A 72,089-nucleotide genomic window follows, 5' to 3' on the forward strand; every position below is an offset into this window, starting at 1 on the left:
TTCCCCGTCATTTCAGACAATTTCATCAGTGTAATTCGTCTTTGTTACGGATCCGTGCAATTGATAGAGTCCTTGTAAGCCAAAGAGGGGGGAAATGGAAGAAAGCTCTAGCTCAAAAAGAATCATGTTGGATTTTTACCTTGAATACTCTAGTACCTCATGGGTTAAATGAAAATATTAGTTATGTGCCATTTTTTTAAAAGTAAAAATAAATGTTCCTTGTTCCATCAATAGCCCCTCCTACTGGTACCAATAATGTTCTGCATACTTTCTTTTTTTAAATTCTTTTATTGTTTTGTAATAAATTTTCTTTTTTATAGGTTGAGCCTTTCTACTGACTTTGGAATGAATGTACATGTCTATTTTTTCATATTGAAGAACCATGGGATCAATTGAGGGATATCTTGAGTATCTTTCCTTATGGATTTTTTATGACACCTTGTTTTAATATATATGTGTGTATATATATACATATATATATTTTGTTTATATATTTTTCTTTTTTAGAAAATGCAGTTATTGTATTTTATGTAATGATCACGTGTGTTTGCACTCGCACTGCGCTCTTTATGCACTTAATTTTAATACATTTTGATTATCTTAACAATTTTTCACAGTGTGAGATTGGGGTGGTTTTGTGCCTATATGCACATGCCCTAATGTGCGTGTGCATGCAGGCACTCTCCGCTCCTCTCTCGTATGTAGTATTGTGTTTTTCTTTATATTGTTTTTCTTCTTCATTCACATATTTTGCTCTAATATCATTAAATGAATCATTCACATTTTAGTAAAATTGAAAGAACTTTCTCTCTTTTTGTATCTTTTCATATGTCTATGTATATTTATTTTTTATATACATGTAATTTTCTGTATTTATTAGCATTGTGCAATAGTATATCTTTCTGTGACCTTCCAAATCGCATTGGTGGCTTCATAATTATACTTTCTATATGTGAAATAGAATATCCACTATATGTTATTTATATGCTAACCACTTCCGCGTATGTGGAACGCATTTGCGTTCCACTGCGCTAGTATATGTGTAATGCACACATGAAGTATTTCCTGGTAGCGGAACGTTAATTTGTGGAGCTGGGGAAGGATTTCCTTGATGGACCCTATTACGATTACACACTTCCGGTTTCGGGTTTCTTGTGTGCAACCTTATTTATGCTAGTTCCGGACAGCGGAACAGTTTGCAGTGGTTATGTGTCGCCCTGGACAAGCCAGGGGACACAGGTAACAACACACACACACCCCCACCCCCAGCAGTTTCACAGCAGACATCCCCAGTGAAACTTGATTCCTTTCCTCAGGCTCAGACTGACTGACACCCCAGGTGGGCGGAGTGAGGAGATGGGACGCCCACCCAGGGGTTAGCTGGCCTGAGGCAAGAAACAAGTCCAGTCTAGTCCTAGGAGAGGAAGTGTGAAGGTCTGCAGAGAGGCAGACAGAGCCAGGGGCCTAGGTTGGAGCCTAGGGCCTCGTAGAGAGAGTCCGGCAGACGCTAATTGCCGTCTGCAGGGAGCCGGGGAGACAGCTGGTGGAACCGAAGGTAGCCGGGGCTGGGCAGTGGCCCACCGGTACGGAACCGGGGAGCCAGCTGGAAGCCGGAGAGCAGGAAGAGTGTGCACAGAGGTGGAAGAAAGGACTTATACTACCAAACTGGGTCAGGGGAGAAACAACAACCGCAGCCGCCTGAGGGTACCCGTCCATCCAGCCGAGTGTTTTACTAAGAACTGTGTCCACGTCTCAGGCTGAGTGAGTACCAAAGTGCCGCAAGGCACAGCGCTGCCCCCGCGTCCCTGCGCCCACCAGGCCCTGCATCTAACCCCCATCACCGGGCCCCGGGATTACCAACCCCTACCCACGGAGGGGCAACACAACAACTCGCTGCCACACACCATCATTCCCGGGATTCCCATATAGAGCAGCGGTGGTGAAATCACCACAACCGTGGGTGGCGTCACGGACTATAAACAATTCCCACACCCAAAATCCCCATTCACTCACGGGCGAGGAGCGCCGCTCGAGAACCCCCGGGATCCGGCCCACAGCTCGAGCCACCACTGAGCAGCAGCCGCCGGACCCGAGCAGAGGGGTGAGCGCAGTGCTGACACCCTCCTCCCCGCCCGCGACAACTTGGCGTCACGAACAGGATCCTACCGCTCTGCCGTTTGGTAGAGGTGCGCCTTGTTACCGCTGGAGGTATCCGGCTGAAAAATTTCAGAAGCCGCCATCTTGGGCGCGAAAATTTCCCGCTCGAGCGTCTTCCCCGAGCAGGAAAGGCGCGAAAGTGGAGCCCCGCCCCCTGAAGAAGGAAGTGCTAAAAAGAAGCTAAGGGGGACGGGATGGCGTCCGGCCGCATGTGAGCCGCGGCTGTGGAAGCAGGGACGCCAGGACTCTGCCAGCATTTGGTTCCTGGAAGAGGCCGCCGCAGTGATGCACCGACCCGTTACCCCTGTTACCGGTAGCGGAGCCCGCAGCGTCTGTGGGGGAGGACCCAGACCTGGGGTCCCCAGGCCTCACCTTTGTCACCGCCCTGCCACCGGCCCCGGCAGTCCGCCCAGCCGCGACGGAGATGACGACGGCTCCGGCAGTCCGCCCAGCCGCAACGGCAGCGAAGTACCAGTCCCGTTGACCAATCTGGAGCCGTTCCTGGACTGGGGTCAAGGGGTGTTGCCTGGGTTTTAGGGGCAGCACCAAGGCTAGGTTGTTTGGGTGGGTGACCGAAGGAACCGTTATACTGTTATTATTAAAAGTGTTGGACTGTTACTGCAACGTTAAAGTAATGTGCATCCCGTTTTGGGAGGGTTGAAAATGCTTGTGTTAATGTTTCGATCTTTTGCAGTTTAAAGAAAAATAAAACCGGTGATGGACGGGCAGCCCGAGGACGGTCTGCATTTTGCTAAGGGGGAATGTGTCGCCCTGGACAAGCCAGGGGACACAGGTAACAACACACACACCCCCACCCCCAGCAGTTTCACAGCAGACATCACCAGTGAAACTTGATTCCTTTCCTCAGGCTCAGACTGACTGACACCCCAGGTGGGCGGAGTGAGGAGATGGGACGCCCACCCAGGGGTTAGCTGGCCTGAGGCAAGAAACAAGTCCAGCCTAGTCCTAGGAGAGGAAGTGTGAAGGTCTGCAGAGAGGCAGACAGAGCCAGGGGCCTAGGTTGGAGCCTAGGGCCTCGTAGAGAGAGTCCGGCAGACGCTAAGTGCCATCTGCAGGGAGCCGGGGAGACAGCTGGTGGAACCGAAGGTAGCCGGGGCTGGGCAGTGGCCCACCGGTACGGAACTGGGGAGCCAGCTGGAAGCCGGAGAGCAGGAAGAGTGTGCACGGAGGTGGAAGAAAGGACTTATACTACCAAACTGGGTCAGGGGAGAAACAACAACCGCAGCCGCCTGAGGGTACCCGTCCATCCAGCCGAGTGTTTTACTAAGAACTGTGTCCACGTCTCAGGCTGAGTGAGTACCAAAGTGCCGCAAGGCACAGCGCTTCCCCCGCGTCCCTGCGCCCACCAGGCCCTGCATCTAACCCCCATCACCGGGCCCCGGGATCACCAACCCCTACCCACGGAGGGGCAACACAACAACTCGCTGCCACACACCATCATTCCCGGGATTCCCATATAGAGCAGCGGTGGTGAAATCACCACAACCGTGGGTGGCGTCACGGACTATAAACAATTCCCACACCCAAAATCCCCTTTCACTCACGGGCGAGGAGCGCCGCTCGAGAACCCCCGGGATCCGGCCCACAGCTCGAGCCACCACTGAGCAGCAGCCGCCGGACCCGAGCAGAGGGGTGAGCGCAGTTCTGACACCCTCCTCCCCGCCCGCGACAGTTAGAATGGGGAAGATCTTTTAAGTTACCTCGCACTTGCGCAGTTGGAAGTTATTATATCTCTGACACTAGTGGATCATTGTTTGATTAAGTAAGTACTTTATTATGCTAATAACAGTGGGCATTTTTTGAAACTACCAATGCGGTTGCTGGGTTAATGATTTCAATGTTTGTATTGGCTCAACTTTTAATTGCACATCATTAAGTGACGGATGGTTTGAATTGTTAAGGGTATAAAAACCCATTATGACTTTGCTTTTGGTATAAGCGCCCTTGGATAAAGCCTCGGCGAAACGCGTCAGGGTGTTCTGTGGTAAGATACAGCATGTGATTACTGTAGATGTACTGTAGACTTGCATGTGACTTTCTATTTAGTATTTGGTACGGTGTGTCGAGACTCTCATTCCTAAACTTTAACATTTTCCATATTCCAATTTGTGGGTTATGGCATTATATATTAGAGATTGTCATGACTCTGGACACCCCCGATCACATCTTTGAATACTCATGTGTTTTTACAGTCGGTGCAGTGTTACATCTGTTACCCTTATTATAGATATGCAGTCCTGTTTCTTCTTGCCGTCCATCTGCTTTGTAGAGTATCCAGACTTTGGGATTAACTTCAGTAATATTTACGATTATCGTATGTGACGTATGCAGATCTTTATATCTTCATCATATCAGATGAATTGTTTGAGTATGACACGTACATTAATGTAATGACTATTTGTCTCGCATTTTTCATCTGATTGGTGATATATATTTATTATTGCTGGCCACTGAGAAGATCTTTTGCAGTATGAAGTTGCCTTTTTTGTCATTGTGGTGCTGTGCACATTTTTATCTTGTTTTATGAATTCCTCAATAAAGATATTTTGCATATAACATTGTGTAGTTCTTTGTAGGTTGTTAGTTCACTGTGAACTGCATATGGTGATTACACAGGCTCTTTTTTTGAGTGGTGATCAAATTCATAGGCTTCTCTATACCCGAATTTCCACCCAAACTATCCTGTAACTCACTTTCCCTAGGGAGATAAAGGGGTTAAAGCAGGGACCAGTGATACAATGGTTTACACAGAATGATACTCCAGGACTGAAGGATGAGCTGCTCCTGATGACGGGATACTGCAGGTAGGTCGGGGAGGCAGGCAGCATGATATATATATATATATATATATATATATATATATATATATATATATATATATATATATATATATATATATATATATATATATATATATATATATATATATATATATATATATATATTATACACAGTGCTGGCCAAAAGTATTGGCACCCCTGCAATTCTGTCAGATAATACTCAGTTTTTTCTTGAAAATGATTGCAATCACAAATTGGATATAATTCCACATCAAACATAAAAAAGGGGGTGGACAAAACTATTGGCACTGTTTCAAAAATCATGTGATGCTTCTGTAATTTGTGTAATTAACAGCACCTGTAACTTACCTGTGGCACCTAATAGGTGTTGGCAATAACTAAATCACACTTGCAGCAGGTGACATGGATTAAAGTTGACTCAACCTCTGTCCTGTGTCCTTGTGTGTACCACATTGAGCATGGAGAAAAGAAAGAAGACCAAAGAACTGTCTGAGGACCTGAGACTCCAAATTGTGAGGAAGCATGAGCAATCTCAAGGCTACAAGTCCATTTCCAAAGACCTGAAAGTTCCTGTGTCTACGGTGCGCAGTGTCATCAAGAAGGTTAAAGCCCATGGCACTGTGGCTAACCTCCCTAGATGTGGAAGGAAAAGAAAAATTGACGAGAGATGTCAGCGCAAGATTGTGCGGATGGTGGATAAAGAACCTCGACTAACATCCAAACAAGCTCCAGCTGCCCTGCAGTCCGAGGGTACAACAGTGTCAACCCGTACTATCCGTCAGCGTCTCAATGAAAAGGGACTATATGGTAGGATACCCAGGAAGACCCCACTTCTTACCCCGAGACATAAAAAAGCCAGGCTGGAGTTTGCCCAAACTTCCCCTGAAAGCCTGAAACATTTTGGAAGAGTGTTCTCTGGTCAGATGAGACAAAAGTAGAGCTTTTTGGGAAAAGCCATCAACATAGAGTTTACAGGGAAAAAAAAAGAGGCATTCAAAGAAAAGAACACGGTCCCTACAGTCAAACATGGCGGAGGTTCCCTGATGTTTTGGGGTTGCTTTGCTGCCTCTGGCACTGGACTGCTTGACTGTGTGCATGGCATTATGAAGTCTGATATAGATATATAGAGAGAGCGATAGAGAGCAGCAGGGGTAGGAGAAAGAGAGTTGTAACTCTGAGACGGAAGTGAAGAGAGAGAGAAAGAAGAATGTCCATTGATGGTCACTATGAAGTGTCTGGGGTTTGGTGCCTCTGTTAATTAAATCAGGCTACCTGCAGCCATTATCTTTTACTATACCGGACAACCTGATCTTATCTGATGGGTACCAATGTCCATATACAGAGGTGAGACAATGGGGAATATTTACATTTGTGTGACAGATCTGATATAGCTGTCTCCTTAAGGTACCATCACACTAAGCAACATCGCTAGCAACATCGCTGCTGAGGCACAACTTGCTAGCGATGTTGCTTAGTGTGACATCCAGCAACAACCCGGCTCCGGCTGTGAGGTCGTTGGTTGTTGCTGAATGTCTTGGACCATTTTTTAGTTGTTGCTCTCCCGCTGTGAAGCACACATCATTGTGTGTGACAGCGACAGAGCAACAACTAAATGTGCAGTGAGCAGGAAGCCGGCTTCTGCGGACGCTGGTAACCACGGTAAACATCGGGTAACCAAGAAGCCCTTACCTTGGTTACCCGATATTTACCTTCGTTACCAGCGTCCGCCACTCTCAGCTGTCAGTGCCGGCTTCCTGCTCTCTGCACACATAGCCGGACTACACATCAGGTAATTAACCCCATGTGTACTGTGGCTAGGAGTGCAGGGAGCAGGGAGCCGGCACTGGCAGCTTGAGAGCGGGGACGCTGGTAACGAAGGTAAATATCGGCTAACCAAGGTAAGGGCTTCTTGGTTACCTGATATTTACCTTCGTTACCAGCGTCCGCCGCTCTCACGCTGTCAGTGCCGGCTCCCTGCTGCCTGCACACATAGCAGAGTACATATTGGGTAATTAACCCGATGTGTACTGTGGCTAGGTGTGCAGAGAGCCAACGCTAAGCAGTGTGCGCTGGTAACCAAGGTAAATATCGGGTTGGTTACCCGATATTTACCTTAGTTACCAAGCGCAGCATTGCTTCCACGCGCGCTGCTGGCTGGGGGCTGGTCACTGGTTGCTGGTGAGATCTGCCTGTGTGACAGCTCACCAGCAACCCATGTGGCGACGCTCCAGCGATCCCTGCCAGGTCAGGTTGCTGGTGAAATCGCTGGAGCGTCGCTTAGTGTAACATCTCACCAGCGACCTCCTAGCAACTTACCAGCGATCCCTATCAGGTTGTATCGTTGTTGGGATCTCTGGTAAGTTGTTTAGTGTGACTGGGCCTTTAAGTGTCCAGGGCCTGTGATCAGGCTACTGGCTAGTGTCCACTATACATATCTCATGGACAGTTGGCCATTTGCTTGATACACTTTGGTTATCTATGGCAGCAAACAAAAGAAACTTGCATTTTAATGTCTAGGTGTGTGTATGTATTGTGTGACTGTAGATGAAGCGTCCACGGGGCCTTAGGGTACTCGTCACCGGGCCAGTGGTTCCTTGGGGTAGCTGTGACTGGCCTGACTCGGTTTCGTGATGTGAAGCCCCACAGGTGTTGTATCGGTGCATACCTTCAGGGACTCCACGTAGCTGGTGCTGGTCACAGGTAGGGAATCTTCGGTTTTGATCGTGACGCCACTCTCAGTATTGCGGTCAGTGGGGACCGCCACTGCAGGTTAGGGGACGCCTGGGGCTGATGGTGGGTGCAGTCGGATGTAGTAGCCTCCTGAGAGTGAGGCAAGCCCCAGGGCCCGGTGTGGGTTTGTAGTACCACAAGTCGCAGAATGACTCAAACACAGTCTAAAAGTCTTTCAATGTGTTTACTCACTGTTGGGAGGTCACGGTGAGATGCCCGGGCGACACTGTGATAACCAGGTGGAACCAGGAATTCCAGGAGGCCGTTCTGAGGGTAGCTGTCCACTCGCCTTCCTTGCACCCCTTCTGTTTTGGGAGGGTCCTTTGCTTGAAGCGTGGTAGGACCCCTCCAGGGAAGCTGTTACCACCCTGCTCCCCTCTCTCTGGCTCGTCTGCCGGCAGCGTGGCCTTGGTGGGATCGCTTCTGGCTCCGTCCCCTTATGGGCCTGCTGATTGCTGCCTGGCCCGAGCGCTACGTAGTAGTGGTGGGGGCCTGGAGTATCCCCACCTGTAGATTGAGCAGCTCTGGCTGATTTGCTGCCTGGACTGGGGATCTAGTTCCCCTTATGTGCTCGGATACCGGGATCTCCGTACTCAGCCACCCCTCTTTCTCTGGATGCTCTTCAGGCCGACCCACGGTACTCCGTTCTCCTCCGCTTCCAGCTACAGCACTCCTCAGGACCTGTCTACCCGAGAGCCTCTCTGCTCCCCTCCTTACACTTCAACCTCCTGCCCTGCTTCCTAGCAACCAGCCCCTGAACACACCCCCAGCTGGGAATTGGAAGTTAACCCCTGCTGGCTACCCAAGGGTCCCCTCTGGTAGTATGGGAGGCCTGGTCACTATATGTTTGTGTGTGCACCTCATCCTGGCCTTTGGAGATTACCTGGAAGCATTGTTCCCGCATGGGTGCAATACTCTGTGGTGCCTGACCAGGTCAGGGGCGCCACATTCCCCCTTAGTTATCATCAGCACGTCCTCGGGCTGCAAAGACAAGAGAAAAGCAAAAGGTAATTACAAACTTTTCCCACACAGGGGCAATTATTTACATTTAAACATGCCAGGTACCATTTCACCACCAACCACCCACATGTCCGAACCCCACCCAAAACCTCCAGGAGGTAGGTCACCGGTCCTTTTGGTAACCAGGTCTGGGCCATCACATTCCCCAGACCTTTCCTCCAATCTTCCTCTCCTGAGGAGAGTGGTGTAAGGTAGGCCCCATAAACAGGCGTACCCGCTTCCGAGTGTTGGAGGGCAGGCCCCATAAACAGGCGTGCCCCCTTGTTGGTGCAGAGCCATGCCCCTCAGCAGGCAGACTCTGTGGTTGATACCAAAAAGGCAACTTTTTACAATGCAAAGTTTGTGGTTAAAGCCAGTTCATAACCAGTGGTCTAATATTTTAAGGAGGTCTCACAATAGTCCTTGTGGGCACATTTCGCTTAAACGTTACTTAACTATAACAGGTTAAACATTACATTTCATACCGTCACTTTGAACTAAACTGTACTTTGTCTATAGCGTAATGGGAGCTGACCAAAGTTGCTGCGGGTTGATCTACGCAGTACTATACTGTCATCTGTCTGAGGTTGTGTCCTCCCACCCGATGTATGTGTCTCAATGTGAATACTGGGTGTACTGGGTATTGATACCAATGCGTGGTTTTCTGCTTCAGCTACATTTGGCACTTCTAGGTTCTGAACAGGTTCTTCTGGGTCTCTTACTTCTCTAGATTGAGTGAATGTAATGACTGGAATAACAACGGCTCCATTGTATTGAGGCCAACTTGCTGGAAAATCTCCAAGCGCGGTATGGATCATCCTTTCTTTTGGTCCTTGAACTGGCAAAAGGTTGGGAATTTCTTCAGGGATTCTTAGTTGTTCAGGACATTTCTTTAAGCGATCTCTAGAAACGACAGCTGTTGTTTTTCCTCCATCTTTGCTGATAAGGCATGTCTTTTCATTGCTAAGCGTTGATGGTAATACGGTGTAGGGTTCTTCTTCCCAATGATTGTCAAGTTTATGACGCCTTCTCTTTCCTTTGAGAACTATGTCTCCTGGCATCAAAGGAACAGCAGGTGCTTTTCGATTATAGGCCTTTTCTTGTTTCTCACGCTGCTGAGTCAGGCTTCGCTCCACACACTCTTGTACTTTCTTGTATTGGGCTTGGCGGTTGGAATCCCAATCAGCACCTTGTAGATGGTCTTCAGGGGTTTCAACTCCCATTTCCAGATCTACTGGCAATCTCCCTGGTCTGGCCCTCATCAGGTATGCCGGTGTGCAGTTCGTGGAACTCACAGGGATGTTGTTATACATGTCCACTAGATCGGGCAGTTTTTCCGGCCACTGACATCGTTCCTCCAATGGGAGCGTCTTCAGAAGATCGAGAATGATGTGGTTCATCTTCTCACACATGCCATTGGCCTGGGGATGGTAAGCCGTAGTACGGATCTTCTGGCAGCCGTATAGGTTACAAAACTCCTTAAACACTTCAGCCTCAAAGGCTGGTCCTTGGTCAGTGAGCACTTGATCTGGATAGCCATGTGGTCGACAGAAGTGTGTCTGGAACGCTTTGGCTGCAGTTTGACCTGTCAAGTCCTTGACTGGTACTACCACCAGGAATCTGGAGTAGTGGTCAACCATAGTGAGAGCGTAGTTGTAGCCTTGCCTGCTGGGTGCCAACTTTACATGGTCCAGGGCCACGATCTCCAGAGGCCGTTTAGTTTGGATTGGCTGGAGTGGTGCTCTCTGGCGGTGCTGGTCTTTTCTTCTAAGATTGCAAGGCCCGCAGTTCCGACACCACTTCTCTAGGGCAGATCTCATGCCCACCCAGTAGAATCTTACTTTGAGTAGGGCCTCCAGTTTCTTCCACCCAAAGTGGCCTGCACCATTGTGATAGGCTTCTAGCATCATCCTCGTATCCTTCTGTGGTACAATCACTTGCCACACCTTCTCATGCGTCCTCGGGTCAATGATGCTCCTGTAAAGTTTGTCTTGATAGATGAATAATCGACCCCTCTCCTTCCATAGGTACTGTGCCTCAGGTGGGGCTCCTTTGTCAAGGCTGGCGCCAGGCTGGCTGATCAGTTTCTTTACCAAGCCTACCGCTGGATCATTTTCCTGGGTCTCCTTCCAGTTGTAGTGAGGTAGTGGGTTCAGGGTCACCTCTTGGCGGTTGGCACGCGACTGCCGACACTGTTTTGCTCCATGGCGATGGAACGCTGGCAGCTCAATCTCTTCAAGATCATCTTCATCTTCACCCCCGTCTGCTAGGTGAGGCATCCTGGACAGAGCATCTGCGTTGCCGTTCTTGCGGCCAGCTCGATACTTGACAGTAAAGTCATAATTCGCCAGTCGGGCTACCCAACGCTGCTCCATGGCACCCAATTTAGCAGTATCCAAGTGAGTCAGAGGGTTGTTGTCCGTGAAGACAGTGAATTTGGTGGCTGCCAGGTAGTGCTTGAACCGCTCTGTGATAGCCCATACCATGGCCAGGAATTCTAGCTTGAATGAGCTATAATTCTCTGGGTTTCTTTCAGTAGGCCTGAGCTTCCTGCTGGCGTAAGCAATCACACGCTCTTTGCCTCCCTGCACCTGTGAAAGCACTGCTCCCAGTCCCACATTACTGGCATCTGTGTACAGTACGAATGGCAGACCGTAGTCAGGATAGGCTAGGATCTCTTCACCCGTCAAGGCCCCTTTCATTTGTCTGAAGGAGTGTTCTTCTGCTTCTCCCCAGTGAAATGGCGGGCCGGTGATCTTTCCTTTCTTCTTTGGGTGGCCTACCAGGAGCTCTTGCAAAGGCGCTGCCATTTTCGTGTAGCCCTTGATGAACCTTCTGTAGTAGCCTACCAAGCCAAGGAACTGACGTACCTCCCGGACGGTAGTAGGTGTGGGCCATTCCTGGATGACTGTGACCTTCTCTGGGTCCGGTGCTACTCCTTCTGCACTGACCACGTGACCTAGGTACTGGACCTTTGGCTTCAGTAGATGGCACTTGGATGGTTTCAGCTTCATTCCATATCGGGATAGTGCTTCAAAGACTTCAGCCAGGTGTTTCAGGTGGTCCTCATAGGTCTTGGAGTACACGATGACATCATCCAGGTAGAGCAGGACGGTTTCAAAGTTGAGGTGCCCTAGGCAGCATTCCATAAGCCTCTGGAAGGTCCCGGGGGCATTGCAGAGTCCAAATGGCATGCTGTTGAACTTACAGAGGCCCATTGGGGTGGTGAAGGCCGTCTTCTCCCGATCTTCTTCTGCTACAGATACTTGCCAGTAGCCACTAGTAAGATCTAGGGTAGAAAAGTAGTTAGAGGCTTTCAAGGCAGCGAGGGATTCCTCTATCCTTGGCAAAGGGTAGGCATCCTTGTGTGTTATCTGATTTATCCGTCTGTAATCCACACACATCCTCATCGTGCCATCCTTCTTTCTTACCAGGACCAGAGGAGCTGCCCAGGGGCTACAACTGTCCCTTATGACGCCTGCCTCCTTCATGTCCTTCAGCATGTCCTTTGTACGCTGGTAATGGGCTGGTGGAATTGGCCTATGTCTTTCCTTAATGGGAGGGTGACTGCCTGTGGGTATGTGATGTTGCACCCCTTTGATCCTACCGAAGTCTAGTGGGTTCTTACTAAAGACCTGCTCATATTCCTGCACGACCCTGTAAACCCCATGTTTCTGGTAGTCGGGTGTAGAGTCAGTCCCCACGTGTAGTTTCTGGCACCAATCCTCTAACTGCTTTTGGGAGGTCTCGCCCTCTTTTGAGTCAGCTTGTGTCAGGGGACCTACAGGTGTTATGGCGTCATCTGAGCATGTAAACAGTTTGGCTATGGTAGCGTACCTTGGTAGTCTGGCTTCCTCCTCCCCACAGTTCAACACTCGTACAGGCACTCGTCCCTTGTGTACATCAACTACCCCCCTGGCTACCAGAATCGTGGGCCAGTGGTCTGAATGAGTGGGCTCTAGTACAGCCTGGTAATCTTGTCCTCTGAGACCTACCGCTGCTCTACACCACATCATCATTTCACTCCGTGGGGGTATCACAATGGGGTTAGCATCCATCACCCGTACACTACCAATCTCACCGCCAGTCTGTTTTACCTGTTGTTTCCTCAGAATGATTCGGATCTCCTTTTGCAAGGCTCTTTGCGACCTGCCGTCAGCACCTTCAACAATCTGGTGAAGCAACAACAACACTTCCCCTAGGCAATTTTCTATGACATTAGTGCCTAAAATCATTTGCGGGTTCCTTTCTCTAACATCAGTGTCCACAACAATCAGTCCTTGTCCCTTCATTTCCTGCCTTCCCACCTTTATGGTTACCTCTTTGACCCCGATCTGGTCTATAGGCTGTCCGTTGGCAGCATAGATGGTGAGGGAGGGGTCCGGTGGCCGGAGATCGTCGTCCGACCAAAACCTCCGATAAAGGACATACGGGATCATGGTGACCTGAGAGCCGGTGTCCAATAATGCCGGGGTAGGGATCCCGTCCAAGACGATGGACAGGACAGGACGTCCACCCACGTACTGATCACAGCAGCGACTTGGGCCTGATCTTCTTAATCCTGAGGACTGGCCCTCGGCCCCAGGTTTGACTCGTTTAAAGGACAGGCCCTTGCATAGTGACCTGCCTTCTGGCAACGACGACAGATGGGTTGTCCAGCTGAGTCATAGCGATCACTGCTCCTGCCTCGAGTTGGGGGACCCCTTCTCCTCCGCATCCAAGGGACGTCCTCTGGGTTGTCGGCTAGCAGGATCTGATGAGGGACTTTGGTCTCTGAGGGCAACTGCATTGCTTTCAGGATTTGTGCGACGTCCTTAGTGAGCTGCTGCACCTGGGAGGATAGCGTACTTATGGTCTCTGCTGGCGCGTTGAGTCCTTTTGCAGTCATCAGGGCCTGCGTGGAGGATTCCGCTCCTGCAGCCGTGGAACTGGCAGGGTCTGTGTCCACAGGGGGTTGGAGTGCTTTCACTGCCCGGTCTTTCAGAATGGCAAAGTCCACGTCGGGGTGTTCTAGGGACCACAGCTTCATCTGCTTCCCATCCTCAGGAGAGCGCAGGCCCCGCAGGAATTGTTCCTTCATCATCCGGTTTCCTTCCTGATCACTGACAGGGTCCACCAGCTTGAGAGCCCGTAGTGCAGCCTGCAGCCTGAGGGCATAGTCTCTTATGCTATCTTGGGGCTTCTGGCGGCAGTGATAGAAGTCCGTTCTCAGCTCTCCCTCCGTGCGGTGTTCAAAAGCAGCTGCTAGTTTGGCAAAGATGGTCTCAACAGAGCTCCGGTCATCATTGGCCCAGGACTCAGCTTCCAATTCTGCTGCTCCAGTCAATTGTCCCAGCACCACAGCGGCCCTCTGTTTACCAGTCATCGCGTGCATGTCTAGCAGGGTGTTGATCTTTTTCTTAAACCCGGTCAGCGTGTCTATTTTACCGGCGTATTGAGGCAGCCATTGCGCTCCTGGGGCATACAACAAGGACACTGGCATTATGGGGGCGACTTCGGCCGGCGCAGCTGCGACCGCGGCACCGGCACCAGGCGCTGCGGCGTCCAGCGCGACAGGGGCTGGCATCGCTTGGGCTGCGTCGCCCTGACCAGGGGCATTACCTCTTGCAGCGTCCATTTTTCTTCAGAAATCTGCGCGCTCCCTCTCCACTTCCGGGGTCAGTACGCTCTCTCAATTGTGGGAATTCTGGGGCGGCCACACCTCTTCGTGGGCGGTGCTCTTCTCCCTCGCGCGGGCTGCAGCGCGCGCTTTTGAAGATGGCAATATGGCGGCGGTTCAATTTTTGCGGTCGGACCTCTGAGGCACACGGTCACCTGTCTGAACAGGTCTAGTCCTTATCCTGTTCGTGACGCCAGATGTGAAGCCCCACAGGTGTTGTATCGGTGCATACCTTCAGGGACTCCACGTAGCTGGTGCTGGTCACAGGTAGGGAATCTTCGGTTTTGATCGTGACGCCACTCTCAGTATTGCGGTCAGTGGGGACCGCCACTGCAGGTTAGGGGACGCCTGGGGCTGATGGTGGGTGCAGTCGGATGTAGTAGCCTCCTGAGAGTGAGGCAAGCCCCAGGGCCCGGTGTGGGTTTGTAGTACCACAAGTCGCAGAATGACTCAAACACAGTCTAAAAGTCTTTCAATGTGTTTACTCACTGTTGGGAGGTCACGGTGAGATGCCCGGGCGACACTGTGATAACCAGGTGGAACCAGGAATTCCAGGAGGCCGTTCTGAGGGTAGCTGTCCACTCGCCTTCCTTGCACCCCTTCTGTTTTGGGAGGGTCCTTTGCTTGAAGCGTGGTAGGACCCCTCCAGGGAAGCTGTTACCACCCTGCTCCCCTCTCTCTGGCTCGTCTGCCGGCAGCGTGGCCTTGGTGGGATCGCTTCTGGCTCCGTCCCCTTATGGGCCTGCTGATTGCTGCCTGGCCCGAGCGCTACGTAGTAGTGGTGGGGGCCTGGAGTATCCCCACCTGTAGATTGAGCAGCTCTGGCTGATTTGCTGCCTGGACTGGGGATCTAGTTCCCCTTATGTGCTCGGATACCGGGATCTCCGTACTCAGCCACCCCTCTTTCTCTGGATGCTCTTCAGGCCGACCCACGGTACTCCGTTCTCCTCCGCTTCCAGCTACAGCACTCCTCAGGACCTGTCTACCCGAGAGCCTCTCTGCTCCCCTCCTTACACTTCAACCTCCTGCCCTGCTTCCTAGCAACCAGCCCCTGAACACACCCCCAGCTGGGAATTGGAAGTTAACCCCTGCTGGCTACCCAAGGGTCCCCTCTGGTAGTATGGGAGGCCTGGTCACTATATGTTTGTGTGTGCACCTCATCCTGGCCTTTGGAGATTACCTGGAAGCATTGTTCCCGCATGGGTGCAATACTCTGTGGTGCCTGACCAGGTCAGGGGCGCCACATTGACCCCGTCGGCTACATGTTAAATAAGAACAACAAACGGACAAGTGTCCAATACAGATAGGGATGGAAGGAGGGTGACAGGCCCCTGGGAAGTGTCACCGGTTGCAGCAGTGACTGGGGTCTTGGCCTCCTCTGCCGCTGACTCTCCAGAGACTAGTCCTCTCCCAGGGGCAGTACTGGATGGGGAGTGGGGATGTTTCACAGCACCACCTGCGGTATTCGGCCAGGAACTAGCCACTGCTGCACAGTCTCTCTCCGGGGCAGGTGTTATGTGCAGCCGGGATGGTATTGCTCCCCACGGGCAGAGCTGGGTATCCCGGGAGGTTGGTGAGAATGGGGGCGGCAGTCCACGGGAGCGCCGGAGTGCAGGGCGGTGGCAGTTACTCACAGAGTCACCAGGTGCGAGTTCCAGTCACTTTATTTACTGGCTCAGGTGGTGTCGCACCTCGGGTGCTGGTCCTCACCATCAGAGACTCCAGTCGATCCCGTGCAGGTCTGAGGCTGGATCTGGTTTGAAAATCTGTGACCTTTCTCCTCCTTGCACAACTCTGTTCTCTCCCCCGGTCCTGGCCTGAACGGCCGGCAGCCTGAGCCTCTCATGGGTCGGACTCCTATCCCTTTCCCCAGGCTCCCCTCTGCCCTCGCGCCATGGCCACCGTGACTATGGCTCTGTATCTGTCTCTTGTGCTCAGTCCCATTCTCTGGCGACTACTCTCTTCTGGTCCACGATTACAGGTACTGGGTCCCGTCTCTATAGATGTTACTGGCCCCCCAGCTTGGTGGTGCTTTCTCATAGTATCATAATATCATAGTTTTTAAGGTTGAAGGGAGACTCTAAGTCCATCTAGTTCAACCCGTAGCCTAACATGTTGATCCAGAGGAAGGCAAAAAAACCCCCAATGTGGCAAACAAGTTCCAATGGGGAAAACATTTCCTTCCTGACTCCACATCCGGCAATCAGACTAGTTCCCTGGATCAATACCCTGTCATAAAATCTAATATACATAACTGGTAATATTAAATTTTAAAGAAAGGCATTCAGGCTCTGCTTAAATGTTAGTAGTGAATCACTCATTACAACATCATGCGGCAGAGAGTTCCACAGTCTCACTGCTCGCACAGTAAAGAATCCTCGTCTGTGATTATGATTAATCCTTCTTTCCTCAAGACGTAGCGGATGCTCCCGTGTTCCAGTCGCAGGCCTAGGTGTAAAAAGATCTTTGGAAAGGTCTCTGTACTGTCCCCTCATATATTTATACATTGTGATTAGATCCCCCCTAAGCCTTCGTTTTTCCAAACTAAATAACCCCCAGTTTAATAACCTGTCTTGGTATTGCAGCCCACCCATTCCTCTAATAATCTTGGTCGCTCTTCTCTGCACCCTCTCCAGTTCTGCTATGTCCTTCTTATATATCGGTGACCAGAATTGTACACAGTATTCTAAGTGCGGTCGCACTAGTGACTTGTACAGAGGTAGAACTATATTTTTTCATGAACACTTATACCTCTTTTAATACATCCCATTATTTTATTAGCCCTGGCAGCAGCTGCCTGACACTGTCCACTAAAGTGAAGTTTACCATCCACCCATACACCCAAGTCTTTTCCTGTGTCTGTTTTACCCAGTGTTCTACAATTAAGTACATAATTATAAATTCTATTTCCTCTACCCAAGTGCATGACCTTACATTTATCTACATTAAACTTCAATTGCCACTTCTCAGCCCAATCCTCCAATTTACATAAATCTCCCTGTAATATAAAATTATCCTCCTCTGTATTGATTACCCTGCAGAGTTTAGTATCATCTGCAAATATTGAAATTCTACTCCGCATGCCCCCAACAAGGTCATTTATAAATATGTTGAAAAGAAGCGGGCCCAATACTGACCCCTGTGGTACCCCACTATGAACTGAGACCCAGTCCGAGTACGTACCATTAATAACCACCCTTTGTTTCCTATCACTGAGCCAGTTTTTAACCCAGTTACACATATTTTCCCCTATCCCCATTATTCTCATTTTATGTACCAACCTTTTGTGTGGCACCGTATCAAAAGCTTTTGAAAAGTCCATATACACAACATCCACTGCATTTCCCTGGTCCAGGCTTGAACTTACCTCTTCATAGAAGCTGATCAAATTTGTTTGACAGGATCGATCCCTCATAAACCCATGTTGATACTCTGTCATAAGGTTATTTTTCTTGAGATACTCCAGTATAGCATCTCTCAAGAAACCCTCAAGGATTTTACCAACCGTAGAGGTTAAACTTACCGGCCTATAATTTCCCGGCTCAGTTTTTGTCCCCTTTTTGAATATTGGCACCACATTTGCTATGCGCCAGTCCTGCGGTACCGACCCTGTTATTAAGGAATCTGAGAAGATTAAAAATAATGGTCTATTTATCACAGAACTCAATTCCTGTAGTACTCTAGGGTGTATGCCATCCGGGCCCGGAGATTTGTCAACCTTAGTGATTTCGAGGCGGCGGCGTACTTCCTGCTGGGTTAAGCAGGTAATATTCAAGGGTGAATTTATGGTATCACTGGTCATGTCATCTGCCATGGCATTTTCTTGTATAAAAACCGTAGAAAAAAGTCATTCAGCAGGTTGGCTTTACCCTCATCCCCTTCCACCATTTCACCAAGACTATTTTTAAGGGGGCCAACACTATCGCTTTTCAGTTTTTTACTGTTTATGTAGTTAAAGAATATTTTAGGATTATTTTTACTTTCTCTCGCAATGAGTCTCTCTTTCTCAAACTTAGCTAATTTAATTTGCTTTTTACATATTTTATTTAATTTTCTATAATTATATAATGCTTCATCACTACCTACCCTCTTTAATTCTTTTAAGGCTTTCTGTTTTTCTTTTATTGCTTCCCTTACAGCTCTATTTAGCCATAGGGGTTTCCTCCTATTTCCAGCATGTTTGTTCCCATAGGGTATATTTTCTGCACAAGCCCTATTCAGGATGCTCATAAAAGTCTCCCATTTGCTTTGTGTACTTTTATTACTTAGTACATCATCCCAGTTTATTGCACTAAGATCATCTCTCAACCGTTTAAAATTTGCTTTCCTGAAGTTTAGTGTCCTTGTAGCCCCTCTACTAGACATCTTACTAAAGAATACATGAAAACTTATTATTTTGTGATCACTATTCCCCAAGTAACCCCCAACTTGTATATTTGATATGCGGTCTGGCATATTGGTTAGTACAAGGTCTAGTAGTGCTCCCCCTCTTGTGGGGTCCTGTACCATTTGTGAAAGGTAATTATCTTTCATTGTTATCAAAAATCTATTTCCTTTGCTGGAACTGCAAGTTTCTGTTCCCCAATTTATATCAGGATAGTTAAAGTCCCCCATAATAATTACCTCTCCGAGACTCGCTGCTTTATCAATTTGCTTTATGAGGAGATTCTCTACCTCTTCCATAATATTCGGCGTCTTATAACACACCCCTATCAGTATTTTATTATTCATTCTCCCCCCCTTATCTCCACCCATAGGGACTCTACATTCTCAGTACCCTCACATATGTTGTCACGCAGGATGGGTTTTAAGGATGATTTTACATATAGACACACACCTCCCCCTCGCTTATTTGTACGGTCATTCCTGAATAGGCTATAACCCTGTAAATTAACAGCCCAGTCATAGCTCTCATCCAGCCATGTCTCTGATATCCCCACTATATCATAATTTTCTTCCAACAATATTAATTCCAATTCCTCCACCTTATTTGTGAGGCTTCGGGCATTAGTGTACATGCACGTTACGTATGACTCTGTACCTGTATTCCTGCTTACTGTATTAACTGTCCTAACCCTTCCCCCCGTACCACCCCCAATTTCATTACTTGTGCCCTGGTCACTATCTGCACTACATTCCCCTTCTATAAAGTGAATACCCTGCTCGGTGTTACATCCAGACAGCTCTGCTCTGCCTCCCTGAAGGCCTGATAGCTTCCCTTCAGGGATCTGCACACGTCTGCTCTGTCTCGTGTCCAAGCTGTTCTGCCTGGCTAAAGTGAAACTATCTGCTTTCTAACCCCTGACTGCTCATGCCCCCCACTTTCCAAAAGTTGCTATGGCAACCTAGGCCGGCTAGCTGAGTCACTTCCTGACTGTGTTTGTAGAAACATTGTTAACCCTTTCCTAGTGACTGCTTCTCCCTGCTGTATGGTGGTGTGTGTAAAAATTACTAGATTAACGTCTTCACCTGCCTGGGAAGGATATAATTATATACCCTGTAGCGACAAGTCTCAGGGGCGCTATATATACTTACAAAGGTAATTTATTGTGTGAAAGAATGAAGAATGTTTATGGCAAAACAGAATTAATAGGTGACTTGTAAGGATATCATTGAAGTGTCTGAGCCTGCGATAATCAAATGTATCTGCAGGCAATGGCTATTGTAAAGGGACATTTTACACTTCACAGAGAGGGGTTACTGGGCCCATCTTACTGGGATAGATTTAATTATCTAATACATACATATATATATATAAAAAAAAAAAATATATATATATATACGTGTGTGTGTGTGTGTGTGTGTGTGTGTATGTACTCAACAATACCATTATTATAATAAAACAATGGATACAAGAGATTCATGCATAAATATTTTAATTATAATATTTCATATAAGAATCAAAAAATCAAAAATTCAAAAGTACATCAAACAAAGACATTCCTATGAGGGAAAGAGGATGCATGCAGATAATAAATTAATTTAATCTGTGTTACTCATCATTTGAATGGAGTTAAAAAAAATTTACAGCACATAATTTGCACATAGAACATAGAATTAGTTCACTGTAAAAAGTTATGCTGAATATTAATACAAAAAACCCCACATAATCATTATATTTTATTTTAATAAAGGTATACCAACCCAGTAAACATTGCTCTTAAATTATTTGTAGGTATTTAAATATGATAAAAAGCAGCAATTAATTTAGTAAAATGTAACTGCAATATATCTATCGAAATTCATTAGGTCCCCAGTTATTTGCAAATATAGTATAATTTCCACGTAGGGAAAAAAAGAATTAATATGACACATCATTGGATGATATAGTATTGGTATGAGAAAGGCACCAAAATAATTTGAAAGAAAGTTGTGCAAAAAATATTTAGATGTTACAAAAATCAAATGTGCATATAAAACCGCATACGATTATGACAGCGATTATGAAGGCACATCGCACTGGCAAATATTGCTGTTAATCCACATACTAAAGCCCAGTTATATTAACAGCAGAAAGTTTGCTGATAATTAATCAATGGGATATATGTTATAAAAACAAGGGCTCAGACCTCTATAGTTTGACAGCAAATGGTGCGGTAAAAGCACTAGCAGTATGTCATATAATTTTCCCCACTCGTACTGATCTGCATAAATGCAACAAACCTGTTATACATATACATGGGGAATATTGTGTTAAATACCAGCAAAATGTGTGAATCAAAGACACAGTGGAGCAATTGTGCAGGGTATTATACCTTGGCAATGGCGATTAAATTATGATAGTTGTAATAGGAGCTGCAGCATACACGTCCCTCCACCTTGACGATCGTTTCGCTCCCAGGCTTCTTCCAGGAGGTGTGTGGGTTGGTATACCTTTATTAAAATAAAATACAATGATTATGTGGGGTTTTTTTGCACATCGTTCTTTCAAATTATTTTGGTGTTACTACATTACTACACATGGTAGTATGAGAAGAGAGGGGGTGGAGTGCATGAAAACACTATATGTGGAGCAAATGGGTTAAAGACATTTTGAGGACACAGAATCAAGAGTGAGAGGGTAAACTTGAGGATACGGTATGAGGAGCAAGTGGTCAGGATGGGTGTGGAAGCAGTGTGGGGAATAAGGGGGAAATGTATACAGACATAGTATGGTAGTGAGGGGTGCTGAGTACAGAAGTAGTGAGGAGACAGTATGGTACAAGAAAAATGTGAGGGGGCACATAATAAAGATTTGGTAGTGGGGTGGGGTGGTATGGAGAGGGGTAGCATGGGGGGACAGTGTGAAGTCATAGTGAGGAGGGGGAGTGTGATGTGGGGCACAGTATAAACTGGGATGTATAAGGGAACAAAGTGTAAGAGGACACTGTGAAGAGTGGGCTCAGTATGGAAAGGAGAGGGCTGTGTGGAGGGCAGGTACCTTAAAAGGGACAGTGTGTAGGTCAAATTTTGTGCAAAAAACATAGTGAGGTGTAATTATTTATTCAGGGACACAGCGTAGGGCTGATATTTTTATATTAGAGTATTATAATCATTTTGTATTTTTAAGGACATCATGCAAGAATGTGATACAGAAGACTGTAAAAGATGGAAGTCTGCAGAGATGAGCTGTGGATGTGAAAAGTCATCATGGTGTCTGGACAGGATGAGAAGAAAGAGAGAGACTCCGTTCAGAAACAATGTTATCTACAATTTACATGGATGTAAATGATTATTTGTGACAATAACTAATTCTCATCAGTTCTGTGGTTTCTATATGGTCCTCAGTCTCATGGTCGCTGATAACTCCAAAGTATCTCCTTACCAGTGTTAAGGATGTACTGGAAGTTGTAGTTTCATGCAATATAAATGTATATCGGTCTAAGGATAGGCCATCAATGTTAAAGTATGTTTTTATTTATGTTAGGAGCCTTAAAAGGGTAGTCAAAATTTATGATTTGTTGGCAGTCACTCTGTGACTGCTGACTTCTGGATTCTCACAGCATGCACACTGCACACTGTCAGGATGCTCTGGTGCCAACAGTGAGAGTTGGAGGTCATGAGGTCACAAAACTGCAAGTATGCGATTTATATATATGTGGTCACATGCCGACTAGACATGCATGGCTTCAATCAATGAAAAGGAATTGAGAGATGCTGGACATGTCAAATCAGATTCTGGCCAGAAATATACATATCTCAGATTTGTACTCACATGACCATCCACTCTTGACATTGACATGGGAGAATCCTAAAAGTGTGCAGTGCGCGCTGTGAGAATTCAGAAGACTACAGTCATCTAGAGTGACTCCAGACTTTTATCTCAAACCTGGACAAGCCCTTTAATTATAAAATTAAGCAGTGTAGCCTGCCAGGTTCTAACAGGTTGTGACATATTACCTGTCAGAATTCAGCTCTGCTTCCAGTTTCCAGCAGTCATCACATGGCCACTCCACTCAATTTTGATTTTCATATTTAAAATCATGAGACAACTAGTTTTAATTCCTAGGATTTTCATTGAATATTGCCAGAATTATGAAGAGCAGCTCATCAACACGAGACTGTAAATGTGTAAATCGCATATGAAGACCACCCAAACCCATTGGGCGGGGAAGCCAGAGAGAATTCTTGCCCCAGGTTCTGGAAAGCTTAGATTCACCTCTGCCCCGCACCATCAGAGGTGCAAGAACTGTGTGATGAAAACAAGCTGGATGGTCCCTCTACTCTTGAGTCTGTAGGACACGGTGTCTGTGGTTTCCATAAAGAATTTCATGTTTTGATTCATCCGACCACAGAACAGTTTTCTATTTTGCCTCAGTCCTTCATAAATAAGCTTTAGCCCAGAGAAGACGGCAGCTTTCTGGTTGTGTTGATATATGGCTTCTTCTTTGCATGATTGAGCTTTATCTTGTATTTGTGAATTGTTTACTGACAATGATATTTGGAAGTATTCCTGAGCCCAAGCAGAGATTAGCATGACTGAATCCTGCCTGTTTTTAATACAGTACCGCCTGAGGGGCTGTAGATCACAAGCATCATATATTGACTGCTATCCTTGTTCCTCGTGAACATCGACTTCTCCAAAATTTCTTGATGATATTATGTACTATTCATGGTAGAAATTGAAAGTCTTTGAGAGAAACATTTTTCTGATATTCTTCCACTATTTTTGGATGCGGTTGTTCATTCCTGTCCACTGACTAGTGACCTCTGACCATCTTTGCTCCTGAAAGACTCTGCCTCTCTAACCTACTCTTCTTAAATAGTCATGAGGATTAGATGGAAATTAACCCTCCAGTTGTTTTTTATCTTTATCATTTAGTTTTCCAGCCTTTTGGTAACCCTGTCTCAACTTTTTTGATGTGTTGCTGCCAGCAATTTCTAAATAAGTTAATTTTTATAAATTATATGTAAAAATGCCCAACTTTCAACTTCTGATTTGTTTTATGTTCTGTTTTGAATAGAGTATGTCTGAAATAGAGCTCTAAATCATTGCATTCTTGTTTTCTCTACATTTACAAGACAGCACAACTTTTTTGGATGTGGAATAATAGATTTTCTCACTTTAAACTGACTGATGTTATGACAGGTCCTCTTTAATGAGAGATTCAGTAATGTGCATATAACCAGGAGTTTTTGCTCCACAACTAGAACAAATCCACTTATAAAAAGGACTGATTCTATTAGTAAACAAGGGCAATACTTAAAGGGGTATTCCTAACTGTAATGTAAACCGTGAAAGGCGGCCGCAGTTATGGAGCCCTATATTACCTCTATTCTGCTGACCAGCGGGTATACAGACAGTGATGGGATTATATCCAGAGAAAACACCACCTACCATTATGGAAATATCCTTTTTCTTCCTTCATCAACACAAAGTAAAAAAGAAATCATTAAAAAAGCTAAAATAGATGAAATATTTCTGCAATGTTTATATACAGATGTATCAGAGCGAAATGTGATAATTACCTCTGACATCAGAAATTACAATAAATAACGACAAATCTATTGTTTCCTTAATAGATTAAAATCAAGTGACAGTTATTCCCCAGGAGGAGATGACGCCGAGCTCCGGCCTCCATTACACCAGTAACCGTCACATTATAACCACAGGATTTACATGTCCCCAGTATTTCCCTCCACAGTCTCTGGGGGTCTCCTGTATCCCCCCGTCACTCTCTATATAGACCTCATTGTACAGATTGTCTCATCTTCTAGCTTCTCTCTGACAGTCCAGACACATCAGGATGGTTTCTCGCAGTTATCTGCTGGCTGTGATCTTCATCTCTATTCAGGGTGAGAGATTCGGATCCTTCCATGATTGTGTGTAGAGAAATCTATACAGAGGATCCATCATCAGATCAGGATTTCTAGGAAGATCCCGACATTTATCAGTAATGAATATGTCTCTTCTAATCCTCAGGATCCTGTGGAGAGATTGTGATGACTCAGACTCCGGATTATATCTCTGTGTCCCCCGGAGATGCAGTCACTGTCTATTGTACTTCTAGTTCTAATACAGGGAATGCTATAGCCTGGTACCAACAGAAATCAGGAGAACAACCAAAGCTTCTTATCTATAATGCAGCCACCCGATATACAGGAGTCCAAGACCGGTTCTCTGGTGTTAGTGATGGATCTCCTTATACTAAATACAAATTAATAATCCGAGGAGCGACAGAGGACGATGCAGCAGAATATCACTGTCAGCAGGCAGCTTCTTTCCCTCTCACACAGTGATACAGAGCCGTACAAAAACCTCCGTCCCCCTCCCCCATTATCAGAGATGAAGGTGCAGAGAATTAGCAGAGCGCTCAGTGATTATTTCTGTCTCTTGTTCCTCGGGGAATAGATTATTTTTGTACAGATCGTTGTATAAACCAGTCAGGTATAAACCAGCATTGACATAATGATTACAGACTATATGAGCATCTGGTGCAGGAGGAGAAGCTGTGAATGTGGCCGCACAGCGGAGCGAGCTGACGTATAAACAGTTCTCTTTCGCCCCTCCCCCCATACACATGTGTGACGCCCCTGAACTAGTCAAGGTGTCACAGGGTACTGCACTCCTTTCTCTTCTGGTGCAGGACTCAACCCTCCATGGTTCTGGGATCCTAACCTTTGGTATTGCTTCCATCAGCATCCAAATTCTAGCCACACCTCACACCACACCTGGTCAGGCACACCAGTGGGTGGTCTATCTGGAAAAGGGCCACCTGCCTAGGGTTAGACAGACTGGTGGGAGGGACATAGTGAGTCGAGTAGTAGCCCTCTGAGAGTGAGGAGCTGATGGAGTTGTAGCTCCCTGGGAGACGTAGGCTAGGTCGCAGACGGTGGTCTGGGACCGGAGGAGTCAGAGACCCGGTTGCAGGGTATTGGAGAAGGGTGCCAGACTTAGTTTTGGAGAATGGTCGGCACCGAAGTATCTAGTAACCGAACCGGTACCGAGCTCGGCGGGGTACTGGACCGTAGATTAGGGAGTAGCTTCATGTGGCGCCCTGGACAAGCCAGAGGCCACAGAGAACAACACCAACACACCCCACACTCCTGGTCAGGCACACCGAAATCAGACAAAACCCTTGTTGCCTTCCTCCAGGGGCTGATGTCCACACCAGGGGGTGGGCCAGGCGGTTGGTCCCGCCCACCGAGGAGTTCACAGTCCTGGAGGCGGGAAGGGCAGGCAGATCAGTTGAGGAGTGAGAAGACTAAAGTGGTAAAAGAGCAGCCTGAAGTTGGTCCGGGTGTGTGGCCCGGACGGATCAGCAAGGTTGGCAGACGGTGGTGACCGTCTGCAGGAGTGGCCTATCGGAGTTTACCGCAAGGACCGTGGACGGGCGGTGCCGGACTGGTACAGAAAGAGAAGTCAGCACCATCTGGCAGGGGCTTACAGGCCCCGGCAAGGCTAGGAGTCGCCGTGAATTTGCCAAATTCGTTAGCGAAGGGAACCTCCTGGGTTCCCAGCAGCCAAGTCCCGACAGAAGGCAACAGTCCAACCGAGAAAGGGAAACACAGTCACCGCCAAGGCTAAAGTTACCAGGGCCAGAGCCTGCGGGCAAAAGGGGCTCCTTCGGCACCCATCCAGGCTGGGGAGCGGGTTGCCAGTGGGAACCCATCGGAACCAAACACTACACAAGTGCAGGGAAAGGCAGTCACCATCAACCTGCCGGGAGCGGAAACACCGCAGCCGCCTGTGGGAACCGTCCATCCAGCCGTGTGTTTTACCGAGAACTGTGTCTTCATCATTGGCTGAGTGAGTACCACCGTGCCGTGCGGCACAGCGCTGCCCCTGCACCTCACCAGGCCCTGTAACCCGCCTGCCATCCATACCTGCCCCATCACCGGGCCCCGGGACAATCAACCCCCTGCCCATGAAGGGGAGAACTAACATCAAAGCTGCTCCCTGTCACCGCTCCCGGGATCCCCGTCCAGAGCAGCGGTGGTGTCACCAATATCACCCCAACTGTGGGTGGCGTCACGGACAATATCCAATCCCCACAATCAATCCCCCTTTTCACTCACGGGCGAGGAACGCCGCTCGAGTCCCCGGGATCCGGCCCACCACCTAGCAGCGGCAGCCGCAGCAGCAGCTGGACCCGAGCAGTGGGAGAGCGCAGCGTCCCCTCCTCCGCCCGCGACAACTTGGCGTCACAAACAGGATCTTACGGCTCTGCCGTCTGGTAGAAGTGCGCCTTGTGACCGCCGGAGGTGTCCGGCCGAAAATTTGAAGAAGCCGCCATCTTGGGCGCGAAAAATTCTCGCTTGAGCGTCTCCTCGAGCAATGGAGGCGCGAAGGCCTAGACCCCGCCCCTGTAGAGGAGGAGCTGGAAAGAAACTAAGGGGGACGAGATGGCAACTGGTCGCATGTGAGCACGGCTATAAAGGCAGGGACGCCAGGACCCTGTGGCCATCTTGTTGCTGGTTCCTGGAAGAGGCCGCTGAAGCCATGTACATGCCGTCCCGCAGCACCGTAGCCCCCGCGCCTGGAACCGCAGCGTGGGTGGAGATCCGGGCAGCTCAACTCCAACAACGGCTGCAGGTCAAGATGCAGCTCCTCCTGGAGGAGTGGAAGGCCGACATGGCGGAGGTTATAGCAACCGTGCGGAGACGTGAGGAGGAAGTTTCGGAAGGGAGGGTGAGTGACCCATGCCTCGGTACCCCTAGTGGGTCGGTCATTGCGGCCACGGGACCCGGTCTAAACCCGCTCGCCCAACTACCTCCCTCACTACCCGTATCAGATGCCGTGACCCCGCCACTAGGCCCGCTACCCCCGCAACCGGTAGCGGTACCCCGCACGTCCGCCCAGGCGGATCGGCCAGCAGATGGAGCCCGTGATCAACCCGAGAGGCTACCGTGGAAGGTGCCGAAGCCCGAACCGGAGGCACCTGTAGAGACTTCCCCTGAGCCGGAGCCGACAGACCGCTCCATGCAGGAGGCCCGGCGGAAGAGGACCCCTAGAACCATCCACCACACCTCGGCTGAGGTTGCGCCGGGTTGCCGCTGCAAGGCAGCACCCCAGGCCAAGTCACCGCGGGACCTTCCACCCAGATCGCTAGCGGTGGGCAGTGTCCAGAAGGTCTCGCGGGGCCCGACCCGTGCGCTGGAGCTCGCAGCAGCACCGTATTGGGATAGGGAGCCAACGCCGCTGGGCCCAGAGATCGCGGAAAGGGAGAAGAAGAACGCAGAGATGGTGGCCCGTACGATCCGGGAAAAGGAGAGTCTCAGGCAAGCGACCTTCCGTGTCCGGGGCCCCCTGTATGAAGGGCAGGTGAGGCGGTTTGATGTCCGCCGGGGCTATGGCTTTATCTATGAGCCAGGCCTGGAGGCCGAAGTCTTCATAGCCCGGCGGGATGTTAACGCCCACCTGCCAGAGGAGCACCCGGGCCGCAACCTGATGCCAAGAGACCTGGTGCAGTACACCCGGCACTGTGGGGAGAGGGGGTGGTTTGCGCTGGATGCAAAGTTGAGGGGCAGCCAGGAGGCCCGTGTGTGCACTGCGCCCCCTCCCCCGACCGATGCCGAAGAATCAGAATGATGGCAGCGGAGCCCCGTTGAAATTGTCCCCGTTGGGACCACCTGTATGTTAAGGATACCGTTTTGAAAGTTTTGTTAATGAAAAGAGTGATTACTGGAGAAAAGTTACCTGATTTACTGCTGATTGAACCGGTCGTTGCCAGCAACTGGTCCCCGTTGGGACCCCCTTTTCAAATTATGCGTAGAAACTACTACGGACAAGCCCGAGAACTAGCAGGGCAACCACAAACTTGTGGCATGTAAATAAAAATATGTTGTTGGCTTTACCGTGACCGCCTCCGGAGAGGCAGATTGGGGGAAGGGCCCGCAATGGAGCAGGCTAAGGCTCAGCCACCACCAGAACTGGTGGCGATCCTCTGGAGGGGTTCGGGGGTCCCCACGGACGTGGGTCCCCTGAAAAGGACAGAACCCGCTCGGGTAACTTGTGGTTGACTGGGGTCAAGGGGTGCTGCCCATTTGCTTAGGGGCAGCATCAGGGCCAGGTTACTTGGGTAGGAGAGAGCGGAAGCCGTAACCGTTTAGTAATGTTTAAATAAGAGTACCTACCGATGTAGGAAGATGTTATTATAATAGTAACCTGTTTTACCGTTTATCTTTTCAGTTTGTGAAAATAAAACCGGTGATGGACGGGCAGCCCGCGGACGGTCTGCATTTTAGTAAGGGGGAATGTGGCGCCCTGGACAAGCCAGGGGCCACAGAGAACAACACCAACACACCCCACACTCCCGGTCAGGCACACCGAAGTCAGACAAAACCCTTGTTGCCTTCCTCTAGGGGCTGATGTCCACACCAGGGGGTGGGCCAGGCGGTTGGTCCCGCCCACCGAGGAGTTCACAGTCCTGGAGGCGGGAAGGGCAGGCAGATCAGTTGAGGAGTGAGAAGAGTAAAGTGGTAAAAGAGCCGCCTGAAGTTGGTCCGGGTGTGTGGCCCGGACGGAGCAGCAAGGTTGGCAGACGGTGGTGACCATCTGCAGGAGTGGCCTATCGGAGTTTACCGCAAGGACCGTGGACGGGCGGTGGCCCGGCGGTACCGGACCGGTACACAAAGAGAAGTCAGCACCATATGGCAGGGGCTTACGGACCCCGGCAAGGCTAGGAGTCGCCGTGAATTTGCCAAATTCGTTAGCGAAAGGAACCTCCTGGGTTTCCCAGCAGCCAAGTCCCGACAGAAGGCAACAGTCCAATCGAGAGAGGGAAACACAGTCACCGCCAAGGCTAAAGTTCCCAGGGCCAGAGCCTGCGGGCAAAAGGGGCTGCTTCGGCACCCATCCAGGCTGGAGAGCGGGTTACCGGTGGGAACCCATCGGAACCAAACACTACACAGGTGCAGGGAAAGGCAGTCACCATCATCCTGCCAGGAGCGGAAACACCGCAGCCGCCTGTGGGACCCGTCCATCCAGCCGTGTGTTTTACCGAGAACTGTGTCTTCATCATTGGCTGAGTGAGTACCACCGTGCCGTGCGGCACAGCGCTGCCCCTGTGACCCTGCACCTCACCAGGCCCTCTAACCCGCCTGCCATCCATACCTGCCCCATCACCGGGCCCCGGGACAACCAACCCCCCTACCCACGGAGGGGAGAACTAACATCAAAGCTGCTCCCTGTCACCGCTCCCGGGATCCCCGTCCAGAGCAGCGGTGGTGTCACCAATATCACCACAACCGTGGGTGGCGTCACGGACAATATCCAATCCCCACAATCAATCCCCCTTTTCACTCACGGGCAAGGAACGCCGCTCGAGTCCCCGGGATCCGGCCCACCGCTCGAGCCACCACCGAGCAGCGGCAGCCGCAGCAGCAGCCAGACCCGAGCAGTGGGAGAGCGCAGCGTCCCCTCCTCCACCCGCGACATTCACGCAACCTGATAATTCACCTGTGGAGGATAGTCTTTTTATGAACTCTCCCCAAGAGCTGAGAGATCGAAGGCACCAACACAAAGAGAGGGATAGGGCTTTCCAGCTTATGTGGCCCACTGTTGTGTCCCATGAATGGGAACAACCTGTTGTATGTAATTCTTGCATTGCATATTTTTCCTCCTATCAAGAAATTCCTTTATTGTTACTAGGTAGATTAGACTGTATGAAGTTTGTCCCTATGTACCTCCCTTAGTTGGCTTCTGTATAGAAAGCTCCTCCCTTCTCCTTCAGTTAGTCTAGAGAAACCATTGCTGAAGAGACATGTCTGCAACCCTGTACAGATTATTCCTTTTCACCTGCATTTACTTTGTACTTAATACAAGATTCTAGAAGAAAACTACAGCGTTTCTCCTTGTCTTCCTACAAGTCATCGTTGTGCTGAGTTGAGCTATCTGTGGAAGCCGTAGAGTGAGTAAAACCATACAGTTATCTAAGGGACTGATAATTAGAGCGGTTGGATTCATTGCTATGAGGAAGAGACAGAATAGTGAAAAGGACTAGCTGTGACCGGGATTAGTATACATATATCAGTAAAGAACCTGTTTCCAGCAGTGCTATAGTGCATACAATCCAGAGAAAGGATTACCCCAAGGGGCTGATAACAAGCCACAGCATAAAACTTTATAGCAGCTTCAGACAAAGTGCCCTGTAAAGTATTTACCTGTTATTAGAATTGTGTGCAGCTATAAACCAAGAATCCACCATAAGCTAATTGTAAATTGCAGCCAGAGACTCAGTAAATACATCCTGCAAAACAGACTGCTGGCTGCAGAGATTGCAACATTGTATTGATCTCCATGACAACCAGTGCAGAGCAGCATTCACTCTTCCTGATGGAGTCAAAGAGAGCTCTCTCACTACCTGCTCTAAAGCAACAAGAGGAAGACATGGACTCACACTTACATTGCAGTGAAAGATCTAAGCGGTTGACCAAACCAACATGGAAGGTTAAAGAGAACCTAGAAACAGCCAGATGTGAACTGTTTACCCAGACAGCATTATTGTGGCAAAGAGTGCAAAAACAAGTGACTGTTTTATCTGCGCCCTGTGCTCATGAGCTACCACCAGAGGGAGCCCTGGAACAACTGTACTCAGCATACCAGTCCTACAAAGAGATTTGTAAAAAATATTCCTCTACCCTGCTGAGAGCAAATACGTCTGAGTCTGAAAAAGAACTACAGGACTTCCAACAGCTTAATGCTGAACGAGACCAAACTGTGCGCGACATTGTGAGCAAGACTGAAGCAAAAATTGCGCAAATGTCAGGAGCGGCATCTTACAAATCCAGGTCCATTAAGAGCTCAAGGCACTCACTCAAATCAGGCTCATCAAGGTACTCAACCCTCAGCGAGCAGCTCATAAAGGCGCGCGCTGAAGCAGAAACAACAAAAGTACATGCCATCTTCGCCCAGAGGGAAGCAGAGATGAGAACAGAATCTGCACGCAAAGAAGCAGAGATTAAAGCAGAATCTGCACGCAAGGAAGCAGAATCTGCACGCAGAGAAGCAGAAATTGAAGCCCTTCAGAAGGAATGTGAACATGTGGCAGCCATGGCAAGGCTAAAAGTCTTTGAGCAAGCTCTGGGTGGGAGCCAAGAAGGCAGCGCCAGTTTGTGTGATCTCGACACAGAAGACTCACTTAAGCGTACAAGAGATTACGTGCTGAGCCAAGCTGACGAACCGCCAACTACCATCAACATTCCCGTCAGTGCTAACACTTCTCCAGAGCCTCAAGACACTGATCCACCTACAGCTTCCAGCCTTCCAGGTCAGTCCAATGCACCTCAGACTTTTAAGCCTGAACCAGCTTCATATTACAATGCACAGCCACACTCTGCGCATCAGCAACCTCCGTATGCCCATGTCTACATGCAACCTAACATGCCGGCAAGGCGCTACACTCCCAACAACTGTGTAGTTCCAGACCCGCATACAACAGAGACTGTACACACCAAACCGGCAGTCACTGGTCTAAACGCCTACGCCACTCCGTACTTTCTCATGTTCCCGAACCACGAAGCTACGAACCACGCAACCAGCATCACGCAGTCAGCAAATGTGCCCCAACTATCGGAAAGATCAGACATGTCCGACTTTGCGAGGTACATGATCCGCCGAGAACTCACCAACACCGGTCTCACAAAGTATGACGACCAGCCTGAAAACTACAGAGGGTGGAAGTGTGCCTTCAAAACCGCAATGCGTGACCTCGGCATTACAGCTGCTGAAGAGCTGGACTTGCTAATCAGGTGGCTAGGGCCACGGTCTACTGAGAGAATCAAGAGACTCAGATCAGTCTACATCAGCGACCCAACAACTGGTCTCGCAACCGCATGGGATAGGCTAGAGAAAGGCTTCGGCAGTCCTGAAGCAATTGAAGATGCATTGCTGAAACAACTATACGACCTTCCTAAAATATCTAGCAAGGATGCTTCAAAGTACCAGGAACTCAGCGACCTGCTGTCCGAGCTCCAGCTGGCCAAAACAGACACACATCTACCTGGCCTCAGCTACCTGGACACCGCTCGTGGGGTGAAACCCATAGTCGCCAAGTTACCTTACAACGTGCAGGAAAGGTGGACTACGGTAGGAACAAACTATAAAAAAGAGCACCAAGTCTCCTTCCCTCCATTCTCCTACTTCTGCGAGTTCATCAACGGCATCGCGGAACGTAAGGCAGACCCCAGCTTCACCTGTGGAGAACCAACCGGCTCCACTTCACCAGCTCCCGGATATGAGAGCCCTCATCAAAATGACAGAAAACGTAGGGGCCCAGTATCAGTCAAGAAGACCGACGTTCTACCACCTACACCATCAGCACCAGACAATGGCACTGAAGGCGGGAAGGCGGAAAATCCAAACCGCCAATGTCCTATTCACAAACTGCCACACCCCCTGAAGAAGTGCATTGGCTTCAGGAAGAAACCCCTTCAAGAACGAAAGGAACTCTTGAAAAGGTTTGGGGTATGTTTCAGGTGTTGTGCCTCTACAGAACACCTTGCCAAGGACTGTAAGGTTACAATTAAGTGCATGGAGTGTGACAGCACAGATCACGTACAAGCGCTGCACCCATCTCAGCCTGATCCTGCACCTACACCTTCTCCTACCACAAGTCATGGCGGGGAGAGTACAGGCCAAGCTGCAAACCACCTCACAGTATCCTCCTCGTGCACCGCAGTCTGCGGAGAAGATCTCTGGGACAAGTCTTGCGCGAAAATATGCCTAGTAAGGGTATATCCCAAAGGTCACCCAGAAAGGGCCGTGAAGGTGTACAGCATCCTGGACGACCAGAGTAACAGGTCACTTGCCAGGTCTGAACTCTTCGACTTGTTCGGCTTAAAAGGAAATGCCTACCCTTATACACTAGGTACTTGCAGCGGCATCTCAGAAGCTTGCGGAAGAAGAGCCAGTGGTCTCGTGGTAACATCTCTTGAAAATACCATAGAGATACCTCTACCGACACTCGTCGAGTGCAACCAGATACCGGCTAACCGGGAAGAGATTCCAACACCAGAGGCAGCTCTTCACCACCCTCACCTGAGAACTATTGCCAGCAAGATCCCACCTCTTGATCATAGTGCAAAAATCCTGATTCTGATTGGAAGGGACATCCTCCGGCTACACAAAGTACGCCAACACATCAACGGGCCACACGATGCGCCATTCGCTCAGCGCTACGACTTAGGCTGGGTGATCATAGGAAACGTCTGCGTAGGCAAAGTGAAGAGTCCCGACGCGATCTCCTCCTACAAGACGCACATCCTCCCAAACGGTCGCGGCATTCACTTTCAACCATGTCCGCATCACTACGGGGTGAAAGAGAGGCTGAGCGACACCAGGTGGCGACAGCAGCCTCCCGACTGCGCGGACGCATATCATCTCTGGGATGACGACTTCGGGTCAACAGCGTTCGAGTCTACAAATGAAGACAACAAATTGGCTTCGATGAGAGAAGACAAAGCATTCATAAAGATTATGGATAAAGAGTTCTCTCAAAATGACTCTAACAGTTGGGTAGCCCCATTACCCTTTCGGTCTCCAAGGCCAAGGTTGCCAAACAACTCCTAGCAAGCAACCGCAAGGTCCTCCTCTCTAAAACACACTTTGGAAAGACAACCAGAGATGGAGAAATGCTTTGTCGAGATTACGCAAATCATCCTCGACAGAGATCATGCTGAACAGTGGCACCACATTCCCACCGAACAAAACCCAGCCGACCGAGGAACGAGACTCACTGCTGCATCCAAACTCGGCGGCAACATGTGGCTGACACCTCCAAGTATCTTATACGAGGAGACCTGCGATAACTACGCTGACAACATGTACGAGCTGGTGGAACCAGAATCTGACAAGGAAATGAGACCGGTCGTCTCCGCTCGCTTCACTTCAGTACCATCAAAACAGAAGTTGAGACCTCATCGCTTCAAGCGCTTCACAAGTTGGTCATCTGCGGTACGAGCCGTAGCTCATCTTATTCACGTCGCTTACTGTTTCACCAACTACAAGTCTTCAACGTGCCACGGCTGGTACATGTGTGTGATTCGTCCAGTCACCGAACTCGTGCTACTTTTACCAAAGGAGGACGTTACATGAACTAACTTTGTCGTTGGACACTGCCACGGCGGGGAGCGTATCTTTCCTTACCCCTGCTGTACGGAGACACAACTGTCCGTGTCCAATTGAACCTTGAACTTTTCCTTTGGATTAAAACTTTACCGTTGGATTATTGGGTTGGAGGAAGAGTTGGCATGTTTGCGGCTTCCCCAATCTGAAGATGGGTTTGTTGAACTTGAATTCATGTTTAACATTTTTTCTACTTTTTCATTTTTTACGCAAGGACAATGCGTCATCAACAAAGCATGGACTTGAATTCAGTGCACTACGTTGCATTTTTTGTGTTGTCTCTTATCTCTTTACAGGTTTCGTGACATCGAGGGACAGGATTGACTCCTTACGTCGTAGAAGGACTTGTGAAATCATATGATTTCAGACGGGGAGTGTTGTGTCCCATGAATGGGAACAACCTGTTGTATGTAATTCTTGCATTGCATATTTTTCCTCCTATCAAGAAATTCCTTTATTGTTACTAGGTAGATTAGACTGTATGAAGTTTGTCCCTATGTACCTCCCTTAGTTGGCTTCTGTATAGAATGCTCCTCCCTTCTCCTTCAGTTAGTCTAGAGAAATCATTGCTGAAGAGACATGTCTGCAACCCTGTACAGATTATTCCTTTTCATCTGCCTTTACTTTGTACTTAATACAAGATTCTAGAAGAAAACTACAGCGTTTCTCCTTGTCTTCCTACAAGTCATCGTTGTGCTGAGTTGAGCTATCTGTGGAAGCCGTAGAGTGAGTAAAATCATACAGTTATCTAAGGGACTGATAATTAGAGCGGTTGGATTCATTGCTACAGGAAGAGACAGAATACCCACTGAAATGCCAAGTGTCAGCCATTGAGAGCACAGCTCCTCTACTTAACAGTAGGGAGCAGGACCCTGACAGCTTCAAGCCGAGGGGTCACACAGAATATCTAAAATACTAGTGCATGGTGGCAGGGTACAGACCATCAGCAATACTAATGGGAGCAGACTCCAGGATGAGCTCCCCTGAAGTGGCAGCGGCACCCAGAGTCTTAGTTTATTTCTGTGTCAGAGTCTGGTTTATGGTCGCATCAATACAAACACGGCCAGACTGAGCATGCTGCCCTCCCCTGCATCCAACCTGCACCACGCTCCCCTACACTTCACCATCCAGAGTCCTGAGGCCTCCCCTACCCGTGGAGGGAACGTCATCTGGCTGCCCCATTCCATCTCCCCCGGGTACTCCCACCGACAGTGGCGGTACTCCCCTTACCGCGAACCACCGGTGGCGTCACAAACTCTTATCCCCTGTAAATACCCCCCTTTACATTTGAGCGTCTGCAAGCCCCCGGGTCCGGAGACTCCCAAGCCACAGCAACCCCAGATCTGAGCAGTTCGACTGCACACATATGCACTGTAGACTCAGCTGAAAGTCCATGTGCTCTGTATAGGGGGAGAGGGTAAAGCTGCTGTCAGAAATCTCCGGTCACAGTTTATATTTCTTTTCTTAAACAAATTTTATTGAAAATTAAAATGCAAGTTACATCAGAATGTGAATCAACACATGTATCAAAAAACAATTGTAAATAGATTCATTGCATATCATACCCAAAAGGATATCGAGCATGTGATAAACCATCAAGTATAACACGTGTAAAACACAATCCTTCTGTTATATTAATAAACCCATGACAGTCCTTACATCAAGACCATATCATAGAGAAAAAGAAGAAAAAAAGAAAAAACAAGATTAAGAGAAAAATAGAAAGAGAGTCAGTGAAAGAAAAAAGACTAAGAGAAAGACGACAACGACAGGGGAAACATAAAGACAAACAATGACAGATTGAGGGAAGGCTTGGGGGGGGGAGGTGATAGGAGAGCTTATGTACAGTACCTCGTACTATGTCATTTAGATCATTCCAAGATGACCAACCTCTTTGTGATAGGTAAATCTACATCCACCTCTGGAGATCAGGTGAATCTCGGAACATAATCCAGCTTTGCCAAACCAAATAATATCTATCCATGTAAAATTGATTGTAGGCAGTGAGCAGCTCCATTCTACTCAGGGTGTCCATTTCTGTCACCCAATCCTTCAGAGTGGGGGCAACAGATGATCTCCATTTTCTGGGGATAATAGCGTGAGCTGCAGTAACACAATGTTTTTAAAGACCTTGCTTAATTGTCTTAACTGAGCCTGGGATCATAGATAACAAGCATAACTGGGGGGTTTTGTGCACCTTCACTCCCGTGACCTGAGCATAGACCTCCAGAATCTTGGACCGCAATTGCTGTATTGGCTGACACTCCCACCAGATTCAGTATGTAGCATACTGCCCGGGGTCGCATCGCATCTCCAACACATTTCCAAAATGGAAGGGTAGATTTTGTGTAAAGTTTCTGGGCATTTGTACCATCTAGTAATTATTTTATAGTTCTGTTCCTGTTCTTTACACGTCATCGGGAGTTTGTGTGCACAAAAGAAGGCTCTCTCCCACTGATCCCTTGGTATTACCTCTCCCAGTTCCCTTTCCCATTTTTTTTTAAACCAAGGCTCATCATCATTCTGGTGTTGAGTAAGAATTAAATACACCTGAGATATGGTGTGTTTAGGACTAGTGTCCTGGAGCAAAAGAGAGTCAAATTGGGTTAATTTGGCACTTGTCATCCCCCTCATCTGAAGGGCAGCCACAAATGACTGCAATTGAAGGTATGCAAACCAAGGTACTGATTGGTCCGGGAAGTTATCTCTTAAGTTAGAGATGGTAGGAAAGGGTTGGGAAACCGACACGACTTGACCCAGTCTAACACCATGGGTCGATGACCAAACTAAAAATTTGTTCACATTCATCCCTGGGGGAAAGTCAGGACTGTCGAATAAAAGTGTCATGGGCCCTGGTAAATATGATAAGGTCTGGTTTTTGCTCACGATATCCCAAATCTTTATCACATCCCGAGTTAAAAAGTAACAGTAAGAGAGATACTTTGACTGTTTTTTTTTAGAGATCCAAGGTAGTGAGGTTAAAGAAACTGTTAACATGTCTTTCTCAAGGGAGACCCACTCCTTTCCCCATGGAACCAGTCTACAATCCTTCTCAATTCTGCCGCTCTGTGATAGCCTTGAAAGTCCGGGAGACCCGTCCCCCCCTTTACTTTTAAGTCTACATAAAAATCTGCGGGCCAATCGTGGTCTCTTTTGTCCCCATACAAAGCTGGAACATACTGTATTAAGTTGTTTAAAAACATCGTTTGATATTTTTATTGGGACCGCCTGGAATATACAGTCATATGTAAAAGTTTGGGCACCCCTATTAATATTAACCTTTTTCTTTATGACAATTTGGGATTTTGCAACAGCTATTTCAGTTTCATATATCTAATAAATGATGGACTCAGTAATATTTCTGAATTGAAATGAGGTTTATTGTACTAACAGAAAATGTGCAATCTGCATTTAAACTAAATTTGACCGGTGCATAAGTATGGGCACCCTTATCAATTTCTTGTTTTGAACATTCCTAACTACTTTTTACTGACTTACTGAAGCACTAAATTGGTTTTGTAACCTCACTGAGCTTTGAACTTCATAGGCAGGTGTATCCAATCATGAGAAAAGGTATTTAAGGTGACCACATGCAAGTAGTTCTCCTATTTGAATCTCCTATGAAGAGTGGCATCATGGGCTCCTCAAAACAACTCTCAAATGATCTGAAAACAAAAATTATTCAACATAGTTGTTCAGGGGAAGGATACAAAAAGTTGTCTCAGAGATTTAAACTGTCAGTTTCCACTGTGAGGAACATAGTAAGGAAATGGAAGAACACAGGTACAGTTCTTGTTAAGCCCAGAAGTGGCAGGCCAAGAAAAATATCAGAAAGGCAGAGAAGAATGGTGAGAACAGTCAAGGACAATCCACAGACCACCTCCAAAGACCTGCAGCTTCATCTTGCTGCAGATGGTGTCAATGTGCATCGGTCAACAATACAGCGCACTTTGCACAAGGAGCAGCTGTATGGGAGAGTGATGAGAAAGAAGCCGTTTCTGCAAGCACGCCACAAACAGAGTCGCCTGAGGTATGCAAAAGCACATTTGGACAAGCCAGTTACATTTTGGACGAAGGTCCTGTGGACTGATGAAACAAAGATTGAGTTGTTTGGTCATACAAAAAGGCGTTATGCATGGAGGCAAAAAAACACGGCATTCCAAGAAAAGCACTTGCTACCCACAGTAAAATTTGGTGGAGGTTCCATCATGCTTTGGGGCTGTGTGGCCATGCCGCCACCGGGAATTTTGTTAAAGTTGAGGGTCGCATGGATTCAACTCAGTATCAGCAGATTCTTGACAATAATGTGCAAGAATCAGTGACGAAGTTGAAGTTACGCAGGGGATGGATATTTCAGCAAGACAATGATCCAAAATGCCGCTCCAAATCTACTCAGGCATTCATGCAGAGGAACAATTACAATGTTCTGGAATGGCCATCCCAGTCCCCAGACCTGAATATCATTGAACATCTGTGGGATGATTTGAAGCATGCTGTCCATGCTCAGCGACCATCAAACTTAACTGAACTGGAATTGTTTTGTAAACAGGAATGATCAAATATACCTTCATCCAGGATCCAGGAACTCATTAAAAGCTACAGGAAGCGACTAGAGGCTGTGTCAGACCTGTTAACATTTACATATATAGGTTAGAAGACTGTGGACTTTTCCTTGTTATGCTGCCACCTGCTGTCAAAACAAAGAACAGCGGGCACAAACCCCTGCTAGTTTTGTTTGGTAGCTGTTTATGCAGAGAAGTGTGTGTTCGGACGTGCTGAAGAAGGCAAGGCCGCATTCTGCCCTGCTGAACAAGGTCCAAGTACCTGAGTGTTGCGTGACATCTCCCCAAGACACAGATCCAAGAAAGGCTGGATGTGGAGCGAGGAGCCAGACAGCACAGGCAAATTACAGATCCGGGACAAAGACTGAACTTTAGAGGTGTCTGCGGCGGAATACGGGCCCCAACTGTGACGAGGTACCCCACGCTGAAACCTGCAGTTAAGTGTGCACACTACTTTTAGTTAGGGACAGATAGGAAAAGACTCTGCACTGTGTTATACAAGTAAGGTAACAAGGACCCTGCGGTTTTTTTTTTGCTTAATAAGGATTTTTGTGTTTTGCTTTTGGGAGTACAATCTGAGGCTTCCCACCCTTGACAAGCTATTCAAAGTGGTTGTATGTATATTGCATTATATCTACTGCTGTGCACCTTCCCGCTTTTCTTCCCCTCCTTTCCCGCCCTATTCCTCCACCTGTATTGTGCAATATGTTATTAAATTTGCATTGATTAACCCCCGTGGTTCCGTGCAGTCCTTGCGTATCCCGTTACCTGCAGGTTATTACATTTGGCGTAGTCGGCAGGATACGCAGGCTGTTACGGAACAATGGACGGACAGGGGGGTGTCGTTGATGGAGGTGTTCTAATACAACCTGATGGGGGAATACCATCAAGGCAACTGTCCCTGGGGGCTATGCTGACCCATATACCAAAATTTACTGGCAACAATGTACCTCTCCATGACTGGGCGCAGAGAGTGAGGGGCATGTTGAGAGTAGCAGGAGTGACTGCAGAAAATCAAGGGGAAATATTGTTGATTGCCCTTGAAGGCCATGCTCAAGAGACTATTTTATTTCGCCCTGAGAGTGAACAAAAGACGTTAGAGCAGGTGGTGAAGATTCTTGAGAGAGTGTATGGTGGGAAACCAGAAGCAGGAGATTTACAGGCGCAACTGTTCTACAGGCTGCAGGGTGAAGAAGAAGGTCTGCCACAGTATGCAAATGCACTCCATAGAATAATGAGACAAATGCTTACAGCAGAGCCAGAGCTAGCACAAACCCCTGGTTATGCTGACCGTACCCTACGAGATCAATTCCTCCGTGGGTTACATAACCCCAAGATCAAAGGTGCCTCCGTGAACGGCTCAGGGTAGAAAAAAAACTAACTTTCCAGGAAATATTGGAAGAAGCAGTCTCCCGCGCACAAACTGAAAATTGCGACCCGCAAAACGCCTGGGGAGAAGTTTGTATGCATAAGATAGTCCCGGGTGAGAAAAACAAAGAACCGAGCCAACTTGAGGCTAAAGTCGATCAGTTACAAGAGACGGTTACTGCTCTACAAGAGTTGCTGAAGAATATGCAAGCCCCGGCATCAGAAGTAAGAACGACAGCACCGCGGCCAAATACCCGCACGCATACCTATCAAGAAGAGAGGGGACAGATCGAGCAGAGACGATCGAGACCCGCTGGAGAGTACCAGTGTTGGAACTGTGGAAATCAGAACCATTTATTCCGACACTGTCCGGAGAGGAAGACGTCTCAAGAAAGACCGCCGTTAAACTAGTGCCTCCCTCCATGGATGGGCACATGGCGGGAAGACCAACTGAGCTTAGAGAAAACCAACGCCCTGAAGATATAGCAGCCAGCACGCCGACGATCATGGCCGAATTTGAAGGGAAAGAAGTAAGATGCTTGATGGATACTGGTTCCCAAGTGACCACCATGCCAGAACAGTTCTTCTACCAACATTTTGGACAAACTGTATCCATTGACAAAGGGGCACATATCAAACTGAGGGCTACAAACAATCTTCCTATTCCGGTTGTAGGGGTCGTGTGTATGAACATACGTGCATGTGGCCAGAACTTAGGCAAAAAAGGGATTGTGTTAACGGAGGGCCGGTACAACAGAGAGGTGCCGGCTATCGTGGGTATGAACGTCCTGAAAGAATTAGACCAGTTGCTCTTCAACAAGGGGGGCTGTGATTACTGGAAGACGACAGTTGCTAACAGGACCGCCCAAAAGGTCTTCCAACACCTTATCCGTGCCCGAGGACTGTGGAGGAATGGTGTGAGCCGCTACCCGGTGGGGAGGGTTCGAGTCCCAAGACAGACAATAATTACTCTACCTCCAAATCGTGAGACAGTCCTCACCTTGCCAGTCGGAGCCCACCGTACACTCGAGGGGATGGAGGTGTTGGTGGAGCCTTACCGTGGTGAAGAGAACGGAGATGAACCATTGGTGGCTCGCACTTTAGCAACAGTAAGAAATGGAAGAGTCCCTTTCCGTTGCGTGAACACCGGTGAACAGGCCTACACCTTGACCTCGGGAGTTGTTCTGGCCCATGTCTACCTGGCGCCTGAAGAGGTGGCGACCGCAGAATCGATTGAATTGAAGCCCATGGCAGGGGAAGCCTGGACTTGGGCTGTTTCTATAGAAAGAAAAGAGAAACCCACTGATCAGTGGAACAGTCGCGTCATCTTAGGGCAGATGGGAGTGGACCTGAGCCCCTTCGCTTCGGAGCAAGCCCAAGCCATAGAAGACTTTATTTGGGAGAATCAAGCCACGTTCTCCCGTCACGCAGAAGATTTTGGCTGTACTGACAAGATTCAGCACGAAATACCCACGGGAGATGCCCCACCAATCAGGGAAAGGTACAGACAAATACCCCCAAAGTACTACCAAGAGGTGAAAGCGTTCTTGGCGCAGATGCTGAAGAGCGGGGTAGTAAGAGAAAGTCAGAGTCCATGGGCTGCCCCAATCGTGCTGGTCAAGAAAAAGGATGGGTCTACCCGCTTCTGTGTTGACTACCGCAAGCTTAATGGATGCACGGTTCGTGATTCCTACCCTCTGCCCCGGATAGAGGAGTCCCTGTCGGCGCAGAGAAAGGCACGTTACTTCTCCTCCCTTGATCTGGCCAGCGGATATTGGCAGGTCCCTGTGGCAGAGAAAGACAAAGCCAAGACCGCATTTATTGTACCCATGGGACTCTTCGAGTTCAATCGCATGCCGTTTGGACTAAATAATGCCCCAGGAACTTTTCAGCGCCTCATGGAAAGTTGCCTTGGAGACATGAACTTCGAGGCCACGTTGATTTACCTGGATGACATAGTAGTGTATTCTGCAACCTTCGAAAAACATCTAGAAAACCTGGGTCAAGTGTTTCAGCAGTTACGGGCCCATGGGCTGAAACTGAAACCAAAAAAATGCCGGATCTTTCAGGAAGAGATTGAATATCTCGGACACAAGGTGTCAGAAGGCGGCGTACAGCCCTCCGATGGGAAAGTGAGAGCAGTGCTACAATGGCCCACACCCAGCACAGTGCGGAAGGTTCGAGCTTTCCTGGGGCTAGCCGGATATTACCGTCGCTTTATCAAAGATTTCGCGAAGGAGGCAGAACCTTTGCACGAATTGCTCCGAGGGACTGCAAAAGGACCAAAAGCACAGAAAATTTGCTGGGGACCAAGACAAGCAGAAGCCTTACACCGATTAAAAGAGGCCTTGGTTAGCGCCCCTGTGCTTGCCTATGCAGACTATAACCTCCCTTTTCGGTTGTATACAGACGCAAGACTCTACGGCCTGGGTGCAGTACTTGCCCAGGTACAGAATGGTACTGAATGGGTGATTGCATATGGAAGTCGGACGTTACGGGAAGCCGAGTGCAACCCCAAGAATTACAGTTCCTTTTGGATGGAGTTACTGGCACTAGTATGGGCAATAACTGAAAGGTTCTCGGAATATCTCACGGGAGCCCAAATTGAAGTCTATACGGATAATAATCCCCTGGCTCACATCTCCACCGCCAAACTGGGAGCAATGGAACAGAGGTGGCTGGCATGACTCTCCAGATACAATTATCATGTGCAGTACCACTCCAAGCATGAAAATCAGAATGCGGATGCCCTTTCTCGTGTTACCACCGAAGCCCCAGTGGGGGAGAGAGATGAACAGTTGGAGGAAGACGAAATTCCGGACTTCAGTAAATTCACCGGTCAATTGGTAGAGGCTCGTATGCTGGAAATTACGTCGGGCACGACATCACGCCTGCTTGGCCAAACCAGAGAGGAATGGGTGAAAATCCAGTCACCTGACCCAGAACTGCTTCAAGTGAAAGAGTGGGTGATCCAGCAGCGCAAGCCTAGAAAGGAAATACGGGCCACGCTGTCGCACGTGGCCCTCCAGATTCTCAGCCAGTGGGATAAGCTGTCGGTGCAAGAAGGGATGCTGTATCGGAAGGTGCACCTAGCTACAGAGTTGGAAGTGCGGTGGCAAGTAGTGATACCCCAGAAGATGGCAGTACCATTGGCCCGAGAGGCGCATGAGAAGGGAGCCCATTTCGGACCGGACAAGACTTACCAGTGGTTGCAAAGAATAGTATACTGTCCTCAGATGCTCCGGGCAGTAGAGAAGGCCTGTAAACTGTGCCGTTCCTGTGAGTTAAGTAAAGCTCCCCCACAGCGAGCACCAGTACAGACTATTGCAACCAAAGAGCCATTGGAAGTACTCATGATCGATTATCTGAAGATTGGTCACTCCCACCGGGGCTATCAGTTCTGCCTTGTGATGACAGATCACTTCTCCAAATTTGCGGTGGTGACGCCCACTAGAGATCAGACGGCTGAATCAGCTGCTCGAGCCATCAGTGATGACTTTATCCGGGTGTACGGCTGCCCCAAAAGATTACATTCCGACCAAGGGGCTTGCTTTCAGGGCGGTGTCATGAGAGAGCTGCAAAGGATTTACGGAATGCAGAAGTCAAGGACTACGCCTTATCATCCACAGGGCAACGGAGACTGCGAGAGATTTAACCGGACCCTCCTACAAATGCTACGTACGTTAGAGGATGATCGTAAGAATCACTGGCCCGGCTATCTCGCAGAACTCGTGTGGGCGTACAATAATCGTGTCCACTCCACCACTGGGTACACCCCATACGTGCTACTGTTTGGAAGAGCCGGAAGAGGCATTGAAGAGCTAAACCTGGCTCCCCCTGAGATCAGTGAAGGTCAGAGTGTGGGTTCCTGGGTTGACTGTCACCGTCGACGGCTGGAGACTATTAATTGAATTGTCACCAAGCGGCTGCAAGAAAAGACACATCCACAGCGGAAACCTGTGTGTGAAACCCCGTTCTTGCCAGGGGACCAAGTACTAGTTGCAGAGAAGCACCCGAGATACAAGTTGAGCGAGCGCTGGAAAACAGAGCCTTACATTGTGATCAGAAGAATCTCGCCCCACGGATCAGTATATGAAGTGAGAGGCGAGCAGAGGCAGCACCCTCATCCTGCATCGCAATATGCTGAGGCCCTGCTATTCAGAAGACAGGACCAGACAAAGTACCTCGGAGACGGTGCCCGTGCCCGTTCCTGTTACCCTCGAAGAGGGCTCTGATGATGAAGAATGGTGGCGGGCCCCGGCCAACCCAGCAGACTGGGAGAGATCCACACCCCCATCCGTTCAAGACACAGGTGCCACCCCTGCAGAGCAGGAGTCACCAATCGCCAGAGATGGGGACGAGAATACTGTACTCCCTGATATGGCGCCGACGTCTGGTGACTTAGCCGTAGTACCACGCCGGACTGAGCGGGCTAATGCTGGTATTCCCCCTGATCGGTATTTGGCAGATGAATTTGTGTGTTCTATCACTGGAGCCTGTTTTAAGACATTGGCTCCCAAGCAACAGGTTGTGAAGCAGGGCAGGAGTTGCCACCGTGTGCCCCTGTGCAGAGCGCCTCAGGAGAGTATCGGCCGGGACGGCCGAGGTTAAAGAGGGGGGAAATGTAAGACCTGTTAACATTTACATATATAGGTTAGAAGACTGTGGACTTTTCCTTGTTATGCTGCCACCTGCTGTCAAAATAAAGAACAGCGGGCACAAATCCCTGCTGCTTGATTTACTTGGTACAGTCCTGAACAGGATGTGAAGAGGAGCTAGTTTTGTTTGGTAGCTGTTTATGCAGAGAAGTGTGTGTTCGGACGTGCTGAAGAAGGCAAGGCCGCATTCTGCCCTGCTGAACAAGGTCCAAGTACCTGAGTGTTGCGTGACATCTCCCCAAGACACAGATCCAAGAAAGGCTGGATGTGGAGCGAGGAGCCAGACAGCATGGGCAAATTACAGATCCGGGACAAAGACTGAACTTTAGAGGTGTCTGCGGCGGAATACGGGCCCCAACGGTGACGAGGTACCCCACGCTGAAACCTGCAGTTAAGTGTGCACACTACTTTTAGTTAGGGACAGATAGGAAAAGACTCTGCACTGTGGTATACAAGTAAGGTAACAAGAACCCTGTGGTTTTTTTTTTGCTTAATAAGGATTTTTGTGTTTTGCTTTTGGGAGTACAATCTGAGGCTTCCCACCCTTGACAAGCTATTCAAAGTGGTTGTATGTATATTGCATTATATCTACTGCTGTGCACCTTCCCGCTTTTCTTCCCCTCCTTTCCCGCCCTATTCCTCCACCTGTATTGTGCAATATGTTATTAAATTTGCATTGATTAACCCCTGTGGTTCCGTGCAGTCCTTGCGTATCCCGTTACCTGCAGGTTATTACAGCTGTTATTTTTGCAAAAGGAGGATCTACAAAATATTAATGTCACTTTTATGTTGAGGTGCCCATACTTTTGCACCGGTCAACTTTTGTTTAAATGCGGAATGCACATTTTCTGTTAGTACAAGAAACCTCATTTCAATTCAGAAATATTACTCAGTCCATCAGTTATTAGATATATGAAACTGAAATAGCTGTTGCAAAAACCCAAATTGTTATAAAGAAAAAAGGTTAACATTAATAGGGGTGCCCAAACTTTTACATATGACTGTATAAAGCAGCTTTGGGAGGATATCCATCTTAATGGCATTAATCTTCCCGAAACATGATAATTTCGCCCCTTTGTACCTCTGGATGTCAGTCCTAATTTTGTCAAGAATCAGTTTGTAATTCAGTCGGAAGAGTTGTGTGGGGTCTGCTGTCAATCTTACCCCCAGATACTGCATTGAAGCAGAGCACCACTTAAAAGGAAAAACTTTTTGTAGAGCTATCTGTTCTGAGGATGGTAAATTGATATTTAAAATTTCAGATTTCGTTAACTGTAAAATTGCGCACGTCACTGTACATGTCGAACTTCCTCAGGATCGTTGGCATAGAAACTCTTGGATTTGTGACATACAATAACAAGTCATCTGTGTATAGTGACAACTTATAACTGTTCTGATCGACAGAGATGCCCCCAATGTCAGGATTATTTCTCAAGGCTACCGCCAAATGCTCCATCACCACAGCGTGGTACAGTAATGGGGACAAGGGGCATCCCTGTCTGGTCCCATTTGCGATCCCGAAGGGGCTCAAGTGCATCCCGTTACATCTAACCCTTGCTGATGGATTCTGATATAGGGCCATTATTTTATCAAGCAGCTTTGGGCCAATATTAATCTGCTTTAGGGCGCTCAGTAGAAAAGACCAACTCACACGGTCAAATGCTTTTTCAGCATCGATAGATAACATGCATGAAGGTATTTGTTTAGATTTAACATGAGACATAAGCAAAAGGGTTTTAATAGTATTGTCTCTGGCCTCTCTTGTTGGAATAAAACCTACTTGGTCTTTGTGAATCAAGTATGGCAAATGAGTAGCTAATCTTAATGCTATAATTTTGGAAAACAATTTTATATCCAGGTTAATTAAAGAAATAGGTCTATAGCTGGGGCATAAGTTTGGATCCTTCCCCGTTTTAGGAATAAAGGATATATGTGCTTCTAATGTTTGTTTGGAGAACGTACAAGTTGAAGAGACCTCATTAAACTCTTTAACCAGGAAGGGTGCCAAGGTCGGGGACAGAAGTTTATCAAATTTGGCCGAGAACCCACCTGGGCCTGGGCATTTGTTCAGTGGAGCCAATGAGATTGCCTCATTTACCTCTTCTAATGTTATCGGTTGGTCCAATTCGTCACTAGTCTCCTCCGATAGCTGAGGTAAATATATTGATTAATTTTCAACTGCTGTCGTGCCGGAGACATATCTGCATATTTACCTTTGATATTGTAAAGAGATTCATAATATTCTTTAAATGCCAGAACTATTTTACCTGATTCATGAACTTCATTCCCTCCAGTGTTCCCAATCTTTGGGATGTAGGTGTTAGAAGCTCTCAGATGTAATGCGGGCATCACACGAGACGATCTATCCTGCGATGCATCGCCGGGGTCACGGTTTTTGTGACGGACATCCGGCATCGTTTGTGACGTTGTCCCGTGTGACATCTATGAGCGACGCAAAGCGTTTGCAAATCATGTGCAAATCGTTTATCTTTGACACGCAGCTCATTTTTAAAAAATCGTTTATTTTTCTTTGCGCTAGTTGTTCATCATACCCGGGGCAGCACACGTCGCTCCGTGTGACAACTTGGGAACAATGAACACAGCTTACCTGTGTCCCACGGCAATGCTGAAGGAAGGAGGTGGGCGGGATGTTTACGCCCTACTTATCTCTGCCCCTTCGCTTCTATTGGCCGGCTGCTGTGTGACGTTGCTGTGATGCCGAACGTCCCTCCCCCTTCAGGAAGTGGATGTTCGCCGCCCACAACGAGGTCGCAGGTAAGTGCGTGTGATGGGGGGTTAACGACTTTGTGCGACCCGGGGCAACAAATTGCCCGTGACGCACAAACAACGGGGGCGGGTTATGATCGCTCGTGCAATCGCACGATAGCTCGTACCGTGTGAAGCCCGCATTAGTGTCTTGCCATGGGTCCCCCGCATTTGTCTGCGAACTCATAGAAAAAGCCCTGGATTTTTTCCCGGGCTGAAATATATCTTTGGTCAATGAGTTGCTTCAGATCTTCTCTAATTTTACTCAATGTAGCCAAAACATCATCTGTTGGATTGCGTTTATGTAACCCTTCAAGCTCCCTAATCTGATCCAGAAGCTTGGAAGTATGTGCAGATCTTTCTTTTTTTAGTCTGGTTCCTTCTCTTATGAAAATACCTCTTATCACACATTTCAGGGCTTCCCACTGGGTAGGACGTGAAGTTTCCTCATGCTCATGGATAAGTAAGAAATCCTCAATCGTTTGTTTAATCGCAGTTACTGTGGGTTTATTTTGTAAAAGATTAGTATTCAGGTGCCAGTTCCAGGCCTTGGCCCCATGACCGGGTGGTTGGAAGGACATAAAGATCGAGGCATGATCTGACCAGGTCATGGTGCCAATGGAAGTGGTTGGGTTCCATCCGAGAAGATGATGAGAAATGAGGAAATTATCAATTCTGCTATGTATTATGGAGGGGTGAATAGTAAGTGTAATCTCTCTCCTTCGGGTGAAAGACTCGCCAAATATCAACAACTTGTAACCGGGTCAAGTGGGATTTCAAGGTGGATAGTTGCAAGGGGGGAATTGCTGACTTACCAGAGGAAGAATCCATCTCCTTATCCATGACCAAGTTAAAGTCTCCTCCTATTAAGAATCTTTCCAAAAAGCTTTCCAGTCGATGCAGATACCTCCGGCACGACTTAACCTGTTCTTTGTTCAGGAGATATAGGTTAGCAAAAGTATAAGTCTGTCCTTCCACTGACATTTTTAAAAACACGAACCGTCCCTGCTCATCCAGATCTATACCTAGCACATTTTGCTGCTGGGACGCCCTGGCAAAACCAGGGTGTCACAGACCTGCAGAAATCCAGCAGAGAGCAGGTCATTCTCCTCCTTGGTAACCTGATCCCACATCAGTGCATCAGGACAGACACCCCCCCCCCAGTGTAAGGGCAAAACAGAGCAGCGAGGGAGGGGCTGGAGCAGAGTGTGTGGGGAGAGGGAGAGGAGAGGAGCCCGGAGTTGTAGCTCCCGGGCTGTTACAGAAGCGTGCTCCAAAAGGGCCGGGACAGGCTGTTAGTGAGGAAGGGACTTGGAGACCGGGGCAGGGTAGTGGTCCGCCGGTATTGAAAGAGATCCCGGATCACTGCAGGGGAGTGGACTCCCCGTTCCTGGCTGAGGAGGAAAGAAAGAGAAAGAGTGGAGAAAGAGGCACCTGGCTGCAGGGGAAGAATAGGAGCTGCTGCACTGTGTGAGGGACCTAAACACCATCCGCACCGAAGGCTGCGGACACCGGCAATTTCTGGTTAATTCCTGACTCTGTGTGAATTTTCTTGCAAAGCGAACTGTGAGTAAAAACATCCCCCGGTCTAACTGGGCGCACAGCTCTCAGACGGTCTCCATCTCCTCCCTGCACCACCTCACCGGGGTCCCGGGACACCAACACCCTACCCGTGGAGGGAAATCACCACCTTGCTGCCCACCACCATCCCCAGGATCCATTTACCGGCATCGGCGGTGCTCCGTTACCTCAACGCACACCACGGGTGGCGTCACGGACAATCTCCCTTACCTAATCCCCTTCTTACTGTGGAGCCTGGGATCACAGACCGGGTCAGACCACCGTGATACTCACAGAAGTGACCCCGTGGCCCGGATCTGAGTACCCCTGTCCCCGGGCGACACACTGCAAATTCTTATGCACCGCTATGCTCACCCCTTTAGATCTGGAGTCAGGGTTGGAGCTATGGTACCACTGCGTAAAGTATTTGTTTTTGACCTCTGGAAAGTGTTGACTTTTAAAATGTGTTAACTGAATAAATAACACCTATACCCCCATCTTGTGCATGCCATATAATATTTCTGCACGTTTCTGAGGGGTATTGAAACCCTTAAAGGGAACCTGCCAGCAGAAATTTCGTAATAAACCTAAAAGATTCCCCCTCTGCAGCTCCTGTGCTGCATTCTAGAAAGGTTCCTGTTGCTATTCTGCCCCCTTTGAGACCTAAATAAATGCTTTATAAAGTCTTACCTTTTTGTATGCAAATATTTTTTTCTGAACACGGGGGCGGGCTCTCTTGCATCCGTTATTCTCCCTCCTGCCACCTTACGCTGTCCCCCATCGCTCATTTTCATACTGAGGACATCGCCCAGTGCTCCCGAGGTCTCGCGCATGAGCCGTGCCACACTCGCGGTACTGTACACTGTGCACAGTGTGACTGCTGGTGACGTGATTGTGCAGGCGTGAGATTATAGGCGGCGCTGTGATTGTCATCAGCAAGTACCCTCTCGCTCCCCTCTGCCTCCACCATTCTGCGCAAGTCTGGCCATATTAACCCTGTTGATCGGTGGTGTGCTCCGCTCCTCCCATCTATTTCCTGCTCCAGGGAAACATGGGTAAGAGGTGACGTGGGTTCATCTGGCCAGCGCTTGCGCAGAACGGTGGAGGCAGAGGGGAAAGCGCGGGCACGAGATTATGGGTGGGTACTTGCTGATGACAATCTCAGCGCCACCCATAATCTCTTGCCTGCGCAACATGTCACCAGCGGTCACACTGTGCTCATTGCTCAGTCCCGTGAGACTGGCACTGGGCATGCGCGGGGATCACTGGAGCACTGGGCGGCGTCATCAGGTATGGAAAGGAGCGATGGGGGACGGCATAAAGGACCACGAAGGAGAATAACGGACACCAGAAAGCCCGCCCCCGTGACTATAAAAAAAGATTGTAAAATATACTCACAGCAGAAAAGAGGCCAACCAGTCCAGTTAGCCCAGGCCAACACATCTAATGCACAAACAGGATGCAGACAAGCCTCTCAACATGATGGACACTTCACAGGCGCAAGGTAAATTGCACACTAGTGGCAAGCATAGGGCGCTGTTCACAATTGTATGCGCATGGTGTCCAGCCAGCAACCTATCACCATGCCCTTACTATTAGATTAGGCGGGTTACGTAAGCCCACAATTCTCATCATGGATCCTCACGCTTGCGGGTCCCTACATTGATAAATATCAAAAATGCTACTGCTATTTTTGATATTTATCAGTGTAGGGACCAGCAAGCGTGAGGATCCGTGATGAGGATTGCGGGCATATGTACATTGGCCAATTTACAAACTAATACCTCATATATATTTTATATGTATTTTTTGCACTTTTTTATATGGGGTGCAGCCGGGCCTCTTAATACGGCTGTGCGTAGTGTGTCGCGGGCGTATTGGGGGGTGCTACTGCTATGGACAATAAGAAACACGCTGCCACTTTAAGAGACAAAAACCTCCCCGTGTTGAGGGGTAATGGAATGTTCTGCTCCCCCTGCAGAAAGTGTACTAATGGACAGCCCGAGTGTAAGAAGAGAAGTGAGTTTCTGTTTTCCTGTTTGATGCGTGTGAAGGAACACACAGCCGGTGCGTCTCGGAGGATTGGAGTTTTTCTTCTGAATCGAGAGACTCACATATCCCAGGGAACCAGCGAGTAATCGGACACAAGAAGAAGATTTTGATCTCCTTAACCCGGCCCAGGAGAAGTGCGCACCTCCGGATGAGACTGTTGTTGGGGGGCCCCCGGGACTGCATCCACGTCCCCAGCATCACTGTGAGTTGAATATTGTGCACATACTAGGGGTAAAGTAGGCTTCAGTAGGTAGAACATGGCATCCGTGTGGCCCGTTTAGCAGAGGCCAGAGAGGTTACGTGCAGAGTAGCATTGTCCCTGACTGTTTTTGTGTTTCTTGAACCTGTAATAGTTGGAGCACCGTGCTATTGAGTGGACCAGCTAGAGAATACAAAAGTGTTGTTAAATCACGTTTTGCCACTGTATACCCCGTGCCTGAACCTGCCTCTCCACATCTTTCCCCGGCTGTTAATAAATACACCCTTGTTGTTCGCACCTCGTCTTGTGTACTGTAACCTACTCTGCACTGCGGTGGTCCTCTCGGCCATCGCTTCAAGTGGCGCTGCGAGCAGGGTACGGTCACCAAGATGGAGGCAGCATACAGCAGCGGCGGGAACGCTAATATTAATGGGGGTGCTGTGGGCAATGGTGGAACCCCTGCAAAGGACACTTCCAATGGGCACCATATTTAGTGTGCTACCAAAATTCGATGGCAACAACATGGCACTGTGCGACTGGGTGTCCCGGCTGCAGAGCACCCTGAAAGTGTATAACATCGGCCCAGAGCTTGAGGTGGACATTGCTTTGACTGCCCTAGAGGGAGAAGCACGTAGAAATATCTGTCTACAACCAGAACCCACCCGTAGTACCCTGAAAGAGTTAGTTGGATTCTTGGAAGAGATCTATGGCGAGACTGCTAGCGTGGGACATCTTCGCGCCAAATTTTTTTCGAGGCTGCAGCGGGAAGAAGAAGGGATCTCTCAGTATGCAACAGCACTACCAGAAGTGTTAGTGGAGGTCCAGAGAAAGGAGTCAGATGGACTCGGCGGCATAGGCTCTACCGACCGGATACTCCGGGAACAGTTTATTCTGGGATTGCATAGCATATCCTTGCGGCGAGCCCTGGCAGAACGGGTCCGAGCAAATCCGGCTCTTACTTTTAGTCAAATCCTAGCAGAAGCAGTAGCCCGAAGAAAAGAAGAAAGTTACACATCTGGGGTGGTGCGCGTCCAAACCGCCACCTCCAGAGTGGACCCAAACTGCCAGGTGGGACTAGTCCAGGTGGTGCAATATTTACAGAAATCCGTTCTCAACGTACAGGAGAAGCTGACCCAGATGGAGCAAAGAATGAGGGACTTGTCTGGTGAACATCCCTACCCAGCTGCATCCTCCTCCTTCCAACCTGGCCCATCATACTCACGCAATAATTCCTCGGCTCTACCAATGGGGGAATGGAGGCTGCAGGCTTCCTCTTGTCAGCCACCAGAGGCACGAGGTATTCCCCAGCGAGGAGAAGACATCCACTGCTGGGGATGTGGAGGTCAGGGGCATATTGCCAGGGAGTGCCGGAATAACACTCAAAGCCAACGGAAGCCATCGTTAAACTACCAACGCCCGCAGTAGTGCGGCACTCTGCGGGGGAGGCGAGAAGGGAGGCCGCTCCGTATCATAACGAACATTTGATCGCTCGTTGTCCCATCCTACGTGCTGAATTCGAGAGTGTCCCAGTGAATTGCTTGATAGATACTGGGTCACAAGTGACCACGATGACAGAAGCATATTTCAATCAACATTTCCAGACACTGGCCAGGCCAGAGAAAGAGACCCTGATCCGGGTGATTGCTGCTAATCAACAACCGATCCCGGTCACAGGAGTTGTGTGGATGAATGTTTGAATCTGTGGGCAAGAAGTGGGGAAAAAAGGGATCCTACTAGTCCCCGAGCCCATCAACGAAGATGTACCTGTAATATTGGGGATGAATGTCCTACGTGAATTAGATCAGATTATGTTCACCAAACGGGGACCCGGATACTGGAAGCAAGCTACTACACATAAGCCTACACAGGAAGCACTTCAACAGCTGATCCGCGTCTCTGGGACGCAGAAGAGTGTGCCATCTCATCAGACGGTAGGGGTCATCAGGGCTCCTGGGAAGGAACCTATAATCCTGCCTCCCGGCCGAGAAAGTATATTACACCTCCCAGTGGGAACCTATCGCAATCTCGATGGGATAGAAGTGATTGTTCAGCCTGTAGCAACCGGAAGAGTGGACCAAGAAATTATGATAGCTCGTACGGTAGCTGTGGTCCAACAAGGACGCGTCCCTATCAGAGCCTTGAATGTGGGCCCCGGTGAGGCCACCTTGCCTCGAGGGACGGATCTGGCCCTGGTGTACGTACATAAAGGCGAGGTAATGAGTCATAAAGAGATATCCTTATCGCCGATAGAAGGTGTGGGGTGGACCCTAGCAGTCTCTGCGAGGGCCAAAGAGATGCCATCCCCAGAGTGGAGTGGAAAGGCCATCCTCGATCAGATGGAAGTGGATGTGAATTCGCTGGGCCCTGAGCGTGTGCAAGCAGTAGAAGCTATGCTGTGGGAGAACCAGGCCGCATTCGCTCACCACGCTGAAGATTTCGGCTGCACTGAAGCTATCATGCATGAGATACCGACCGGGGAAGCTCGTCCGATTCGAGAACGGTACCGACAGATCCCTTCCAAGATGTACCAAGAGGTAAAGACGTTACTGAAGCAGATGCTAGATTCAGGAATAGTGCAGGGCAGCCAGAGCTCTTGGGCGTCCCCGGTGGTACTCGTCAAGAAAAAGGATGGAACCATCCGGTTCTGTGTAGACTACAGAAAAATCAAAGCTTGTACCGTTCGCGACTCGTACCCATTACCACGAATCGAAGAATCCTTGACGGCTTTGGGGAAGGCCAAGTACTTCTCCACCTTGGATCTAGCAAGCGGGTACTGGTAAGTACCTGTGGCGGAAAAACACAAAGCCAAGACCGCGTTCATCCTCCCGATGGGATTGTTTGAGTTTAACCGGATGCCCTTCGGACTCTCCAATGCTCCGGGCACGTTTCAACGGCTGATGGAAAAGTGCTTGGGAGACCTAAATTTTGAAGCGACCCTGATCTATCTGGATGACATCATCGTGTTCTCGGCCACGTTCAAGGAACACCTTGACCGGCTTGGACAGGTACTCGGGAGACTGCAGGCTCATAACCTGAAGGTGAAGCCCAAAAAATGCCACCTCTTCAAGAGAAAGAACGAGTACCTGGGCCACACAGTGTCACAAGATGGAGTCCTACCCTCCGCAGAAAAGGTGGATGCCATTCAGAAGTGGCCAGTCCCTCAAACGGTGAGGGAACTCAAGGCATTTCTTGGACTCGCCGGGAATTACCGCCGGCTCGTCAAAGACTTCGCAAAGGTGGCGGGTCCTTTGAACGAGCTGCTGAGGGGGACCGCCGGAGTGTCGAAGAACCAGGGCATCTTTTGGGCTCAGAGACAAGATGAGGCTTTTCAGGCTATGAAGAATGCCCTTACTTCAGCCCCGATCCTGGCCTATGCGGACTTCGACCGACCATTCCTGCTGTACACAGATGGACTCGGACTTGGTGGACTTCATGGACTCGGTGCCGTATTGTCTCAGATGCAAAATGGACATGAGAGAGTCATTGGCTACGCCAGTAGGTCCCTGCGGGACAGCGAAAGAAACCCCCACAATTACAGCTCCTTTCGACTAGAGCTCCTGGCCCTAGTCTTGGCCATGACAGAGAAATTTGCTGGCTTCCTGACAGGAACCAAGATCCAGGTCCGGACAGACAATAATCCTCTGGCCCACCTTGAGAATACCAAATTGGGAGCCTTGGAACAACGGTGGGTGGCTCGCCTTGCAAAGTTTGACTTTACCATCTGTTATCGCCCTGCTACTGAAAACGCAAATGCGGATGGGCTGTCAAGAGTGACGGTGGAGACCCCAGTGGGGGATCTCGATGAACGATTAGAGGAGGAAGAAACGCCAGACTTTAGCAAGTTTGGGCCCTCGGTGGTTGCGTCCCAGTTGAGTAGGCAGGCTTGCACACTGCCCCGGTCCCTGGGGAGAACCAATGAAGAATGGGGACGTGCTCAAGATGCAGACGAAGGGCTGCAACAGATGAAACACTGGGTAACTGAGAAGCAGAAGCCAGACAAACAAGAAAGGGCTAACCTGGACGCCGAGATGAAGAGTGTCTTACACCAGTGGGATAGACTGGAAGTTCGAGGATCAGTGTTATATCGTAAGAGACAACAGCCAAAAGATATAGAAGCAAGATGGCAGGTGGTTATCCCCAGAAAAATGGCTCAAGAGGTAGCTAAGGAAGCTCACGAGTTTGGCGCTCACTTCGGACCTGCAAAGACCTACCAATGGTTACAGCAGTATGTGTACTGCCCCAGGTTGGAGTCTGTGGTGGAAGAGGTTTGCCGGCAATGTCGAGTATGCGACCTCGTTAAAAGCACCGAACAAAGGGCACCCGTTCAGACCATACAGACCAAAGAACCGCTAGAACTGTTGATGATTGATTATCTCCTCGTGGGACACTCCACTCGGGGACTACAATACTGTTTGGTTATGACCGACCATTTCTCCAAGTTCGCTGTAGTCACCCCGACTGGAGATCAGACTGCTGAGTCGGCGGCACGGGCCATCTGCCAAGACTTCATCCGGGTGTATGGATGCCCGAAGCGGATCCACTCCGATCAAGGTGCATGTTTTCAAGGCAAGGTGATGGAGGAATTATGTCGTATGTATGACATCGAGCGATCTCGGACTACACTTTACCACCCCCAAGGCAATGGAGCATGTGAACGCTTCAACCGAACTCTACTTCAAATGCTGAGAACATTAGAGGAAGATAAGAAGGCATGTTGGCCGGATTACCTGGCAGAACTGGTCTGGGCCTACAATAACCGAGTTCAATCCACTGCAGGTTATACCCCATATCTACTGCTGTTTGGAAGAGTTGGGCGAGAAATCATCGAGCTGAATTTGGAGCAGCCAGAGGATTTCATGGAACGAACTGTCACTTCCTGGGTGAAAGAACATCGACAACGATTACAGACGATACGTCGGTTGGCTTGTCAACAGCTACAGAAGAAAGAACATATGAGCCCTAAACCGATTCAAGAGATACCGCTTCAACCTGGAGATCGAGTGTTAGTCAGAGAGAAACGTCCCAAGGGTAAACTGAGTGAAAGATGGGAAGTTCAACCCTACAGAGTAATCGAACGGGTGTATGCTGACGGCCCGGTCTTCAAGGTGCAAATTGAGAATGGAGCGTCCGGCCCTAGAGTACTACACAGAAATATGTTGCGACCATGCCGGTCTGAAGCTCTTTCTACGCCAAGATCTCCTGCAGTCTCTGCCCCACTCCCTGAACTTACGTCATCTGTGTGTGAAGTCGATGATGACTGGTGGACAGTCTCCAATGCAGGGGGGGACCCTCAGGCAACGGAGATCCCATGGATGAGCCACTACCGCCACGGGAAGAAGAGACCAGCCAAGATTCCACTGCAGCTCCCACAGCAAGTGTTCCTCCGGAAGCTAGTCAAGCTGGGCCTGATAGTCAAGATCTTAGAAGATCTCAGAGGTCTACTGCAGGGGTTCCACCAATCCGATATGTTGAACAATGTACTAGGTCTAACAATATCGCCATGATACTTATAACTCCATGGAGGCCACAAATGGGGACCCCTAGGGCTAGAGCCTACTCCAAATAGCATACAAGATAGGAGGACAAAGGAGATCGGGCAACGACGTGCACATAAAAATTCAATTTTATTAGATAAAATCATGTGAAGACAACTAGTACAAAAGACATATAAAAAAGACAAGTCATACCAGGATGAGGAACAATTGGAAAAAGTGGTAAAAATAAGTGGGCAAATCAATGCCACACAGCCTGCCCAAATGCTGTACAGGGGTAGGTATATAAAAGGGGCGTCACACTCCACAGTTATATAGCGTGGTGATAAAGTACTAAAGTGACGGGCTCATAGAGAGAAAACAGTAGCAGGCATAAAGTGGCGAGCTATGTGTTAAAGTCTTAAGTGTAAAAGACCAATGTTAAGATATATTATCTCCATATAGGCACATCCAAACAGTAATGACACCACGTAGCAGGGGCACTCAGGCTAGGACATGAGGGAATAAGTATCCCAGCATAAGTATACGTGGAAGGATATGTCCCAGCATGGGTGACCCAGCTATCAGAGCAGCACAGGGAGCGTGAACAATACCTGAAGTGTAGCAGGGCAGGTTGTGGGGATGAAAAGCCTCCTTCTTGACAGCTGTTTCGCCTATGGCTTTATCGAAAGGAGGTGTAGATACTACGTATTGCACCATTTTATTTAGGAACCACCAAGTGTATGTAATCAAACTGATTGTGATGTACATCCTGCGCGTGCGCCGGCGCCGGAGTACGGAGGGCGGTAGGGAACAAGAAGCCCGCTGTGTAGGGCGCATGCGCGGGACCACAGGACGCGTCGCTATGGTACCCGAGCACGCGCACCAGCCAGGCTCGCTCCCCACCGTCGCCCGCAGTCAGCGCGCCGAGGGACGCGCAACACCACAACAGGTGATTACAGAAGGCGTGCACAAGCGGTCAGACGCTGTGTAAGTATACACTACATTAAATAGAACCAGAATTACATATATTAAGACCACCAGTGACGCAATGAAAACAATATCTAATAGCAAGGTAATCTTGTCCAAAAAGGAGAAGCATGAAGGGAACCTAAAAAAGAAAAACAGACATAATACAGAAAGATTAAATGACTGGTAAAAACAACACGTTAAAATAAGGAAGCCCACATTACACCACTTATTCAATATAACTAGTGCCACGCACATACTGTGAGGCACAAATGACCCGAAAGTATATCCTAAAACAGTGGAGTATAAAACCTCCACGTCATAATCACTCAATTAAGATATACAGAGATGGAAGCAAGGGAAGGGAAAGCGTCACAAAAATGGAGCATAGCTGACCACTTCATTTAAACCAAAGGGCACGAGGGTGTTCAGGGAGACAATCCACCTCGACTCCCGCTGGGCGAGAATCTTGCGTAGATTGCCGCCCCGAACACCCCCATGAATAACATCAATGCCCCTGATCTGTAGAGATTTCGGGCTGCAATTATGAACAGCTCTGAAGTGGCGGGGCAATGTTTTCAGGAGAGTGATGTCCTCCACTGAGGCTGCCGCAAGGATATCTCTCACGTGCTCCCTAACCCTAATGCGGAGCTCACGGGAGGTGAGTCCGACATAGATTAGGGAGCACGAGCACGTGGCATAATAAACCACATGTGTGGTGCCACATGTAATGTAATCCTTGATGGAAAACACCTTTTTACCATCCGAAGAGGAGAATGTGGGTGCCCTGATGATGTTACCACATGCGGCACAATGGCCGCATGGAAAGCAGCCACGGAGAGGGCCCCTGGACCCAAAAGGATTTTGTCTGGGGGGAATATAATGGCTCCTGACGAGAAGATCCCCCAGGTTCCTCGCCCGTCTAGCTGTCATGAGGGGTCTCCTGGGAAGCACACTGGCCAAAGTAGGCTCAGTAAACAGTACCGGCCAGTGCCTCTCCAGGATTCCCCTCATCGTGTCCCATTCATGATTAAATGTCCCAATAAACCGGATCTCCCTGTCCATGGTTGGCCGACGTTGTTTGTATTGGAGAAGGTGTTCCCTGGGGGTATTTTTTGCACGCAAATAGCCTTTTTTAATGCATCTATTGCTATACCCCCTCGCTCTAAACCTGCACCGGAGATCGGACGACTGGGTTTCAAAGGTGGAAGAGGTGGAGCAAATCCGCTTCATCCTCAAGAACTGTCCGGTCGGGATGGCGCGTATGGTTGACATGGTATGACCCGAGGATGCGTGCAGGAGGGCATTCACCGACGTGTCCTTACGGAAGACGTCGGTTTGAATGCCCCCCAACGCATCCACATAAATGTTGATATCCAAAAAGTCCAGCTGTGTTTTGCTGGATCTATATGTCAATTTGATGTTAAGAGAATTGGAATTGAGGTCATCCATGAACTGGTTGAGCTGCTCGACAGTGCCCTGCCAAATAATAAAAATATCATCAATGTAGCGGAGCCAGCACTGCACATGGGAGCCCCCCACAGCGCCACCGTCCCCAAACACCAACCTCTCCCAGAAACCCAGAAAGAGGTTGGCGAAGGCGGGCGCGCAGGAAGCCCCCATCGCAGTGCCGCGCCGCTGCAGATAAAAAAGATCTTTAAAAACAAAAAAATTATGTGTCAGGGCAAAGTCGAGCAGCTCTAGAACCAGAGCAGCCATGGCGCCATCGAGACCGGAGGTTGAGAGGTAGAAGCGGACCGCCTCCAGACCGTCCGCATGTCCGATGCAGGTATAGAGCGACTCCACGTCGGCACAAACCATGAGCATATCCGAATCCATAAAGATGCCATCAAGGCGCCTCAGGACGTCCGTGGTGTCCTTGACATAGGAGGGTAAGTTTTCAACTAAAGGTTTTAAATAAAAATCAACAAATTTACAAATTGGTTCACATAACCCTCCTATGCCGGACACAATCGGACGCCCCGGGGGGTTGAGGGCATCTTTATGGATTTTGGGTAACAGATAAAATGTAGGGACACGTGGACAGCCAGTGAGCAAACCCTGGAGCATCTTCTCGTCAATGGTGCCTTTTTGGTGAGCCTGTATCAAAATTTTCCTTAAGAGAAGGGAAAAAGAAGTAGTGGGATTGTAGCTCAAACGTTCATAAGTTGTCTTATCCCTCAATTGCCTGTATGCCTCTCTTTCGTATTTATCAACTGGCCAGACCACTATGTTCCCCCCCTTGTCTGCCCCCTTGATAACAATATCATCATAACTCTGCAGAGAGATGACCGCCGACCTCTGACGATGAGTCAAATTATCATACCTACGTTTTGTAGAAACTTTTTTGAGGTCTGCGGTCACCAATCTGAGGAATATGTCTATGGCTGGGCAAAGAGACATGGGGGGGAAACGCGTGGATCTGGGCCGTAAAAAATCAGGAGACCCACCTGAAATGGAGCTTTGTTCGTCGAGTAGATCCTGTAGATCCAGAAGGGCGCCCCTCTCGGTCTCGTCCAAATCATCCTGTGGTTGTCCCCGTGAATATAACTTCTTAAGAAGTAATTTCCGGGCGAATAAATTCGTGTCCTTTAACGCTAAAAAAAGGTCAAAAGAATTGGTAGGACAAAAATTAAGCCCCCTAGAGAGCACATCAAGCTCATCATGAGACAGGACATGTGTTGATAAATTAATTACCTGCAATATACCCTTATTGTTGCTTCCCCCGAGTGGTTTGGAAGGAGCGTCAGATGTCTTTTGGCGACTTCGGGTCCTGGCACCAATGGGATTTGCAAGGTTACGTGTCCTGTCAGATGAGCCCGATGGTGCCTCCTCCAGGGATGACTCTGAAAAGAGTGAAGTTGAACGAGAACGAGAGGGGGGCCCTTGTCTTGAGAATCTTCGACCTCGGTTAAACCGATGGCTCCACCTATAAGCTGTCCCCGAGGAATAGTCCTGGGCGTCACGTTGAAACTTTTTTGATTTTAGATCACAAACTTCTTTTTCCCACTTTTGGGCATCACCAGCAATTTCTTGGTTAAAATTGTCAAAGGCATCAGCTAAGCACAAACTCTGAATGGTCCTTTCCAGAGCCTCCAATTCAGATTCAAGAGCCTCCAATGCCGTGCTGTTGTGTTTGGACAAGAGGTCCATGCATTTCAGGGAGCATGATTGCAAATTAGTCTCCCACTCATTCTTGAATGTATCCTCAACCATGGGGAAGGAAGGGAATACCTGTATCCGGAGTCCCCGGGGTACCCAGGAATTCTCTGTATATTTTGTTAAAAAAGCACGATTCCACCATAGGCGGATCCTCTTCCTATACAACTCCCTGTATCTCTGCATGGAAAGTTGTAAGGATTGATTTTGTGTGTTAATCGGGTCACTAGTAACATTAAAACTTGTGGTCCCACATTCCTGGAAGACTTTGTCCACTTGAGTACGCCACGCATGGTCGCGTGAGCGGAAATTCATTTTAATTGGCTTAAAGGCTGTGAAAAACACAGAAAGACATATTAGATATAACAATATCGCCATGATACTTATAACTCCATGGAGGCCACAAATGGGGACCCCTAGGGCTAGAGCCTACTCCAAATAGCATACAAGATAGGAGGACAAAGGAGATCGGGCAACGACGTGCACATAAAAATTCAATTTTATTAGATAAAATCATGTGAAGACAACTAGTACAAAAGACATATAAAAAAGACAAGTCATACCAGGATGAGGAACAATTGGAAAAAGTGGTAAAAATAAGTGGGCAAATCAATGCCACACAGCCTGCCCAAATGCTGTACAGGGGTAGGTATATAAAAGGGGCGTCACACTCCACAGTTATATAGCGTGGTGATAAAGTACTAAAGTGACGGGCTCATGGAGAGAAAACAGTAGCAGGCATAAAGTGGCGAGCTATGTGTTAAAGTCTTAAGTGTAAAAGACCAATGTTAAGATATATTATCTCCATATAGGCACATCCAAACAGTAATGACACCACGTAGCAGGGGCACTCAGGCTAGGACATGAGGGAATAAGTATCCCAGCATAAGTATACGTGGAAGGATATGTCCCAGCATGGGTGACCCAGCTATCAGAGCAGCACAGGGAGCGTGAACAATACCTGAAGTGTAGCAGGGCAGGTTGTGGGGATGAAAAGCCTCCTTCTTGACAGCTGTTTCGCCTATGGCTTTATCGAAAGGAGGTGTAGATACTACGTATTGCACCATTTTATTTAGGAACCACCAAGTGTATGTAATCAAACTGATTGTGATGTACATCCTGCGCGTGCGCCGGCGCCGGAGTACGGAGGGCGGTAGGGAACAAGAAGCCCGCTGTGTAGGGCGCATGCGCGGGACCACAGGACGCGTCGCTATGGTACCCGAGCACGCGCACCAGCCAGGCTCGCTCCCCACCGTCGCCCGCAGTCAGCGCGCCGAGGGACGCGCAACACCACAACAGGTGATTACAGAAGGCGTGCACAAGCGGTCAGACGCTGTGTAAGTATACACTACATTAAATAGAACCAGAATTACATATATTAAGACCACCAGTGACGCAATGAAAACAATATCTAATAGCAAGGTAATCTTGTCCAAAAAGGAGAAGCATGAAGGGAACCTAAAAAAGAAAAACAGACATAATACAGAAAGATTAAATGACTGGTAAAAACAACACGTTAAAATAAGGAAGCCCACATTACACCACTTATTCAATATAACTAGTGCCACGCACATACTGTGAGGCACAAATGACCCGAAAGTATATCCTAAAACAGTGGAGTATAAAACCTCCACGTCATAATCACTCAATTAAGATATACAGAGATGGAAGCAAGGGAAGGGAAAGCGTCACAAAAATGGAGCATAGCTGACCACTTCATTTAAACCAAAGGGCACGAGGGTGTTCAGGGAGACAATCCACCTCGACTCCCGCTGGGCGAGAATCTTGCGTAGATTGCCGCCCCGAACACCCCCATGAATAACATCAATGCCCCTGATCTGTAGAGATTTCGGGCTGCAATTATGAACAGCTCTGAAGTGGCGGGGCAATGTTTTCAGGAGAGTGATGTCCTCCACTGAGGCTGCCGCAAGGATATCTCTCACGTGCTCCCTAACCCTAATGCGGAGCTCACGGGAGGTGAGTCCGACATAGATTAGGGAGCACGAGCACGTGGCATAATAAACCACATGTGTGGTGCCACATGTAATGTAATCCTTGATGGAAAACACCTTTTTACCATCCGAAGAGGAGAATGTGGGTGCCCTGATGATGTTACCACATGCGGCACAATGGCCGCATGGAAAGCAGCCACGGAGAGGGCCCCTGGACCCAAAAGGATTTTGTCTGGGGGGAATATAATGGCTCCTGACGAGAAGATCCCCCAGGTTCCTCGCCCGTCTAGCTGTCATGAGGGGTCTCCTGGGAAGCACACTGGCCAAAGTAGGCTCAGTAAACAGTACCGGCCAGTGCCTCTCCAGGATTCCCCTCATCGTGTCCCATTCATGATTAAATGTCCCAATAAACCGGATCTCCCTGTCCATGGTTGGCCGACGTTGTTTGTATTGGAGAAGGTGTTCCCTGGGGGTATTTTTTGCACGCAAATAGCCTTTTTTAATGCATCTATTGCTATACCCCCTCGCTCTAAACCTGCACCGGAGATCGGACGACTGGGTTTCAAAGGTGGAAGAGGTGGAGCAAATCCGCTTCATCCTCAAGAACTGTCCGGTCGGGATGGCGCGTATGGTTGACATGGTATGACCCGAGGATGCGTGCAGGAGGGCATTCACCGACGTGTCCTTACGGAAGACGTCGGTTTGAATGCCCCCCAACGCATCCACATAAATGTTGATATCCAAAAAGTCCAGCTGTGTTTTGTACTAGGTCTGCAGCACTGCCATTGTTGTCTCCTCTACAGGTTTGAACCTTCCTTCAAAACACAGTGGGCTCGAAGCTGTGATGGCCGAAGACGACCATCATTAAGTGGGGAGGCATATTGGGGGGTGCTACTGCTATGGACAATAAGAAACACGCTGCCACTTTAAGAGACAGAAACCTCCCCATGTTGAGGGGTAATGGAATGTTCTGCTCCCCCTGCAGAAAGTGTACTAATGGACAGCCCGAGTGTAAGAAGAGAAGTGAGTTTCTGTTTTGATTTTAGAAGCGTGAGAAGGAACACACAGCCGGTGTGTCTCGGAGGATTGGAGTTTTTCTTCTGAATCAAGAGACTCACATATCCCAGGGAACCAGCGAGTAATCGGACACAAGAAGAAGATTTTGATCTCCTTAACCCGGCCCAGGAGAAGTGCGCACCTTCAGATGAGACTGTTGTTGGGGGGCCCCCGGGACTGGATCCACGTCCCCAGCATCACTGTGAGTTGAATATTGTGCACATACTAGGGGCTAAAGTAGGCTTCAGTAGGTAGAACACGGCATCCGTGTGGCCCGTTTAGCAGAGGCCAGAGAGGTTACGTGTAGAGTAGCATTGTACCTGACTGTTTTTGTGTTTCTTGAACCTGTAATAGTTGGAGCACCGTGCTATTGAGCGGACCAGCTAGAGAATACAAAAGTGTTGTTAAATCACGTTTTGCCACTGTATACCCCGTGCCTGAACCTGCCTTCTCCACATCTTTCCCCGCCTGTTAATAAATACACCCTTGTTGTTCGCACCTCGTCTTGTGTACTGTAACCTACTCTGCACTGCGGTGGTCCTCTCGGCCATCGCTTCAGGCGGAGGAGGGGACGCTGCGCTCTCCCACTGCTCGGGTCCGGCTGCTGCTGCTGCTCGGTGGCTCGAGCGATGGGCCGGATCCCGAGGACTCGAGCGGCGCTCCTCGCCCGTGAGTGAAAAGGGGCAGTTTGGTTTTAGGGATATTGTCCGTGACGCCACCCACGGCTGTGGTGATTTTGTGGACACCACCGCTGCTCTGGACGGAGATCCCGGGGGCGGTGACATGGAGCAGCTTTGTTGTTACTTCTCCCCTCCGTGGGTAGGGGGTTGGTTGTCCCGGTGATGGGGTAGGGATGGATGACAGGCGGGTTGCGGGGCCTGATGAGGTGCAGGGACGCGGGGGCAGCGCTGTGCCACACGGCACGGTGGTACTCACTCAGCCCAATGATGAGGACACAGTTCACGGTAAAACAAGCGGCTGGATGGACGGGTCCCTCGGACGGCTGCGGTGTTGTTGCTCCCAGCAGGTTAGCGGTGACTGTCTTTTCCCTGCACCTACGCTGTCTGTACGGTTCCAATGGGTTCCCACCGGTAACCCGCTCCCCGACTTGGATATGGGCCGGAGGAGCCCCTTTTGCCCGCAGGTGCTGGCCCTGAGAAACTGTTGCCTTGGCGCTGGCAGTGTCTCCCTTACTAGGTTGGACTGTTGCCTTCTGTCGGGACTTGACTGTTTGGAAACCAAGGAGGTCCCCTTCACTAACAGATTCAGCAAATTCACGGCGACTCCTAGCCTTGCCGGGGTCCGAAAAGCCCCTGCCACTGGTGCTGGCTTCTCTTTGTGTACCGGTCCGGTACCGCCGGGCCACCACCCATCCACGGTCCTTACGGTAGACTCCAATCGGCCACTCCTGCAGACGGTCACCACCGTCTGCCAACCTTGCTGATCTGTCCGGGCCAAACACCCGGACCAACTTCAGGCTGCTCTTTTACTACTTTCCTCCTTCCACTTTCACTTCTCAAACTGTCCTCTGTTCTCTCCAAACTCTATCTGCCTGGTTTTCCCGCCTCCAGGACTGTGAACTCCTCGGTGGGCGGGACCAACCGCCTGGCCCACCCCCTGGTGTGGACATCAGCCCCTGTAGGAGGGCAACAAGGGTTTTGTGTTTGACCTTGATGTGTCTGCTGGGAGTGTGGGGTGTTGTGGTGTTGTTCTCTGTGGCCCCTGTCTTGTCCAGGGCGACACATAGTGGAATCTCTGTCCCTTGCGTGCTGCAGTGAGTAGTGTCCGAGTAACCCGCCTAATCTAATAGTAAGGGCATAGTAATAGGTTGCTGGCTGGACACCATGCGCATAAAAGTGTGAACAGCGCCCTATGCACGCCACTAGTGTGCTATTTACCTTGCGCCTGTGAAGTGTCCATCATGTTGAGAGGCTTGTCTGCATCCTGTTTGTGCATTAGATATGTTGGCCTGGGCTAACTGGACTGGTTGCCCTCTTTTCTGCTGTGAGTATATTTTATAATACATTTTTGGGGGAGTTTTTATCTCCTCTTTTTGTTGCTATTTTTGATAAAAAAAAAATTGCCATACAAAAAGGTAAGACTTTATAAAGTCTTTATTTTGGTCTCACATGGGGCACAATAACAACAGGAAGCTTGCTAGAATGCAGCACAGGAGCTGCAGAGGGGGAATCTTTTAGGTTTTGGGCGAAATTTCTGCTGACAGCTTCCCTTTAACATTGAGCGAGGCCACCTTAATTGCTGACATGTTGATTTTTTATTCCTCCTCACGGAAGGGACCTGTTGGGTAGGATAGGGAAAGGACACTGGGAAGTGGAAAAAGGTATGCACAAGAGGTACAATAAGAAAAAAGCTGAAAAAGAAAGGTACCACAAAAAAGACTAGAATAGCAAGCCTATAAAGAGAATAGGCAAACTCCTTAACACTATGTCAAGGAGAAGTTTTATGGAGAATCCAACTCACTTGCGTGGGGTAGATGATCCACTACTTGTTGAAACAAGTTTAGTGAGTGGGGGGCGTCTCTCAATAACCGGAACAAACATCCACAGGGGATCCCCTACAATATCTCATAACGTAATGCATAAACATACAGAAAAGGACCAATAATGACTCATAACCTAATCCCTCTCTGAGACCATTATTTTATGTCGTGAACTAAACATCCTGTCAGGATTTCCAACTAGTTAAGTAAGTATCTTGGGGATAAAACAATCCCAACACTTTAGTTTTCATAAAGGTATAATATAAAAAAGCAAAAAAGAAAATATCATTACTTACAGCAAGATGGAATTGCAGCTGTATATTGCTCAGGCCAAAAGACTACTACTACTGCAGCAGGATACAGCTAAACCCCCACTAGGTGGAGGCAACACAGGTGCAGGTGGAGCCATTCACACTCAATTCCAAATATGGAGGAGGTGATGGCTGGATGGTAAAACTGCACACTGGTGGCTTGCATAGAGCACTGTTCACACTAGCAGACGCACAGTCACAAACCCGCAGCCTATTAGGTGACGCCCATACTATTAGTCCATCCAGCCATCACCTCCTCCATATTTCGAAGTGAGTGTGAATGGCTCCACCTGCACCTGTGTTGCCTCCACCTAGTGGGGGTTTAGCTGTATCCTGCTGGAGTAGTAGTAGTCTTTTGGCCTGAGCAATATACAGCTGCAATTCCATCTTGCTGTAAGTAATGATATTTTCTTTTTTGCTTTTTTATATTATATATAGTGTAGGGACCTACAAGCATGAGGTTCCCATGACGAGGGTTGTAGGCTTACGTCTTATGGCCATAACGCTAACAAAAAACCTCAAAAACTTTTTTGTACAGGATACAGCCAGGCCCCTTTTTGTTAGGCCTTGCTATCAGAGTTTCTGTCCCTACGTAGTGCGCAGTGGGGGTACGGCTTGGCAGCCCGCCTGATCTAATAGTATGGGCGTCACCTAATAGGCTGCGGGTTTGTGACTGTGCGTCTGCTAGTGTGAACAGTGCTCTATGCAAGCCACCAGTGTGCAGTTTTACCATCCAGCCATCACCTCCTCCATATTTCGAAGTGAGTGTGAATGGCTCCACCTGCACCTGTGTTGCCTCCACCTAGTGGGGGTTTAGCTGTATCCTGCTGGAGTAGTAGTAGTCTTTTGGCCTGAGCAATATACAGCTGCAATTCCATCTTGCTGTAGTTTTCATAAAGGGAAACGCCGGGTGACCCTGGATCCATCCCAACCCTCATCCCCCACCACGCACCCTCCCCCGACCCCCAACTCCCAAATGAGAGTGGAGGGCCAGAGGAGTCACCGTTAGAAGGAGAGGAAAAAAAAAAAAGGAAAGGGGGGCCCACACCACCCACCCCCCAAAGGTGGGAGGGGAGAAATTTCCAGCCCATCCGCTTACCTATTGGGATGGTCCCGGTCACCCTCGCCTCTCCACCCAGCAAATAAAGCTCACAAAACCTAGTATTCCAAATCTAAAGGAAACCCATATTCACAGTTCAGATTAACATGTAGACCAACGGATCATTGATGATTCTTCGTTTCTTGGCCGTGACTGTTGCTGTGCTGCTCTTCTGCGGGTAGTAGGCCTCTCAAGAGGTGGCAATGGGAATGATGGCCAGTCCAGGTTTGGTATTGGTGGTAAATTAAGGCGCTCTAAGAACTCTGATAAGCCACTCGGATCCTGCAAGGTCACCATACCTCTTTGATCTCTGACCTGCAGATGAAACAGAAACCCCCAAGAGTAGGGAATATTTCTCTCTTTCAGTGCCTCCAGAACCGGTCTCAGGGCTCGTCGTTTAGCAAGTGTGGTTCTAGACAGGTCTGCAAGAAACATTAGGCGGGTTCCGTCGAAATCAAATGGGCTCTTGATCCTTGCTTGTCTCATTATTTCTTCCTTTACTGTAAAGCAATGGATTCGGCAAATGACATCTCTAGGGTTGTCAGAGTCCTGATTACGAGGCCTTAGAGCTCGATGGGCTCTATCAATCAGCAGCTCCTCTGTGGGCTCCCTTCCAAGCTGTGAATTGTAAATACCTTTAAGGGTAAAGAATAATTCCGCTGCAGGGGTTGCCTCTGGAAGTCCTCGGATCCTAATATTATTGCGGCGGTTACGGTTCTCCAAGTCTTCTACTGTACTGAAGAGGAAATCCAATTGTTTTTAGTGAAGAGCGAGGGTCTCACCCTGTGTCTTCTGCTTCACCACCAATGAGGTCGAAGTTGCTTCCAGTCTGGAGACTTGATCTGACATCTGCGCCACAGAAGTATTCAGGGCTTGTATTTCAGCTTTATAAAGATTCTCCAGTCTCCCTATGTAGCCTTCCATGTCTGCTTTAGTTGGAAAATTCATCATTTGGGATCTGAGAGCTTTAAACTCTTCAATCACAAGCGACAAATGCTTCTGGGGTGCTGCAGTTGAGATAGCCAGGGGGACCGGGGTGAGGGGTCTGCTGATGTTATCTCCTGCTGTATTGGTTACAATAGGCAAGGACTGCCCCATATTTTGTTCTTCCCTCTGTGCGGTTGCTGGGATGTTAGATTGGGATGCAGCCGCCATTTTGTGATCCGCAGCTTTAAGATGGGTGTTTCCTTCTTTAAAAAATTTTTGGATGCTCTCCTGCGAGCTTGTGTTTTGGGTCCCTTCTGGGGCTGGAGATGGTGCCAGTGAGGATTTTCTACCTCTCTTCACCATGGGGAAAGTACTAAATTCAATCCAGGCTTATTATGCTGTATAGTAGAGGGGTCAGAGTAATCAGATTCTTCCACACGTCTGTGAGGAGTCAGCTACAGCGCTCCAGGATGCCAGGGGTTAATTAATGTGTTGTCTCTTCACTCTGGGACAGTACAAGTGTTTCCTCCTGTCAGCTACACTCAGCACCGCTGTAAAAGCTTACTGCAGGCTTCTATTGCCAGCGTCCGGTAGAGAGTCCAGCTTTCCCTGACTCCCTGGCAATGGGCCTGCACTCCACTTCCGCTCTCTCAGGTACATGTGCTCAGCTGCCGGCAATATAACAAACGGGCTGCATCCACACCGCTCAGCTTCACCGGTACCTGTATGGAGGACCCCAGACTGCACCAACCAGTTCTCCCAGCGTTTCAGGCCACCGTTGGCAGACTCCAGCACGAGGTACAGGCCTGGTTAGGCTGCAAGCCCGCAGACCCTCCGCTCCATTTCACCCCTTCCCTGGGAATCCTATATCATGCGTGTCCGCTGACCCCGCAGCTCCCTGCAGCTCCAGCATTAACCCCCGGTTGTGCACGGTCCTTCTCCGGCGAAATAGCTCCGCTGCAGGGTAAGATTCCCCACGGGTGCCAGGAGCTCTTAGCACACACGTCCACTCCGCGCCATTGCTAGGCCACGCCCCCCACAGTTTATATTTCCTGAGCGGAAAACGATTCATCATGATGATTTCCAACATGTCCGTCCATTCTTCCCCACAATCAGTAATCAGGAGAGTCAGGACCCCCATATATATCAGTGGGTTAGCTTTTTTCCACAACTCCCTCACTGTTTTATCACAGATCGGTGGTCACTATATTTCCTCTAAACACTACAAGAATCCAATATTGTGAGGTTATATTGTGGGGGGAAATCTGACATGATATGATCTTATGGCTGAGCTGTTTCCAGGATTCTCCGATATCTCGACCTCGGCTGCTCTATAATCTCCGTGTCCTGGACCCGGCCTCTGACATCTCCCATTGGCCCCATGTAGACAGATGCTGCACTGCTGCCCCCTGTCTGTGGAGGCCACAATCTACCATCGCTCTGATTTTTCTACTTCCAGACATTTTATTTTTGTTCAGCAATTAGTGATAAGTGAGAACGATCCGATTACATTCTCGTGATAAGTAGATTTAAAGAACCCGGCACTCAATAGATTAAAGAAATGTTGCTATTTACTTTCAGTGGGTAATTGTGTACATGTGGAACGTTTCGGTCCTGGGACCTTTCTGAAACGTACACTAAAAAAATCAAACAAATAAGAAAACAATAAACACCAATAGGATTAATATAAATAAGATATATAAACAAAGCAAAGACTCTTTGGAGGACATCAATATACATTGTCGCCATGTGTAAGTTTATCACATTACTTGGAAGGAATATCAGACGCAAAAATTCTGTTGGTATATAGTAGATAACTTGGACTTGAAGGAAGCAATGCAAATCATAATGGCGAGTGATCACATCCAGCAGAGTGAGAATCCCCAGAGGACCATAACTATTTTTATTTTAACAGTCGTTTTTTCCTTCAATGTAATGGAGTCAATTAAATGGGAGCTATTTTTTCACCTTCATTAGCTAACATTGTTATGGCAGTTTGGGAGGAGAAATATCTTTGTTTTCCCTGTAATCCATTTTTTAATCATTTGTTTTGGCTGGGAAGATATGTAAGAGGGTTATCGCAACCCCAGAGAGAGAGAAGATGCCCCCCTGAAGACGTCACATAGTTGTGAAGAATTTATTGAATGTGTTGTATTGAGTTATTAATGTATTGTTACAATAATGTGTAGTTTTATGGGCTACCACTAGATATCACCCGAGTAGGACACTGACACTAGGAACAGGCATAGGTATGCAGTTGAAGGCTAAATCTGCCTGGTAAGGCTAGTTTCACACTTGCGTTGAACGGTATCCGTTGCATTGCGTTGTGTGACGGATGCAACGGATGTGTTGCATATAGTGGCACAACGGATGCAACAGATGCTGCAAAACAACGGAATCCGTTTTGATTTTTTTTTTTTACAGTTTTACCGGCGGCAGACTATTGTGATCGATCAGTTGATCGCTCCCAGTAGCCGGGTGATCAGCTGATCGCTCCCAGTAGCCGGCCGCCAGGTGATCAGCTGATCGCTCCCTGCAGCCGGCCGCCGGGTGATCAGCTGATCGCTC

This window comes from Anomaloglossus baeobatrachus, chromosome 1 (assembly GCF_048569485.1).
Source record: "Anomaloglossus baeobatrachus isolate aAnoBae1 chromosome 1, aAnoBae1.hap1, whole genome shotgun sequence".
In the NCBI taxonomy this organism is placed as follows: Eukaryota; Metazoa; Chordata; class Amphibia; order Anura; family Aromobatidae; genus Anomaloglossus; species Anomaloglossus baeobatrachus.